Source organism: Artemia sp. Qi Xiang Cuo, chromosome 16 (genome assembly GCF_049724085.1).
Source record: "Artemia sp. Qi Xiang Cuo chromosome 16, ASM4972408v1, whole genome shotgun sequence".
Classification (NCBI taxonomy): domain Eukaryota; kingdom Metazoa; phylum Arthropoda; class Branchiopoda; order Anostraca; family Artemiidae; genus Artemia; species Artemia sp. Qi Xiang Cuo.
The window spans coordinates 43,518,767-43,590,855 of record NC_142809.1 but is presented as its reverse complement, the minus strand read 5'-3'; the positions used below and the strand labels follow the sequence as shown (position 1 = coordinate 43,590,855).

Here is a 72,089-nt window from a genome sequence, read left to right as displayed (position 1 = left end):
GTGTGTTAGTTTTTGTGTGTGTTTAATTTTTTTTTTTTGGTGAAGTTTTTTTTGTGTTCTTTAGTTTTTGTTTTTTTGTAAGTTTATGTATGTGTCTAAGTTTTTGTGTGTGTGTAAGTTTTTGTGTGTGTGTGTGTAAGTTTTTTTTATGTGTGTAAGTTTTTTTTGTTCGTGTTATTTTTTGTTTTTGTAAGCTTTTGTTTGTTTTTAATTTTTTGTGTTTGTGTTAGTTTTTGTGTGTGTAAGTTTTTGTTTGTGTGTTAGATTTTGTTTGTGTGTGTGTGTAAGTTTTTGTTTGTGTGTGTGTGTGTGTAAGTTTTTGTGTGTTTGTGTAATTTTGTGTGTGTGTGTTTATGTTTGTGTGTGTGTTTAAGTTTTTGTGTGTGTGTAAGATTTTGTTTGTGTGTGTGTTATTTTTTATTTGTGTGTAATTTTATGTGTGTAAGTTTTTTTGTGTGTGTGTAAGTTTTCGTATGTGTGTGTGTGTATTTGTGTAAGTTTTTATGTGTGTTTATAAGTTTTTGTGTCTGTGTGTAAGTTTTTGTGTGTGTGTAAGTTTTTGTGTGTGTGTAAATGTGTTTTTGTGTGTAAGTTTTTCTGTGTGTGTAAGTTTATATGTGTGTGTAAGTTTTTATGTGTGTGTAAGTTTTTATGTGTGTGTGTAAGTTTTTGTATATGTGTGTGTGTGTGTGTGTGTAATTGGTTATGTGTGTGTGTGTGTAAGTTTTTGTGTGTGTGTGTAATTTTTTGTGTGTGTGTTAGTTTTTTGTGTGTGTGTAAGCTTTTGTGTGTGTGTACGTTTGTTTGTGTGTGTTAGTTTTTGTGTGTGTGTATTTTTTTATGTGTGTGTAAGTTTTTTTTGTGCGTGTTATTTTTTTTGCGTGTGTGTGAGTTTTTGTGTGTGTGTAAGTTTTTGTGTGTGTGTAAGTTTTTTTTTGTGTTTGTGTTAGTTTTTGTTTTTTTCTGTAAGTTTGTGTGTGTGTGTATGTTTTTTTTTTGTGTCTGTCTAAGTTTTTTTGTGTGTGTAATTTTTTGTGTGTGTTTTAGTTTTTTTGTGTGTGTTAGTTTTCTTTGTCTGTCTCATTTTTTCTGTGTATATGTAAGTTTTTGTGTGTGTGTGTGTATGTTTTTTTGTGTTTAAGTTTTTTTGTGTGTTTGTTAGTTTTTGTGTGTTTGTGTAAGTTTTTTTTGTGTGTTAGTTTTTTTGTTTGTGTAAGTTTTTGTGTGTGTGTGTGTGTAAGTTTTTTTGTGTGTGTAAGTTTTTTTTTTGTGTGTGTGTGTGTGTGTAAGTTTTTATGTGTTTGTTTAAGTTTTGTGTGTGTGTAAGTTTTTGTGTGTGTGTAAGTTTTTTTGTGTGTGTACGTTTTTTTGTGTGTGTAAGATTTTGTGTGTGTGTATGTGTGTGTAAGTTTTTTTGTATTTGTGTAAGTTTTTTTTGTGTGTGTGTGTAAGTTTTTGTGTGTGTGTGTAAGTTTTTTTTTGTGTGGTTTAGTTTTTGTGTGTGTGTAATTTATTGAGTGTGTGTAAATTTTTGTGTGTTTGTTAGGTTTTGTGTGTGTGTAAGTTTTTATGTGTGTGTAAGTTTTTATATGTGTGTAAGTTTTTGTATGTGTGTGTGTGTGTGTGTAAGTTTTTTTGTGTGTGTAAGTTTTTGTGTGTGTGTGTAAGTTTGTTTGTGTGTGTTAGTTTTTGTGTGCGTGTAAGATTTTGTGTGTGTGTAAGTTTTTGTGTGTGTGTAAGTTCTTTTGAGTGTGTAAGTTTCTATGTGTGTGTTTAAGTTTTTGTATGTGTGTGTTAGTTTTTTTGTGTGTGTGTAATTTTTTTTGTGTGTGTGTTAGTTTTGTGTGTTTTTAAGTTTTTGTGTGTGTGTAAGTTTTGTGTGTGTGTATGTTTTTTTGTGTGTGTTTTAGTTTTTGTGGGTTTGTATGTTTCTGTTTGTGTGTAAGTTTTTTTTTGTGTGTGTAATATTGTTTGTGTGTTTAAATTTTTGTGTGTGTGTTAGTTTTTGTGTTTGTGTAAGTTTTTTTGCGAGTGTGTAAGTTTTTTTTGTTTGTGTTAGTTTTTTTGTGTGTTTTTAAGTTTTTTTTTTTTGTTTGTAATTTTTTGTGTTTTTGTTAGTTTTTGTGTGTGTAAGTTTTTTTGTGTGCGTAAATTTTGGTTTGTGTATAATTTTATTTGTGTGTGTAAGTTTTTGTGTGTTTTTAAGTTTGTGTGTGTGTTTAAGTTTTTGTGTGTGTAAGTTTTTTTTGTGTGTGCAAGTTTGTGTGTGTGTGTGTGTGTGTAAGTTTTTGTGTGTGTGTGTGTGTAAGTTTTTATGTGTGAGTGTAAGTTTTTGTGTGTGTGTGTAAGTTTTTGTGTGTGTGTGTAAGTTTTTTTGTGTGTGTAAGTTTTTGTGTGTGTGTGTAAGTTTTTGTGTGTGTGTGTGAGTGTTTTTGTGTTTTATATTTTTTTTTTTGTATAATTTTTAGTGTGTGGTTGAGGGGTTATTTTTTTGTTTTTGGTTGTTTGTGTGTGTTTAATTTTTTTTTTGTGTGTGTTTGTTTTTGTTTTGTGTTTAGTTTTTTTTGTTTGTGTTAGTTTTTGTGTGTGTGTACGTTTTTGTGTGTGTGTAATTTTTTTTTTTGAGGTAATTTTTTGTGTTTGTGTAAGTTTTTTTTTGTGCGTGTAAGTTTTTGTTTGTGTGTAAGTTTTTGTGTGTGTGTAAGTTTGTGTTTGTGTGCAAGTTTTTTGCGTTTGTAAGTTTTTTTTTGTGTGTGTGTAAGTTTTTGTGTGTGTGTAGGTTTTTTTTGTGCGTGTAAGTTTTTGTGTGCGTGTGTAAGTTTTTGTGTGTGTGTAAGTTTTTGTGTGTGTGTTCTTTTTTGTGTGTTGGTAATTTTTTTTTGTGTGTGTAAGTTTTTGTGTGTGTGTAAGTTTTTGTGTGTGTGTAAGCTAAGATATTCTCAGATACTTGGATTAAAAGGTGTTCTATTCCTTTTGTTTTCATTTTCTTTGGTTACTATACTTAGGGTTCATATAGATTTTTTTTTCTCTTCGTATACATTTTTATTCATGAAATTTATATACATTAACTGAATAATTTAAATTGAAAAGCTGAATTTAACATTGCAAACTTCCGTAAGTCCCTTGCTTGAAATAGGAGATCATGCATATTTTTTTTTGTATTTTTCTATATTCTCTTATATGTTTTCTTCCAACAGTGGAGATATGACTAGTAAATGAAGAACTTGATATATTGTTATGGCTCTTTTTATTTGGAAGGGTATGATTAACACAAAATGTTTCCAAATTGTTCAAATAAACTATTCGAATCACTTAGAAATGAGTCAATAAATTCATTTGTGCTAAAAGGCAACGCATTAATATGAGAGTGATTAGAACATACTGAGTCTAAATCAAACTCTTTACATATATCATCAGCGTCATTCTGAAATAATTGAATGAGTTCATCATAGTCATATCTTACATTGTTGGGCTCATTCTGTATCACAGAGATGGTTGGATTGGGGATACTCTCAATCATGCTGACGATATTGGTTATATGATTTTTTGCGATATATGATTTATTGGTTGCTGGGTTTGGATTTCCACAGTTGACAGTTAGTTGGTGTATGATGGGTCCGGATGGTTGTGTCATATTGCTGTGGATGCTGGCTGTGATAGCTGGATAGTTGGCTATTGAGCGGTTTACGGTTAATGTTGATTGTATTAGTGGATTCGATCTACGACCATGTTGTATAACCGTCGGTCTGTTGACAACTGGCGTCGCTTCACCCCTTCTTATCTTCGTAATTGGTAGGGGGAGCTCTGAAAAATCCTAAAAAAAAAGTTTGTTTTTCATGAAAAAATCTTGAAAGAGAACCATCAGTCCTCATCAATAGTATGCACAAGAATATGTTTTTAAAATTTAAGTTTAAATTGAAAGTGTCGTTCTTTTTTTCTGATATGATTTAGACATGTAAAAAAAAAATTTAAAAAAAAACTGTCAGAAAAAAAAACAAAAAAAATATCAGAAAAAAAAATTGGTCACTACAAACATTATTTTTCTAATAGTAAAAGTTGCGACACATATCTATATCATTCCCATTTTGAAGCTGGAAAATATCAAATATGAAATTTTTATGTTTTAAGTGTGTTTCATGACATTCTAAGAGATGTAAAAAAAAGTTGAAAAAAAAAGTAAAAAAAAATTGGGGGGGGGGGGTTGGATGGGGGGGGGTTAGAGGGAGGGAGTTGGAGGGAGGGGGCGGTGGACGATTGTGGCACTTTGGGCCGGTGGGGAACGAATGTGGGGCCGGTGGGGAATGAATGTGGGGCCGGTGGGGGACGAATGTGGGGTACTTTGGTCCGGAATAAAAAATAGGTATGATTTAACTCATGTGCCAAGCTCGCAAACCATTTAAATACGGTGTTTAAATACTTTTTTTCTTTTTTTGATATTGTTGTTTACCGACCACTGGAGATCCAGGTTCAAAAAATATTAAACAATCTGTTAACTATAATAAGGTCTGTATAAATTTAAATAGAATTTATGTCTTTACCGACTATGGATATAAGAGAATAACTTACTTCTTGCGTGTAGCTTTTGACAATACTCCTCTTATTTGAATGCATCATTATATTTCAAATGCCAATTCTGAACTGAGAAGATAACAAATTGTCAGAGTTTTTATACCCGTATTCAAGGTCAAACATAAGTCAATCACATCTAACAATTAAAAGGTAGCAGACAGATAGGAAGTTACTATAGTATAAAGGAATCATCACGCACTTTGAACACAGATCAACACAAATTTTCACGGTGGTTGAATTCCGGTCATTACGCTGTCTGCTTGTATTGGCGGGACTGTCTTGTTGTAAGCATTGTAGCTATATGGGAGACACCCCGCTCTCTATCGTTATAGCTATATCGGGAGACACCCTCGTTGTAATCATTATACCTTTACTACTTCTATTTTCAATCGAATGAGCCCTTTTCGAAGTTCCTACGACAACTCCTTCTATACAAAGTACCCTGGTTTAAACAACGACAAAAACAAAAAAGTAATACATTACACCCACATCGATCTTTACTATACAAATGTCAAGCCTTCCAATCACTTTCGACTATTAAAAAGGGCACTAGGCCTTTCAATTTCCAATCGAATAAGCCCTTTTTGAGTTTCTACGACAACACTTTCTATAAACAATTTATATGCCCCCAGGGCATAAATTACAACCCTTACCCCAAGGGCTGTGAGGGTGGTTGTCATCCTCTAAGACCTAATTTCTAGAACTTTCAACTACGTTAAACAAAATGGTCATCTCAAAAATTTTATTGGATGTGTCTGGGAAAATGGTGGACGTGAGAGGGGCGTTGCCTTTTCAATTTCTAATTAAATGAGCCCTTTTGAAGTTTCTACGACAACGCTTTCAATAAAAACCTTATAACTTACAACCCTCGCCCTGAGTGCTGGGGGGGGGGTTGTCATCCTCAAAGACCTAATTTCCAGAAGTTTTTACTACGCTGAACAAAATGGCTATCTGAAATTTTTGATTGGATTTTTTTGGGGGAATGGTTGGCGTGGGGGGGGGGCTAGTTACGCTCCAATCACTTTCAACTATTAAAAGGGCAGTAGCCCTCTCGATTCCCAAATGAATGAGCCCCTTTTGAAGTTTTTACGACAACTCTATCATTAAAAACCTTAGATGCCCCCAGGGTATAACTTACAACCCTTGCACTGAGGGCTCTGATGGGGTTATCATCCTTAAAGACCTAATTTCCAGAACTTTCAACTACGCTGAATAAAATAGCTATCTCAAAAATTTTGATTAGATGTATTTGTGGAAATGGTGGGTGTGAGAGGGGGGTTAGTTGCCCTTCAATCACTTTCGACTATTAAAAGGGCACTAGCCCTTTTAATTTTCAATTGAATGAGCCCTTTTTGATGTTTTTACAACATCGCTTTCTGTAAAAACCTTACATGCTCCCAGGGCATAACTTACAACCCTTGCCCTGAGGGTTGTGGGGGGATGGGTTTTCACCCTTAAAAACCTAATTTCCAAAACTTTCAACTACGTTGAATAAAATGGCTATATAACAATATTGATTGGATGTGTTTGGGGAAAAGGTTGGTGTGAGAGGGGGGTTAGTTGCCCTCAAACTACTTTCGACTATTAAAAAGGGCACTAGCCCTTTGAATTTCCAATCAAATAAGCTCTTTTTGAATTTTCTATGATAACAATTTCAATAAAAACCTTATATGCCCCCAGGGCATAGGTTACAACCCTTGCCCTGAAGACTCTGGGGGGATGTCCTGCTCAACGGTATAATTTCCTGAACTTTAAACTGCTTGGAACAAAATGGCTATCTAAAAATTTTGATTGGATATGTTTGGGGAGATGGTGGGCGTGGAAGGGGTGCTAGTTGCCTTCCAATCACTTACAACTATTAAAAAGGGCACTAGCCATTTCAATTTCCAATCGAACAAGGCCTTTTTGAAGTTTCTACGACGACGCGTTCTATAATAACCTTATATGCCCCCAGGGCATAACTTATAACCCTTGCCCTGAAGGCTGTGGGGGAGTTTCCACCTCAAAAACATAATTTCTATCTGGAAATCCACAACACTGAACAAAATGGCTATCTAAAAGTTTTGATTGGATGTGTTTAGGGAAAAGGTGGGCGAGAAAGGGGAGCTAGTTGCCCTCAAATCACTTTCAACTATTAAAAAGGCCATTAGACCTTTTAATTTCAAATCGAATGAGCCCTTTTTCAAGTTTCTACGACAAAGATTTCAATAAAAACTTATATTCCCACAGGGCATAACTTACAACCCTTGTCCTGAGGGCTGTGAGGGGGTTGTCATCCTCAAAGACCAAATTTCCAGAACTTAAAACTACGTTGAATAAAATGGCTATCTCAAATGTTGATTAGATGAGTGGGGGAAAGGTGGGCGTGAGAGGGGGGTTGGTTGCCCTCCAATCACTTTTGACTATTAAAAAGGGCACTAGCCTTTTAAATTTCCAATTGAATGAGCCTTTTTTGAAGTTTTTACGACAAAACTTTCTATAAAAAGCTTATATGCCCCCAGGGCATAACTTACAACCCTTGCCCTGAAGGCTGTGGGGGAGTGTCCTCCTCAAGAAAATAATTTCTATTTGGAAATCAAGTACGCTGAACAAAATGGCTATCTCAAATTTTTATTGGATGTTTTTATGGGAATGATGGGTGTGGGGGAGGGGGCTAGTTGCCCTCCAATCACTTTAGACTATTTAAAAAGATACTAGCACTTTCATTTTTAAATCGAATAAGCTTTCATTGAAATATCTATAACATTGTCTTCGATAGAAACCTTAGATGCCCCCAGGGTTTAATTTCCAACCCTTGCGCCGAGTACTGTGGGGGAGCTTACTCCTCAAAAACAATTATTCTCTCTTGAAACCAACTTCACTGAACAAACTAGCTACCTAAAAATTTTGATTGGATATGTTTGGGGAAAATGTGGGCGAGAGAGGGGGGATAGTTGCCCTCAAATCGCTTTCGACTATTAAAAAGGGCACTAGACCTTTGAATTCCCAATCGAATGAGCCCTTTTTCAAGTTTCTACGACAAAGATTTCAATAAAAACTTATATGCCCCCAGGGCATAACTTACAACCCTTGTCCTGAGGGCTGTGAGGGGGTTGTCATCCTCAAAGACCTAATTTATAGAACTTAAAACTACGTTGAATAAAATGGCCATCTCAAAATTTTGATTGGATGTGTTTGGGGGAAAGGTGGGCGTGAGAGGGGGGTTAGTTGCCCTCCAATCACTTTCGACTATTAAAAAGGGCACTAGCCTTTTGAATTTCCAATTGAATGAGGCTTTTTTGAAGTTTCTACGACAACGTCTTTTATATGAACCTTATATGTTCCCAGGGAATAACTTACAACCCTTGCCCTGAGGGCTGTGGGGGAGTGTCCTCCTCAGAAAAATAATTTCTATTCGGAAATCAACTACGCTGAACAAAATGGCAATCTCAAAATTTTTATTGGATGTTTTTATGGGAATGATGGGTGTGGGGGAGGGGCTAGTTGCCCTCCAATCACTTTCGACTATTTAAAAGGGCACTAGCCCGTTGAATTTCCAATCGAATGAGCATTTTGTGAAGTTTTTACAACAATGCCTTCTATAAAAACCTTATATGCCCCCCAGGGCATAAGTTACAACCCTTGCCCTGAAGGCTGTGGGGGAGTTTCCTCCTCAAAAGCATAATTTCTATCTGGAAATCCACAACACTGAACAAAATGGCTATCTAAAAATTTTGATTGGATGTGTTTGGAGAAAAGATGGGCGAGAGAGGGGGGTTATTTTCCCTCAAATCACTTTCGACTATTAAAAAGGGCACTAGCCTTTTGAATTTCCAATTGAATGAGCCTTTTTTGAAGTTTCTATGACAACGCCTTCTATACAAACCTTACATGCCCCCAGGGCATAACTTACCACCCTTGCCCTGAAGGCTGTGGGGGAGTATCCTCCTCAGAAAAATAATTTCTACTAGAAAATCAACTACGCTGAACAAAGTGGCTATCTCAAAATTTTTATTGGATGTGTTTATGGGAATAAAGGGTGTGGGGGGGGGCTATTTGCCCTCCAATCACTTTTGACTATTTAAAAGAGCACTAGCCCTTTGAATTTCCAATCGAATGAGCCTTTTTTGAAGTTTTTACGACAACGCTTTCTATAAAAACCTCATATGCCCCCAGGGCATAACTTACAACCCAGGGCTGTGGGGGAGTGTCCTCCTCAAAAACATAATTTCTTTCTGGAAATCAACTACGCTGAACCAAATGGCTATCTCAAAATTTTGATTGAATGTGCTTCGGGAAATGGTGGGCGTGGAAGGGGTGTTAGTTGCCTTCCAGTAATTTTTGACTATTAAAAAGGGCACAAGCTACTCCAATTTCCAATTGAATGAGCCCTTTTCGATTTTTCTCCGACAACTTCTTCGATACGAAGTGCCCTGCTCTAAGGGAAAAAAAAATAATAAATGATACATTGTGCCAACATCGTTCTGATATGCCCTCAAGGCATAACTGAAATCCTTGCCCCGAGGGTTGTGATGGAGTGTCCTCCTCAAAAACATATTTTCTATCTGGAAATCAACTACGCTGAACAAAATGGTTATCTCAAAATTGTGATTGGATGTTTTTAAGGGAACGATGGGCGTGGGGGGGGCTAGTTGCCCTCTAATCACTTTCGACTATCAAAAGGGGCAGTAGCTCTTTGAATTTCCAATTGAATGAGCCTTTTTTGAAGTTTTTACGACAACGCGTTCTAAAGTTAAAAAGAATTTCACTTGCTCATATTCCTTGGTTCCGAGGTAAAAACTACCTCGATTTGTCTCTCGTCCGTAAGTTATATTCATTTTGCTAATTGATCCGTTTAGCCACCTTCCCCTGCTCTTTTAGCCTATCAACTACTTTTTGTTAAAAAGTAGTTTTTTTCCTGTATTTCAAGGCCTTGCGTTTCTCTTTGTTTTATACCAAAACTGGTCTAAATTGGGTCTTCAAATATTTATCACGGGTTCAAAAGTCGTTCGATACTTTGAACAAAGAAACGTCACTACAAGATTTATGACTAGTTACGCAAAGTGAAGTTATTTTCAAATTCAAGCTAATTTGAAATTGTCGCTTTATTTTGATCTATAAGAGAAAGGGTATACCAAGTTTCACTGAAATTGAGTTACCAAATTACACAAAATTAAAGCCTCCTTACATTTGCAACTTAGATTATAAAACAAAATAAAGTTCTATTGAGATGTGTTGTGATGTGTCCAAATCTAGGCCATTTCCAGTCTTTGATGATATACTAACCGGGGAGAATTAGTTTCGTTGGTAAAGGGTATTTGTTTGACAGATATTTCACCATAGCGTGTCTTCTATTCAATATTCTAGGCCTTGAAAATGGGGAAGGAGTAGAGCTAGAAACTTGACCTCTGGATCCATACCTGGAGGTTTCATTTATATGGCTCAACCAAGATGGCAAAAAGCCCCTCATCTAAATTTTACCCATATTTAAATATATCAAGCTAAATATCTTGTTAACTTTTTTTTTAACTCCTTTACTGCAGTACTCAATTTACGAATTAAAATATTAATTAAACCAATAATTAAAGTATTAATTACGCCAAGGAGTTTTAACTATTATTCTAGCAATTTTCAGACTTTTAATGTTTTAGTTTTGCTTAGTAATCATGAGATGTGTAAACAATCCCTGGCTCAGCGGATTGTTTAAAATGTCTATCCATTAACGTCTTATAATGCTCGATTTTTTTTTTTTTCGAAATTAAGAAGAGTTTCAAGAAGGGGAAATCTAAGGAAACTACTTAAATCAAAATTAGAAAAAAACAGAGATCATTGAAATTTTGTAACTGCCTATCTCCAGTGAAGTGTTTGTTCATATCTGTTAAAATTACTGTGTTTTGTACGTCTTTTAAGTCATTAGAATATATGTATTATAGTAACCTGTCTAATATAGTAACTATAGTAACAAATCCTATATCTAATATGTAGATTTCAATTTCAATATAAAACTGTACCTCCAACTCCCCTCCAATTCCGATAATGTATAGATCCTTATACATTCTATATGTAATATAGTAACTATATATATAACCATTCAAAAAAGTTTCCTAAATAACTTTTATTAGCGTAATTGACCTTGTTTCTGAACAGAGAGGTCTCAACTCCCATGAAAAGGGTCCGACATTGCGAACCAAAATAAGAAGCTTCATAAGTTATCTTTGATAATCCAAATAAGTGTTGTGTGAACTGATGGGACAACACACCTACCCCATCTTCGACGCATCGGTAACGTTCATATAGAACAGTGGTTCCCAAACAATTTTGGGCCATGCTCCACCAGGGTAGATCTAAAATCCTCATGCCCCCTTGTCATTTTCAAATTTTCCTATTCAAAATTTTACTTGTATTCACCTGAAGGAAGCTTATAAGGCCACAGTGGTGCCGATCAAGGGGAGTTGGGGCACATCCCCCTAGATTTGAAAAAAGAGACCTTGATAATTCTATGTCATAGCTATTTTTTGTTTTAGCTGTGCTATGTTGAATTAGCGAGACTAAATAACCGGTCACTTGTATCGTTCACCCCTTGTTTTTTTGTTTTATTTTTGTTTTGTTTTTACAGAGTTTTTAAATAACACTTTTACTTTTCTTACTGTTACTTTTACAGTTGCTTTTCAATGACTTTGTTTTGAAATTCTACCCCTGTCCTCGTCCTGGAGAATCCTGGAGAAATAAATGATAGTAGACAACCTTGTCTTGAAATATGTAAAACAATTCTTCTCCGCTGGCACGATCTCTGACTAGGGTTTAGTCAAAACAAGGCTTCAGCTCGCCAGTTTATCTTTTTTTTGTTTTTGTGAATCCATAAAAAAAAGTAAAAAGCGAAAACAAACTTTGGCCTTTTTTGGCAAAACTCCAGTAATCAGCGAATTTAAGATTATTAGTATTGATACTAATAGTTTAGCATATGGCTCAAGAAGTCCAAGAAAATAGAGATCATGTTAAGTACGTTTTTCACGCTGTTTGCTTTCTTGGTCATCAGGGTCTTCCTTCGAGGGGTTCTGACAAATCAGAAGCATCCGCAAACAGGGGTAATTCTTCGGATGAAATATCTAAAGGCAACGAAAAGCTGAAGGCCAAGTTACAACGGTTATTTAGTCACTATTAGTTCAGAAGTAAAATCAGCTAATTACTACGATATTCTTATTGACGTGACAAAAGATGTTTCTAGAAAGAAACAATTAGCGATCCTACCCAGGTACATATCAAATAGAAAAGTGGTGGAGCGACTAATCGGCTTCTATCACAAGCAAATATTAGACGCTGAAAGCTTATCTACCTCGATTTGTGAAGTTATAGGAAAGTTTTTGGTACATTTTATGTTGTGTGTTGCCTAGTGTTATGACGGCGTATTTGTTACGAGTGGGGAATCTAACGGGGTTCAAGCAAAAATTAGGGAGAAAGTGCCTCATGCATTTTTTTTTTTTTTTTTTTTTTTTTTTTTTTTTTTTTTTTTTTTTTTTGTCACACCCACAGATTACAATTGGTTTCGACTGATTGCCTGAAAAATATCAGCGAAATTTTGGAATTTTTTTGCATAGTGCCAATAATTGACGTATATATATCATGCAGCAACACTTGACATGAAATATTTGTAGAATCCCAGTATATTAGCGGGCAAAAAGTCTTGAAGATTGAGAAGACCATCCAAAGTTGCTGGCCTGACGTATGCCGCTCTATTTCCAAGTTGATAGCCAGATTTGATTGTATTGTTGCTGTGCTAGCCACAGTCTCTTATAGTTCTGACGGTGAAGCAGCGTGTGAAGCAAAACGACAACAAAAAATCAACTCGGCCTCTTCTATCTCAACTTTGCATATAATGGAATAATCGTTACTCACTGTAAATTGTTTGTCAAAACAACTTCACACAGAAAGTTGACTGATTTATAAGGCACTTGCCCTGACTTCACGGACATATAAGACACTCTAAAAGCTGAGAAATGATTACAAATAAAAACTTCAGCAAAAACATAACCGCATTCTCGGCTATGCAACATGTCCAGGAATCAAAGTCTCCAAAATCCAAAACTAGTGCTCAAAACAAGAGAGGTCAAGCTCAAAGACTCCCAAAGACTGTTAAATTCAACAACCTGTAAACGAAACATGAGTCAGCCAGTTAAATCAGACTCTGGTAAATTTCTGTACTTCGAGGTGACCGTTTTACGAGGCAGATGAACCGACGTCTCATTCAAAATACGACTCTGCTCGACGCTTTATCAGCCTTCTACCCTTCAAGTTCTGATGTTCTCAAATTTTCAAAAGTCGAAAGGGTCATGTGTCATGGCTCAAGTGATTCTGATGTTGATGACTATGCTCTAGAATCCCAACTTTCCGTTGCAAAGTTGCATCTTTCAAAATGTGACACTTTTAAAATGGATCTACTCCAAGCTATTGAAATTTTTTCCGACCTCCCAAGTCTCAATTGCCTACTCTGTAGTACTAAAACTGATGAAGCTAGTTACTACTTTACCTGTGACCATGCCAGTAATGAACAATTCTTTTTGGTATTAGGGGCGTGTGAAGGATTATCTGCGATCGAAAATGGGAAGTGAGAGACTCAGTATTCTCATCATGGCTGTTGAAAAAGAGGAGGCGCTGGATTTGGAAAGATCAGTCGACGATTTATCCAAACAGTGAAGTTGCCGCTACCCCTTGTTTAAAGTATGTTTGCTCAATCTTGTTCTGTTGTTCGTATCTTCATTAGAGAATAGAAAAAAATCTTTGTCCTCCTCCCTTACACTTTTGTGAATTGGTCCCACTAAAAGGCAACCAGCTTGGTATTTTTCGGGGGGGGGGGGGTCCTCTAAGCATATAACTAGTGAAAAATATTGATTGATCACAACACCTTTTATACAATGTATAGTATCATTACAATACTATCATGTATCTTTTTTTTTCTTTAAATGAATTTAAACGTGACATTTTTCATATGAAAAATGTTTTTTTTTTCAAAATTGAGAATCTAAAGCGTAGTCAGCTGAAGGGTGCACGTAGTGTCCATGACCCACCAAAATATTGTCGTGTCCCACCGGTGGGGCATGTTCCCCTCGTTGGGAATCACTGATTTAGAATATTCACGTTAAGACGTTTTGAAGTGTACAAGAATCTAAATTTAGGAGCCTCGACAGCTTTATTTTAACCTTTTTTATAATTAACCTAAAAATTAATTGAGTAAATATTCAAAGTTTGCCTAGTGTATGTGGCTTGAACATAATGGATTTAGTAGTTTTGTTGTTTCCCACAACACCACCGTGGATATGTACACTTTTCTGGCAGAGTGGAAGCACATCCCCTTTAAATCTGTCGTCATTTTAGGCGGCTTTTTAACAGGGTATAAAACGCTAAAGCTGCTCCAGTGTTGTGAGATGGTTTTGAATATCTGCTCCATCATAAGCTCCTTCTTCCGTCCTTATCCTCGGAAGGAAAACTCTGGGTGCTTAGCCTCACAGTAGCGTCGAGGTGATCCTTTCATGAATTTTCTTAGTCAGAACTATCACAACGAACAGCACTGCATCCCGGAAATTATAGCCCGTTAAACCAATACAGTGTTGTTAACGGAATTTGATTAACGAAAATTTCTCTCTTCTTTGTTTGTTTTGGTAATCTTTTCTGGACTGAATAACCTCTTCCTAATCCAGTTCTTTATTATGGAAACAAATGTATTCTAATCAGTAGCATAATTTCGTAGAAATCCTGGGAGGGGGGGGGGGCAAATTGGAGCCAGTTTTTTCAAATCAAGTGAAAATGACAGTTAAAAATGAAAAATGAGCCATATTGCACCATAAGGGCAAATATATACTAAAAAAACTGACTTGTTCCTCTGGATGCTTAAATTATGAAGGCTAATCTGTTTTGTCACGACTTTTTGCAGAAGCTAAATTTCGGCTGAGGGGGGCTGAGTGTGGTCTGGAGTAGACAGTTCCCCCCTCCCTGCCTCATAGCAAATTATGCCCCTGAGTCTAATTATGAGTTTTATTATTATTTTTTCTTAATGGCTGCTTGAAGTGTGTGGAGGAGTATTGTGGAGTTTTTGGATTTTTATTTTATTATTTTATTACGGTTATTACGGAACAATGTATGTATTGACTTGAATTATCAAGATTGGTTGTGTAGTTAGTTCATAATTATAAACATTTTTGAAGGATTTTTTATTCCTGGCACGCCTCTTCAACAAATTGTGTCTGTAAGTTCATGGCCAGAAGATTTAGCTGAAAAAAGTTTTTTTTTTCATGTGTATATATTTATGTATATTGTTTAGTCTTATTTTATTACCAAACAAAACTTAGTAGTTGTGAGTTGCCTCCCCAATGTAGTTTAATATTTACAGCCATAAAAACATAATGATTTGGAGGTAATAGGCTTCTTATTGCTTGTGCAGGTCGTTGACTCTTTCAATTTCTAATTAAAAAACCTCAACTGGAAAGTTATGCAGTTTTTGTGATAACGGGCTCCAAATTTAGAAAAATAGAAACGTGGGTAAAAAATTTAATAAAAATGAACTAAAAACATTTGTCACCAAACAACTTAAGAAGGTATAGCTCTTCTTTGAAGGTGTAGTTGTCTTTAGGAATCAACGGTCTGAATTTTGGAATTCTGAGAAATTTTGAGAGATTCTGAGAAATTTTGGGATTTGAGAATTCCTTAGAATTTAGAATTTTTACTGGACGAAAAGCGTCGCAAGTTTAATTAATTAGCTTTCCTTATTTATTCTCACGATTCAACGTGACAACACTGACGAAAATTGCTGCCCCCTAAAAAATCGTAATTTTGAAACAACCAAAGAAAAATCTCGGTTTTCAGATATGAATAGACCTACGACGGATACAAGGGGGAAAAATATTTTTATTTTGATATTATTATTATTTAAAAATAACATAGTGGCTTAGGAGTGATGAGGAACTGGAGTGATGGGTTTTTGATTAAAAAAAACATTTAGTTTCTTTACTGGACCTTTGTAACCTGTATATTTTTCATAATAAAAAGAAGAGTATTGCTTCGAAGACGGTAAAAAAAAAAATCTCAATAGAATTCTGATTAAATTAATTATATAACCGGAAAATAAGATGATTCCCAAGATTCTGGAGACACAAATAACAGAGAAAAGATTAGGTGCAAAAAAACTATTCCAAACGACCAAATCATTTAGAAATTCCAACACCATTTACAGCACAAAGTTTCAAATATAATCTTCTGATTAAATTAGTTGGACAAAAAGAGATGATTCCTCCCAAGGTTACAGAGACAAATTAGTAGCAGAGAAAAGATTAGGTAGCAAAAAAACTAAAATTAGGTTGATAACAGGAAAAAAAGATGATTCCTCTCAAGATTCTTGACACAAATAGCAGAGAAAAGATTAGGTAGCCAAAAAAAACTGTTCTAAAAGACAAGTCATTTAGAAATTCCACAGCATTTTATTTATCTTGGAATGACTCACATTCAAAAACACAACTAGACAGTATAATAGCAAACCACGCTTCTCATAATTTCATAAATCAAGGGTTTTCCTTTATGCAACAAAGGTTATTTTGCCTTATATTATGAAACATAGAATAGCAAACATCAAACAAATCCTATTATCAAACAGTGAAACAGTTACAACATCAAGCTTCGTAATTCATTCGTTTTTAATCAACAACTATGACACAAAGAAAATTAAGACGGTCTATAAGATACACAACTTGTTCAATTACAATTGAGAGTAAATAGGTAATGAAGCAAAACGAACAGTATACTTTTAGATCCTGTAAGTCAAAAGATTCAAATTAAATGATTTTCCAATCCTCAGTCTAACATTCTAAATATCTTTGAAATGAAGTTACGTTAATGCAAAGCCAAGTCTGATACACTCCATGCTGCAGGTCAATGTTTTTGAGTACCGATGTAATAGAACAATTATCAATTGATGTTTCCGAAATCTCTAGCACAAAAAACTCCCAAGTAGAACTTCAGATATATTGGGTATTATTTCAAACAATTTATCGTCAGCTTAAAGATCACGTAGCTGTTTTTATTTTCTCATTACGTTTTTTCTTATTTGTCTCTTTCTATATATATACATACATACATACATATATATATATATATATATATATATATATATATATATATATATATATATATATATATATATATATATATATATATATATATATATATATATATATATATATATATATATATATATATATATATATATATATATATATATATATATATATATATATATATATATATATATATATATATATATATATATATATATCAATACTATCATGTATCTTTTTTTTTCTTTAAATGAATTTAAACGTGACATTGTTCATATGAAAAATGTGTTTTTTTCAAAATTGAGGCTCTAAAGCGTAGTCAGCTGAAGGGTGCACGTAGTGTCCATGACCCACCAATGAATGTCTGGGAAGGCCCTTATACTAGTCTTAAGCATCCCCCACACGCCAGAACAACTGAAAACGTTGGTCTAAATATGTATTTTTTTTTTATTTCGACCACAGCTGCGATTGCCTACGTTTTATAACGGAAACCGTGCTTAATTATATTTTATTCTTGACTTAGTCAAAATGGTAAAAAAAAAACTGCTAAATTATTTACAACTCTTTTCGATATTTGTATTTCTGGAAACATTCCTTGTAAATTTAATGTTCCTTATGAATTTCTACACTATTATATATATTTTTGTAGCAATTTCTCGTTTTTTTTCTTTTTTCCAGTTATACTCATTATACTTGATGGCGTTGATGTTTACTTTAGCATGGATTGATCCATGAAAATAATGTTCTCGATACCAACCCTAGTAGCTCATAGGTCTGAGAGATGAGGAGGGAATATCAGACAATTTTATCTGATAAGGGAACCGCACAAGATGAGTTTATTCTTAGACAAAACTTTCCTAGGGGAAAATGCCCCCAGCTGTGAGCAAGTAGTGTGACCCGAGAAACTGAAAACGTTTCCAAAACGTAACTTTCAAGGGTAGTTTTACAGAAATTGGCAGGTAGCAAGCATCACAATTCTTCAGAAAATTACAACGAAAAACAAAACTAAACTAAAATATTTATTATAGTCCGCTTTTCTGAACGAAAAATTATTGGTCTATTGTCTAATCCTTCCAGAAGAAAAAATGTACCAAGTTAGATATGCGAAACAACCATATTTTTATTCTTTTTATCAATTGGTAACACTTCTCGCACATAGTTTCGCTTAGTCTTTAATACAGCTGTCAAAAGAAAATAAATCAAAATCGATTTTTTTTTTTATTTTGGAGTTATTTTTGCAATTAGAATCAGAAAAAAAACAATACTGAACAAAATAGGAAAATGTCCTAATTTTCTTGATGGATTTCATATTCGACCGAATTATTTACCATTAAAAAATAAGAGAAAAGATATTTGAAAAAGAAAGGCTTGCCTCAGATGCGGATTATTCTTGCCCCAGATGCAATTTAGGAGCTGAGGATGTGGCACACATTCTAGCAGGTTGCTAGCAGCTTCCTCGGTTAAGATTTTTTTTTTTTTTTAGGGTGATGCCCTGGAGTTCCCGCGCATCCCGCAGACGACTTAAAGTAGAAAATGCTTGAAGTTTTTGAATATGTTAATGAAGTAGTTAAGAAAGGGCAGTAATTTAAGTTCGTGTTTTATTGCAATTTTTATGTTAGCTATTTTGGGAGGATGGGGAAGGGGGAGAGATGATTAAAATTTATGTCATGATATTGTGATGTGTATTATACAATGATGTGTTATATGGCCTTATTCGACTTGTAATAAAATTTGTTTACTTAAGTCCACTAGGAAACACAAAAATTATTTGTTTTAAACCTTTTTTTCGAAGACTGGTCATTACCATCAACCTTTTTGCCTCATTTTTTTTTACCAGTGATGGAGCTGTATTCAGACAAGTTTTTTTTTTTGCAAAAGCCTGAGCTTTTCGTAACATAGCTTGAAAGGAACTTAACCGCCCGTAATTACCCACCCCCCCCCCCATAGTCCTTCCTCCGCTCACCAACAAAACCCTAGTACGCCGTTTGATAGCCAATGCGCTTCTCCCTTTTTAAAGATGTGACATGGAATCTTTTATAAAGCTGCCAAATATTAAAACTAGACAATTAATTTCAAGGTTGTTTTTACTTAATTAACTTTAATGGAGGTTTTGCTGCTCAATAACCCTATGAATGAAAATACTTCCCTAGACAACCTTTATCATGGCGTTATAGCACGAAAATTTAAAGGGGAATGGAAAATTTTATTTTTCAAAACCTGGGGACGGGGGGAAATTTGTCGTTTTTTCAGTTTTCCAAAAAAAACTGAAAAAAGGTATTTTTCAATACCTTCCCCCCCCCCCAACTAACGCCATTTATATTCAAGCATCTGTATCTCCAATTCGCTGATTAATCATCCTTAAGATAAGATGAACAAGTATATTGCCCAAAATCAAAAGAAATTTTGATTAGCTAATGATCTTTCTTTTTCACTATATGAAATGCACCCCCCCCCCCCATATGTATGTGATTTTGCATGCTGAAAGCGATCATTGCGTAGCCGGTTGATTGTTTATCACTAACCAGTGTCATGTCACACGAGACAAAAGTGTGATGTTAGAACTTCAGACACACAGACTGCTGAAAATACGTGAGGGTTTGTTGCCCCAAATTTTTAAACCCCAAAAATTTTGTCTGATACAACCTCTCCTCAAAAAAAAAAAAAAAAAAAAAAAAAAAAAAAAAAAAAGAGCCATCGCCTCTTTGGCCCAATAATGTAGCTTAGATGAACGATAATTGAGATGTTACTGAATCAAAGCACAGGGTGTCGTTATACTCTTCATACAATAAAGAAAACGATTTTTCACTCTGAAAGGCAATGACAAAATTGATGGGGGAAGGTACCGAACACTTTGAGAACGATGGGTATGCATAGAATATGGTTAGTTTTAACCCTGCTTCACCATTCACACTTTACAAAACCACGCATTATTTATCGAATATACTTTCCTTTATCTGAAAGCCAGATATAATTTTCTAGTTCAGTATTTCCTGAATACAGGGTCATGGCCATCTGGGGTCACAAGATTGTCTACGGGGCAACAAAATTCTCCAATATATTTTATTTTCGTTACATTTAGGTAATTTTCGTTACATTTAGGGGCCGAGATTGCGATACTAATTACTGTTATTAATTTTGCTTAAACAAAAACAACAAATGGGCTAAAACTGAAACCGCCTGGTTTGCAAGTTTTTAAGGGTGCATTAAAAACTAAATTAATTCAAAAAAATATATACCAATATTAATTTCGATCAAACAATTAATTCAATAATGTACCGATGTTAATTTTAATTAAAAAAAATGGAATACATAAATGTCAACACAGCAAAGGAATTCAATAATTAAGGATTTCAGTTATTATGACTTACTCCTATCTAAAAAATCCAATTTTGAAAGCTTTCGGCACCAAAAAGCTTACAAAGCACAGATTTTACATCTTTACTAAACTGGTTACATTTAAACTTTCAAACAATTAAATATGGTATCTAATAAAATTAATAGTCTATGGAACTTGTTGGCTGGGGAATTCCATATTTGCCACCAAATTTGGTTTATCTGCTGCCACGGCATTAGCTCGCATTTCAGTTGGACTGGCCCTACAAACGAAAAAAAGAGAAATTTAAAAGCCATGCATGGAAAATGAAAGGGCAAGGAAGAAAATAAAGGGCAAGGCTGAAAGAGTAAGGCCAAAGATAAAACTGAAGGATAAAGTTGCTACATAATAAAAAAAAAAAAAAATACTTAATGGCGCATCCGACAGAACGATTTAGCTCTTTTTTTTCTGTGACGTGTAATTAGTGTTAACATCTCAGTGTTGTACATTGATTTCTTCATCAATGAGAATTCACTAATTTCAACATCAAAGAGAAGCAAAAAATGGAACTGAAGAACAAAGTTGCTACACAATATAACGTCAAAAAATAAATCAATAGTTGCATCTAACGGAGGTTATTAAAGCACGAATTTAGCTTTTTATTTATTTTCCGTTTATTTTTTTGTCTGTGGTAGTGTTTTATTGTTAACATCACACTTTGGTATGTTAATTTCTTTTACTATATACTTGTTTTCTTCCTTTATCGTAGTCCACTGTTTTGTTTATATTTTATTTTCAGTGAGTAATAAATGATTATAAACTTACTTTCCGGGTTGCAGCGGTAGCTAGCAATCTAGATAGAGTATAACTAAGAACATTCTACTTTAGCACACCTATACTCAATAATTACCAAAGTCCCCTTATCCTTATCACCACTATTTACATATGGCACTGTCACTTATTTTTACTGTTACTTGTAAAACCTCTGAATTAAATCACAATTCAATTTTCATTCAAATTTTTATTCTGTAACCTTATTATTGACAAGTTATTTATTCATAATATGGAAAACAAAACTGTTTCTGCTACCTGCATAACATTTATCTTGTTCTCCAGTAAGATTTGAATAATAATGATAATTTAAATAAGGACTAAATAATTTTTAATTTAAATATTAATTCAATTTTAATTTAAAATAGCTTTAATATAACTTAAACAACATTTAAAGAAGTAGTCTGGACACCTTTGTGCAAAACGGTACGGATCAGTAACACTTACAGATTTCCAACAGAGCAAAGCTATACTACTTAAAGCAGAAGAGGAAAAAGTAGCCATCACAAAATGCAAAATACGCGTATAGAATCTGTTGTCCCTGTCTGATACATCCATTAGTATTATTATCAAAGAGGGCCAGAGAGGTCAATCGCATAAAATCTTGTGACTCGAACACTTTTCGACCCTTTGATTGGTGCAAAATTTCATACAAATAATCAAATCAGATTTAGAAGGTCGGGATGTCCGAATTTTAAAACGTGTAGATTAGACTGGTTCACAAACAAAATGATTGACAACAGCTATGAGTCACAAAAGCAGAGCCAAAGACATTAAGGCGCATTTTAAATTAATGTTTTATATTTATTGGAAACTGATCTCTTTAGTCCTCTGTGCTAAAATAGTAAAAATAATAGGCAGTATCAAACTGTGCAAGCAAGTTTGCCTTAACGACAAAAGCCTAATACATCATTCTGTCTGATAGTTGTATTGTCTTTCAATGCAAAAAGCACACGTAACGGCAATAATAACGAAAACAAATTTGATAGCATATTATGAAGCTCCAGATTATACTTAACTTTTAAGTAAATATCTAGAATTAGCAGCTGTCCTGTCCCATGGTGAACCTCAACTGAACCATAGATAATTCTAAGTTATCAAGACTGCAGTCTGACTCTATTCCATTAAAGGAACATTCACACCCAGATTTTACTTTTACAGGAATTTAGCAAGCGCTAATTTGAGCAAATCAGATGTTTCATAGAGTTTTCATATTGGCTGAAAAATTAAATGAAAAATTCTGATTGGCTGAGATTAGCACTAGCTTAACCTCGAAATTAGTAAAATCTCATTGTGAAAGTCCTAGACATTTCCAAAAAAAGAAATACGACGTTTTGATCCTAAGCAGCGTTGTCTGTTTAGAAGTATGTATATTTTGACGATCAGTCTAATCGGTTCAGTGATTCTCAGCGTTTTTAGGCTTCGGAGGTCTTAGACTAAATGAGATAAATCACAAATTATAAGTACGGCAATGGACATTTAAAAATCTTTTTTTGAATTTTTTTCATTCCACTGCACACAAATTGAAATTTCATATTTTTCTTTTGTTTTAGGTTAATTTTGTTGCATCAAAACAATTTGCAATTTAGTTTATTGCATGTCACTTTAAGGTTGATGCTCCCTGTGATTCATGTGGTTCATGGATCACAGCTATAAATTGCACAATCTATTGATTCTCAAACCCACAATTATGGAATTAGAGAATGATGTAAACTTGCGTAATAGTTTTTTTTGCATATCTCTGAAATCTTTTCAATGTATTTTTTAATCTGAAAAACAAAGCAAAGCAAGTTCCAACAAAATAATTTAGTACGTCGGTAAATCTGTATCTCATCTGTCGAAATACTGCAAAAATGCCGTCTTACATTAAACAATTATAACGGTAGGAATCTAAAAAAAATCACCCAAAAAACTTGCACATAAAATGTAAACCTTGCCAATGAACAGTTGTCGCCTGATTAAAGCATTTTTATGCCTTTAATTATGCATTGTTAAATGCCTGATTTTATTAAAAATTTTGTTAAATGCCTGATGTTAAATTATGATTTTTACTGTTAAATAAAGAACTCAGAACTCAGATTACGTATCGCTTCAGCGATTTTACCCTACGTTAAATTAAAAGGTCCGCATATATAAAAGAACGCTAGACGTCTGAAATTTTCCCCACATCTAAGTCTACTGGAGTCAGCAATCATTTTAGTTTTAACGATATATGCCACAAACAGGATGTACCCAGGCGGGGACGTTCAGGGCCCACCCCTTCCCCCCTGAAAAACCGTATTTCCTTGAATTTTTGGCCACTTCTTATTCAAAATATCAAGTTGCCCTCCCCCTCCAGAATATTTTTTATTGCCCCCCCCTCCCCCCGCTTCGAAAAAAAAAATCCAACGGACATGCTTGGCCATTAAATCATTGTTAACTGTCGTAAGCTTTGAGGCCTGTGTAGAATGATTTTAAGGGCTGATCCAGCTCATGCACTGGGCTTTGCTATCTTTATTCTCTTTGGAAAATCTTTGCTTAAATCATTATAGCCATGTAAAGTAAAGATTAAAAATTGAAATATTTTTTTTTTGAACAGCAATTAATTAACCTTTTTATCCATTATTAAACTGTAAATGCATCTTTCCACTAAAAATAAACAAGGAATCTTGAGAGCTGCATTCAGTTACACATTTATTGTAGAAATACATAGACCCCCCCCCTTAAATTTATTTATGTGATGTTGCATACTGGAATACCAGTATTCATGTTTTTAATCTACAAATCCTGGATCTTGCACTTATAAATTATTCGCTATCCTTGCTCACTCTTTTCTTCCCTAATTCTTTTATCGCTTAGCCAAAAATTATCTCCTATGCAATAATTATTTCCATTTTCTTCTTTAAAAATAAGAAAAGAATTAGAATGGAAAAAGAAAACAATAATATATCTCTGAATAATTGCGAAGTTAGGATATTGACAATAAAGAAAACACCTTACTACACAACAGCACAGAACTAGAGAGCTCAATTCAGCATGTGTTATTAAAATGAATAAATAAAGAAGGAAAAAAGAGGAAAAGTCTGAAAGAGAAAAATGTCAAGTTATTGACAATAAAGAGAAAACCTACAACACAACACCACAGAACTAGAGAGAGAGACTTCAATTCAGTATGTAGAAGTTATTAAGATGAGAAGAATATAGAATGAAGAAAAGGAAAAAAGAATTAAAAAAAGACATATCAAAATCAGTTCTCATTCTAAAAGCGTTTATAACTGTAAAGCGTTTGCCAATATAGTGCTTGCTGAATTAAAAATTATTAAAACATTTGTGTTATTCTTTCTACGAAAATAAAGCAATGGCATAATCGATTTATTTTCAATGGGTCACATTTACACAGGTGCACCATACTACCAAACTTACAAACAGCACATGAACATACAATCACACAACACCAAAATTTACAACACATTTAGTTCAATACTGCTCCATATTTACTGCTGAATCAAAATAACGTTGTGCTACAAATCTATAAACCGATTTCCCCACTTAAAAATCGCGCGCACCAAGTGGTATGTGTCACATAAGGTAGGAGTGTGCCGTGCATGATACGAGAAGATGTGGAATGGCAGAAGCATGCCATGCGCAGTACTTGCCAGTCAATGTCATCAGCTGAGTCTATCCACTGATGACGATCACTGTGTATGTGACTGAAATACCCAGAGATTTTATAACTGTTTTCACTGTCTAATAAAAGGGTTTATCCCTATTGAACTTTTATTTATCCAAAGTGTACCGCGAATCACGCAACAAGCCATAATGAAGACCAGGTGGCAAAAAGTAGATAGCACATCGGATTTGTTTGACAGGTCAAATTACCACCGCTTATACAATTTAGGACTGATATCATTATTACTAAATATTTCTCATGAGCACACATGAGAAATTTGTTTTTATATTTACTGTTTCTTTGAAAAGCAAAAATCATTGCATTCTAAATATGTTGACAATTTTTCAGACTGCCTGCAAATCTAAAAAGAGGAAAAACAAAGCACAACGTAAATTTAAAGCCCAGTTCACACTGTTCAATTTTCATTCATGTGTCAAGAAGATATTTCAGAATCTGTTCACTGTACATCCTTCATTTTTTTCTTTTATTTAGTTAACAAATTAACAAAAATTTACAAAAAAAAATCCTAAGGATATTTCACCCATCAGATAAATCGGAAAATGAAGGCCAATAGATACAATTTTTGTTATCTCCTCGCCCCCCCCTTAAAAATTTGTCTTTGTGCATCTGTAAGCACTGCCTTATTAAACAAAAAAGATGAATATTTTTTGGGGGAAATTTGCATTTCAATGAAGCCATCTATCGTACCTAATCAAGATGAGTTTTGCTTAAAATTGTGTCAAAGTAAAATAAAGTTTTTCTAGTAGAGGATTCCCAGACTAAATCACTCCTTCTAAGCACAAAAAGTATATTTCAATAAACCATGACCTGTAGTAATGATGATTTCAACGAAACCATCCATGACAACTATTTTAGAAGTTGTGAAATATGTCAATAATTCGCTATAAATCTAAGAAAGGAAGAGATGCCACCCAGTTAAGGTATTATGAAAGCCTAATATCAACTTGTGGAATAGTGTCAGCGAAATCTACCAAAAATGGACTAAATGGTAAAATCGGGTTGAGGATATTCCTTGGGGGGGGGGGGTGTCCTTCTTGGAAAAGCCCTTGAAAGTCCACACGGAGAACATACTAAAATGTCTTTTTGAAGGAAGTGTATCCTTTCCCCAGTATAAAAGACTCTAACTTGATCTGTGTAATGCATTCTAAGTCCCATAAGTTAACCCACGAGCTAGTCCGTGGCAAAATGATGTCAAGTAAAGAAATTCGAGATGTGACACCAAAAGCATCTAATAAATCGTGACAAAGATTCCGGAGTAATGTATGAGAGTTTCGGCTTATCTATTATAAATTAAGCCTAATTTTTTAATAGCGAGAGCAGGAATTCATAAATTACACTAGTAGAAATTATTTCATGCATTTCCCCAAATTACATGAATTATGCAAGTGCTATCTCTTTCTATATAGATAGGTGGCTCTGAGATTCTCCTGTCTAATTTAGATAGAAAATACCTAATTTTAAGAGAAACTCATGTTCGGCCCATTAGTTTCATAACGTATTCACTGCAAAACAGTAGTTCCGAGACAAAATACTTTCCAAAGTTTTGTTTGTACCTTTTCAGCTATGACATTTTATAGTAACCGTTTCCATTGTGTCCAAATTTTTTGGAGTTGTCCCGAATTCCGAGAATGAAAATTGGTTTCTCCGAAATCTCTCTGATAATTAACATTCATAAATAAAAGAAAGGGGGGCTGTCAGATGAGAACTGAACTCTAAACAAAATAACAAACAACAATATCTAAATATTTCAAAAAATCAATTTGTGCTCCAAGCATCATTTCCTTCAACTAACAGTGCAGTTTGATTGCTTTCAGGATTCAAATTTTGCGCGTTTCCTCTCATTTCCTCCCTGTCCGCTCTGCAGCACAAACAAAAAAAAACATGCAGTTAATTACAAGAAAATAAAAGGGAAATACTCTTATTCTAATTCATAAATCTGGGGCCAAATGAAAAGCATGTCGTCCCTAAATGAGGGGGGAAGAGGTTGTAAGGAAAAGTTTAAAGGAAATCATGGGAGGAGTAAAAAGTGTAAATATATTGGGGAGGAGACAGAGCGTGTGCACAGGCGTTGGCCTCAGGGGATTTAGTGCTGCAGTAAGATGTTAGTAATAGTAGAAGTAATTCAGCCATATTCAAAATGTTTATCTCGCACTTCCTACTCGTCAATGACAGAAGGTCCTTTGGCAACTCCTGAGAGCCAAGTGCGGCAGAAGAGTCTGTACCTCCCTCTCAATTACAAGTTCAAGCTTTGCAGCATTAAGCACATCACATAACAAGGACTTGCAACTTATGTTTAATAGAAGTTTAGTAAACAAGATAATTTAATTATGGACAACCGAATTCAGAAAGTAGGATAGACTGGGTGCAGCCTACAGAAGACATGAGTAAGGCTATTTTAGCTCAAAATTTTCCTCCACTCCCTTCTAGCCCCTCAGCTGTGTCCACTGTCAAAAGCCAGTATTTACCCAAAAATTCGACTTTGAGATAAGGATGGACCTCTCCTAATCTTGACACGGCAAATCCAATGGTTGAGTCAGTTCTTTCTAACAGCTATACTTTCTCAGATACGACCTATCGTGTCGACAGGGATAAGAACAGATTTCACGGGTTTTCTACAGTCAAAACCTATCACGGACAAAAGCTACGATTAACAAGACCTACCTCTACATTGTACAGGAAACGGATTGGCAAAAGGCGGGAAAAAACGTACTTCCTTATGCCTAATGACAAAATACTTTATCGTTATGCATTTCTCCCAATCCCATCCCAAAAATGAAAAAAAAAACTATTTCGCAATTTTCTCAAAAACTTGACAAATACTAGATACTAGTTTTTGACAAAACACATGTGTCCTTGCGTCCAGTACCAAAATCTACTACTACTACTACTAAAAACTCACCGCAGCATCAAGCCGCCTGAGGCCAGCACAGCTACACACGCTCCTCCTCCATCACAATCAATTCAACGCCTCCCCCTTTACACCCTTCCAGGATGTTCCCATTTATTTAAACCTTTCTTTATTGCATCCTCCCACCCCAGACGAGGACGACCTGCTTTCCGTTTAGCCCTAGACAGTTGGCCGAAAAGGACAATCTTCGGAAATCTGTCATCCTTCATCCGCAGAACGTGCCCTGTCCATCTCAACCTTTCTTTTATTATAACCCTAGAAAACGGGATTGAGCCAGATCAGCCGGGTACTCAGAACTGGATAACATCTAGCAAATATTCATCCGGTTTTTGGCGAGTCCATGCTTCAGAGCCATATTTGACCACTGTCATCAGTGTAGCTTCCAATATTCTAATCCTGGTTTGCAGGTTCTTTAACTGTGAAAAAAATAGATACCCTAATCGAAAAATAAATACCCCAGATACCCTAATCGCGAAAAATAATGAGTTGTAGCTGTCCCAAGTGAAAGAGGTAGGAAAATACCCCTTGCATAAATTTTTGAATAAATAATTTGGTTGTTTAAATGTGTTGTTTCGTTTCTTCTTTTTGTTTTCTGCATAGCGTTTGTTGTTGTTTTTTATACTTTTTTGGGTTTTTTTCGTTAGTAAATGCTTCTGGATGTGAAGCCCAAATATTCAGACTTTAATTATTATTTTTGTATTTAAAAGTTTTTATTTTTCAATGTCTCATTAAAAAATTCTACCCATTATTAATAGTTTTAATTCAATTGTAACTTCTTGCACACTACCCAGTCCAAAGATAGATCTTTTCTTCTTTTCTTCCTTTCTTTCCTAGCAATTTTCTTCTTAAGGTAATCTTATTCTCGTTAAGCTTCATAAGCAATTAAAAGATTATTAAATGAAAGTCATAACGATAAATAAAATGTAGAGCGCTAATGAATCACTAGAATACAAAATTTCATTCAACAAAAGCATTGGGTCTTAGAGGGCCATTATCCCTTGGTTTATTAAATATAAGATTAGATATTTTGCTGCTTTTACAACTATTAATAACTCACTACAGCAACAATACCATTCGAGGCCAACATAGCGGAGCACGCTACTCCTACACTATGATCTAGCCAAGGCTTTGCTCTTTACCCCTCCCGTACGATTTCATTTAAATCTTTACTTGGGGCCTCTCCCCCCCCCCCCCCAGGAATGACCTACTTTTCGTTTGGCCCTAGATAGATGGTCAAACAGTAAAATCTTTGGCAACCTATAATCCTTCATCCGTAAGAAGTGGCCTAGCTATCTTAATATTTCTAACATTATAGTCTCAGAAAGCGGGAGCACATTTATACAGCTTAATGTTTGATATACGGACAGTCGAACGATTACAAAGCATTGAGGCGTAGTTACAGTAGTTAGTAATGTAAAAAAAATAGTTAGTTAGTAAAAAATATACGACTGGATAGCTTTAAAAATTCTCAACTAACGTCAGGTTTTTTAACCAAAAAATAAGCCATTTGGTACCATAAAGGTACTATTTAGTACTATACAAGTACTTTATAGTACTATAATGGTAATTACGTTGCCTACTAAGAAAAACTGATTTGTTTCTGTTGATGCTTGAATTATGCAGGTTTATCTTAGTTTTGACAAGATTTTGGAAGAAACTAAATTTCAGCTGGGGAGCAAACTGGGGTGTGGAGGCGAACCGAGGTCTGGGAGGGTCAGCTGCCCCCCCCCATGCCCCATATCAAATTACGCCCCTGTTTAGTTTGTTAATAAACAAGGGATACTTTTCCAAAACCTTCACCCAAAGAATTGCGCGATTAGAATTGAATATATCTCGCTGCTAAGTCTGTAATTCTTTAGGAAAAGTCATCTATTGACGGTTGAGTGTGTATTTGTGTTATCAAGATTAATAACCCTGTACTTGGAATTATAATTTTCATATTAAATAGATAGGCAAAAACAGAAATTTAAGCCAATAGCTCTTTATCTGATTTTACAACAAAAGATTAGTTAAGATATTTCTGGGTAACAGCACCAAGACGGATCTTGATTCCTTATCTTCAGTAAATTATAAGCATTTTTGCTGCATCTCGAAGTAGGCTATTCGCCCTTTTTTAGTAGAAAATATAGAAGAACAAGAATACGGGTCTAAAACCACTGCAGACGAGTCATTTGAAGAAAAAGAAATTTTCAACAAATTTGTAACAAAATAAGAAAACCCATGCCCTCCAAGAAAATTCATTGTCTCTATAAAAAAAAACATATTCAAAGGCGAGTGTAAAGCTAAGTTCTGACAGAATTAGGTTAATTTGCTGCTAAGACACGCTTATTTACTTAAAAATTTATGTCCGACTATTTTCATAAATTTCTAATAAACTGAAAAAAGTGCAAATAAACCTTCAAAACCGAGAGTGAAAAATAAATTTAGACAGAATACGAGAAGCTTGTTATAGGTCGCTGTCTTCTTTATCTGATAATTTAAACTGTCAGTAATTTAAAATTAAAAAAAAATATTTAAAAAAATAAACAAGTTGAATTTACTTATTTTATTTTTTTTAGCTTTTATCAGCTCAGCTCAAATTAAAATATATTTTTATTCAAATCTCTGAAAATCACCACTGGTCTGATTGCCTTCGGGAATAAAAAAAAAATTAAAGAAAAACCTCCAGTAGCCAAAAATCCATTCTTTCATATAACCACTCCAGCGATTTTGTTATTAAGTCACCTGTAAGACCCAGCCTTCTACAAAAAATCTCTTCCTGGATAGTTTATAAAAAATGATATTAGCTGAAAGGATTAAATTTACTATTTTGCCAACTAGATATAAAACCAACTAGATTTTAGATAATTAAATTCAATTAAAATTCAAGCAATAAGCTTTTTTGAATTTAAATTGATCTTGGCGTTTTTACGATCCCAGTATATATGTCAAAATAAACCTCGAGATAGACTCGGATCCCATTCACAAAAATATAGAAATCATCAACCTCTCTCTGAAAGATGAATATATACAAAAACGCACAATGTTTTAACATTAATGCGTGCACGACGTAGCCTACATATAAATATATGCAAAATGTGCAAATAAATATATGCAAAAAATGCACAACGTTATATATATATATATATATATATATATATATATATATATATATATATATATATATATATATATATATATATATATATATATATATATATGTATATATATATATATATATATATATATATATATATATATATATATATATATATATATATATATATATATATATATATATATATATATATATATATATATATATATATATATATATATACGGCATTGCACTTTACGGTCCCTACCGGCGGTGCTGATCTCCTTTTCGGAAGTGCAATGGGGGGTTTGGGGCCAACCATCCTGTGCTTTGGCAAACCCTTCCTGTTTACCTTCCCTAATTTCTCGAGGTATCCATTTAGAGCTGGGTCGACTCTGGCTGAGCTTACAGAGTCACGCCACTGGCCCTCGTCCCAAACCAAATACCCCCTCGAGAAAAATCATGGATAGACCCTTGCCCTGTATAGTTAATAGCGACTTACTTTTTTCCTAAAGAGAGCATAGCATACACAGCTCCAGCTGCAACCATTGCAACACTGCCAAGGAATGTTGAAACACTCGGGCACATAGATATGCCAGGAAGTGCAAGTCTAAAAGGCAAATAAAATTTAACATGTTTAACGTACTTATCATTAACGTGTAACGTGTTTAAAGTTTAACGTGTAACATGGGATGTGAAAACATAATTAAACATAACAGTCAGCGAATCCTTGCTGAACTAGCGAATCAAAATAAATCTGTGAAATTAAAAAAGAATTTAGCCCAAATATTAAAATTAACAATAACTAAATATAATTATAAAACAAATCATAGCATACTAATTCTCGACCGTAGTTAGTACAGAGACAATCAAATTTTCGGAACTGCCTAAGTTTGAAATAGATAACACATAAAATAAAATCAGAAAACAAAGATATTTAATCATACGTATTTAAGGCAAATCAAATAATAACGATGAATTATTGATTTATTATTGGAGCAGGAATCCCAAAAGATCTTAGATTTTATTTCAAACAAATAAAAAAAAATCATGATTTCCCACGGTTACAATAAGTTTATTATTATTATTATGGATGCAGTCACCAAATTGAGCCAAAACTCCGGCCATAAGAACCCATTGCTTCAAGGCCCTTCCTCCCCCTAGAAAAACCTGTTTGGGAACTAGGGCAGATTTTACAATCTTCATCAAATATCTTGCCAGCTATCAAAACATGGCCCCCACAACAATATTTTCCCACATAACATCCAAATTATGGGATGTTCCCTGCCGGTACCTAATCCTGGCTGGACATTAACCTATTAGATGCCCTCTTGTTTCTATGGCTATCAGGCTCCCCAATTTGGAAAATCGAGGAGCCAGCTCTTCCAATTCGAATGCGATGACTCCGAAAATTCCCAGTTTTTGTAATACCTTTAATGACCATTCGGGGTTCAGACCCTTAAGTAAAAAAGATAATAAACTTTGTTTAACATTTTTTACTTAAGGGTTAAAGGGTAAAAGGTAAAAAGGGTAAGGGTAGTAAAGGGTTAAACTTTGGAATCATTTCCTTTGTTTCTTTACATCTCGCCTTTCTCTGCCAATCCCCCCCCCCCCTGAGAGATCCAACTCCTTAAAGCTGCTTTTCAACAACTCTTAAAGAGAGAAAAGAAAGGTTCCAGTCCATAACAAGTCGTTGATGCCCCAGTCTTAGTTGTTTTATCCGCCAATTCGTTACCTGTGATTCCAAAATTTTCTAGTCTGATGGTTGCACTAGGTTACTTACTTTAGGGGGGGGGGGGGACAAGGTCTGTTGCTGAACAAGGTCGTACATACTCTCTGAGACGACACTGCCTTTTTCATTTATAAATAATGTTTCCAGTCTGCCTCCCCCCCCTCCCAGCGATGTGTTTTCTCGTAATAACAATGCTTATCGGTTTTTCGGAAAACATATCCAGTAACAAAAACAATTTAAAAGAGCTAAAAAAAATTGGACAACCAACGGATATTGGATAAAAGAGAAACAGAAAATTTCATATTTCTAGTATTTGCAGTTTAATTGCTTATTCGGGTGATATCCACTGAGAGAAACAATGGAACGGAATATATAGTCAAACTACTAAAGCTAGAAACGCGAGTTATTTGCAAACCTATTTTGGAACGATAGATATTATTTTAGGCTTTAAGTATCTGGGGAATCGCTACTGAAGAAGATAAATTTCAGTAAACAACTTCACACAAGGTCAAGTGAGGAGTCAGCTCCCTGGTCATTCTGATAAAAATAGAACATACCCAACCCATTTGTTTCTCATACCATTGAACTAAGACTAACCCCCGAGTAATCGATATGATGTTACATAATCTCACTTCGCAAATTGAAGGCATTGTCCTCCTTTTTTGGAACAAATTTGAAAAAAAAACATGATTAAGCATTTTTTAATGATCCTTTTCAAACACTCCATAGTCCACAAAAAATTGCAAAAAGCTTAAAGCTTAATTCTTTCTTAGGCCGTCAACAACAGTGAAAACAAAAAAGTGGAATAGTATAACTAAACGAAAAGTGCTGACGTTTTAATTAGGGCACAATATAATTTCTATGGCTAGGCAGCAGTAAATAATTTCTTAGACCAAATTGCTTTCCCTTTTTACAGAATTTAAGAGAGAAAAACGTGTATAATTTAAATAAAACAGCAGAACAAAAAAACAATCCGAATATTTTGACTCCATTTCCGGGGGTCTTTATCAACGTGAAAAACATTAAATTTAAATTAAAAGCAACAAATAAAGAAAAAGACAAACAAACAAAAATTAAACTCACATGTTAATAAGGTCTAAAATACTGCAATCACTATAAAGCTTTAATAGAGCATAGAGAATGACAAAGGATTGTCTCCTTGTCATTTCTTTTGTCATAAAACCCTTTGTCATTCCCGTGTGCTTTATTTAAGCTTTTATAATCATTGCAGAACTTTGAATGTTATTAAGATGTGAATTTATTAACGTGGAAAATATAAAATTTAAATTAAAAGCAATAAATAAAGAAAAAGACGAACAAACAAAAATAAATAAATTAAACTCCAATCTTAATAAGGTCTAGAATACTGCAATCTTTATAAAAGCTTTAATAGAGCATACAGAAATGATAAAGGATTGTCTCCTTGTCATTTCTTTTGTCAAAATACCCTTTGTCATACCCGTGTGCTTTATTTAGGCTTTTATAGTCATTTCAGCACTTTGGAGGTTATTAAGATGTGAGTTTTATTTATTTGTGATGTGATGTGACTTTATTGATATTAAGATGTGACTTAATCAACGTGAAAAACATTAAATTTAAATTAAAAGGAATAAATAAAGAAAAAGACGAACAAACAAAAAATAAATAAATTAAACTCCCATCTTTATAAGGTCTAAAATACTGCAATCTTTATAAAAGCTTTAATAGAGCATACAGAAATGACAAAGGATTGTCTCCTTGTCATTTCTTTTGTCAAAAAACCCTTTGTCATTCCCGTGTGCTTTATTTAAGCTTTTATAGTCATTGCAGCACTTTGGAGGTTATTAAGATGTGAGTTTTATTTATTTGTGATGTAATGTGACTTTATTGGTATTAAGATGTGACTTTATTAACGTGAAAAATATATAATTTAAATTAAAAGCAATAAATAAAGAAAAAGACGAACAAACAAAAATAAATAAATTAAACTCCAATCTTAATAAGGTCTAGAATACTGCAATCTTTATAAAAGCTTTAATAGAGCATACAGAAATGATAAAGGATTGTCTCCTTGTCATTTCTTTTGTCAAAATACCCTTTGTCATACCCGTGTGCTTTATTTAGGCTTTTATAGTCATTTCAGCAATTTGGAGGTTATTAAGATGTGAGTTTTATTTATTTGTGATGTGATTTTATTGATATTAAGATTTGACTTTATCAACGTAAATTAAAAGCAATAAATAAAGAAAAAGACGAAAAAACAAAAGTAAATAAATTAAACTCCCATCTTAATAAGGTCTAAAATACTGTAATCGTTATAAAAGCTTTAATAGAGCATACAGAAATGACAAAGGATTGTCTCCTTGTCATTTCTTTTGTCAAAAAACCCTTTGTCATACCCGTGTGCTTTATTTAGGCTTTTATAGTCATTGCAGCACTTTGGAGGTTATTAAGATGTGAGTTTTATTTATTTGTGATGTGATGTGACTTTATTGATATTAAGATGTGACTTTATCAACGTGAAAAACATTAAATTTAAATTAAAAGCAATAAATAAAGAAAAAGACGAACAAACAAAAAATAAATAAAATAAACTCCCATCTTAACAAGGTCTAAAATACTGCAATCTTTATAAAAGCTTTAATAGAGCATACAGAAAGGACAAAGGATTGTCTCCTTGTCATTTCTTTTGTCAAAAAACCCTTTGTCATTCTCGTGTGCTTTATTTAAGCTTTTGTAGTCATTGCAACACTTTGGAAGTTATTAAGATGTGAGTTTTATTTATTTGTTATGTGATGTGACTTTATTGATATTAAGATGTGACTTTATTAACGTGAAAAATATAAAATTTACATTAAAAGCAATAAATAAAGAAAAAGACGAACAAATAAAAAATAAATAAATTAAACTCCCATCTTAATAAGGTCTAAAATACTGCAATCTTTATAAAAGCTTTAATAGAGCATACAGAAATAACAAAGGATTGTCTCCTTGTCATTTCTTTTGTCATAAAACCCTTTGTCATTTCCGTGAGCTTTATTTAAGGTTTTACAGTCATTGCAGCATTTTCGAGGCTATTAAGATGTGAGTTTTATTTATTTGTGATGTGATGTGACTTTATTGATATTAAGATGTGACTTTATCAACGTGAAAAACATTAAATTTAAATTAAAAGGAATAAATAAAGAAAAAGACGAACAAACAAAAAATAAATAAATTAAACTCCCATCTTTATAAGGTCTAAAATACTGCAATCTTTATAAAAGCTTTAATAGAGCATACAGAAATGACAAAGGATTGTCTCCTTGTCATTTCTTTTGTCAAAAAACCCTTTGTCATTCCCGTGTGCTTTATTTAAGCTTTTATAGTCATTGCAGCACTTTGGAGGTTATTAAGATGTGAGTTTTATTTATTTGTGATGTAATGTGACTTTATTGGTATTAAGATGTGAATTTATTAACGTGAAAAATATATAATTTTAATTAAAAGCAATAAATAAAGAAAAAGACGAACAAAGAAAAATAAATAAATTAAACTCCCATCTTAATAAGGTCTAAAATACTGCAATCTTTATAAAAGCTTTAATAAAGCATACAGAAATGATAAAGGATTGTCTCCTTGTCATTTCTTTTATCAAAATACCCTTTGTCATACCCGTGTGCTTTATTTAGGCTTTTATAGTCATTTCAGCAATTTGGAGGTTATTAAGATGTGAGTTTTATTTATTTGTGATGTGATGTGATTTTATTGATATTAAGATTTGACTTTATCAACGTAAATTAAAAGCAATAAATAAAGAAAAAGACGAAAAAACAAAAGTAAATAAATTAAACTCCCATCTTAATAAGGTCTAAAATATTGTAATCGCTATAAAAGCTTTAATAGAGCATACAGAAATGACAAAGGATTGTCTCCTTGTCATTTCTTTTGTCAAAAAACCCTTTGTCATACCCGTGTGCTTTATTTAGGCTTTTATAGTCATTGCAGCACTTTGGAGGTTATTAAGATGTGAGTTTTATTTATTTGTGATGTGATGTGACTTTATTGATATTAAGATGTGACTTTATCAACGTGAAAAACATTAAATTTAAATTAAAAGGAATAAATAAAGAAAAAGACAAACAAACAAAAAATAAATAAAATAAACTCCCAGCTTAACAAGGTCTAAAATACTGCAATCTTTATAAAAGCTTTAATAGAGCATACAGAAATGACAAAGGATTGTCTCCTTGTCATTTCTTTTGTCAAAAAACCCTTTGTCATTCTCGTGTGCTTTATTTAAGCTTTTGTAGTCATTGCAGCACTTTGGAGGTTATTAAGATGTGAGTTTTATTTATTTGTTATGTGATGTGACTTTATTGATATTAAGATGTGACTTTATTAACGTGAAAAATATAAAATTTAAATCAAAAGCAATAAATAAAGAAAAAGACGAACAAATAAAAAATAAATTAATTAAACTCCCATCTTAATAAGGTCTAAAATACTGCAATCTTTATAAAAGCTTTAATAGAGCATACAAAAATAACAAGGGATTGTCTCCTTGTCATTTCTTCTGTCATAAAACCCTTTGTCATTTCCGTGAGCTTTATTAAACCTTTTACAGTCATTGCAGCATTTTGGAGGTTATTAAGATGTGAGTTTTATTTATTTGTGATGTGATGTGACTTTATTGGTATTAAGATGTGACAATATCAACGTGAAAAATATTCAATTTAAATTAAAAGCTTCAAATAAAGAAAAAGTTTCAAATAACGCTTCAAATAAGCTTCAAATAACGAAAAAAAAAATACATTAAACTCCCATCTTAATAAGGTCTAAAATACTGCAATCTTTATAAAAGCTTTAATAGAGCATACAGAAATATCAAAGGATTGTCTCCTTGTCATTTCTTTTGTCATAAAACCCTTTGTCATTTCCGTGAGCTTTATTTAAGGTTTTACAGTCATTGCAGCATTTTGGAGGCTATTAAGATGAGAGTTTTATTTATTTGTGGTGTGATCTGACTTTATTGATTTAAGATATGACTTAATCAACGTGAAAAACATTAAATTTAAATTAAAAGCAATAAATAAAGAAAAAAACGAACAAACAAAAATAAATACATTAAACTCCCTTCTTAATAGGGTCTAAAATACTGCAATCTTTATATAGCTTTAATAGAGCATACAGAAATAACAAAGGATTGTTTTCTTTTGTCATAAAACACTTTGTCATTTCCGCGAGCTTTATTAAAGCTTTTACCGTCATTTCAGCATTTTGGAGGTTATTAAGATGTGAGTTTTATTTATTTGTGATGTGATGTGACATTATTGATATTAAGATTGGACTTTATCCATGTGAAAAACATTAAATTCAAACTAAAAGCAATAAATAAAGAAAAAGACGAACAAACAAAAATAAATAAATTAAACTCCCATCTTAATAAGGTCTAAAATACTGCAATCTTTATAAAAGCTTTAATAGAGCATACAGAAATGAAAGCATTGTCTCCTTGTCATTTCTTTAGTCAAAAAACCCTTCGTCATTCCCGTGTGCTTTATTTAAGCTTTTACGGTCATTGCAGCATTTTGGAGGTTATTAAGATGTGAGTTTTATTTATTTGTGATGTGACTTTATTGATATTAAGATGTGACTTTATCAACGGGAAAAACATTAAATTTAAATTAAAACCAATAAATAAAGAAAAAGACGAACAAACAAAAATAAATACATTAAACTCCCATCTTAATAAGGTCTAAAATACTGCAACCTTTATAAAAGCTTTAATAGAGCATACCAAATCAACAAAGAATTGTCTCCTTGTCATTTCTTTTGTCATAAAACCCTTTGTCATTTCCGTGAGCTTTATTAAAGCTTTTACAGTCATTGCAGCATTTTGGAGGTTATTAAGATGTGTTTTATTTATTTGTGATGTGATGTGACTTTATTGGTATTAAGATGTGACAATATCAACGTGAAAAAAATTAAATTTAACTTAAAAGCTTTAAATAAAGAAAAAGACGAACAAAAAAAAATAAATAAATTAAACTCCAATCTTAATAAGGTCGAAAATACTGCAATCTTTATAAAAGCTTTAATAGAGCATACAGAAATGATCAAGGATTGTCTCCTTGTCATTTTTTTTGTCAAAAAACCCTTTGTCATTCCAGTGTGCTGTACTTAAGCTTTTATAGTCATTGCAGCACTTTGGAGGTTATTAAGATGTGAGTTTTATTTATTTGTGATGTGATGTGACTTTATTGATATTAAGATGTGACTTTATTAACGTGAAAAACATTAAATTTAAATTAAAAGCAATAAATAAAGAAAAAACGAGCAAACAAAAATAAACACATTAAACTCCCATCTTAATAAGGTCTAAAATACTGCAATCTTTATAAAAGCTTTAATAGAGCATACAACAATAAAAAAAGGATTGTCTCCTTGTCATTTCTTTTGTCATAAAACCCTTTGTCATTTCCGTGAGCTTTATTAAAGCTTTTACCGTCATTGTAGCATTTTGGAGGTTATTTAGATGTTAGTTTTATTTATTTGTGATGTGATGTGACTTTATTAATATTAAGATGTGACTTTATCAACGTGAAAAACATTAAATTTAAATTAAAAGCAATAAATAAAGAAAAAGACGAACAAACAAAATAAATAAATAAAACTCCCATCTTAATAAGGTCTAAAATACTGCAATCTTTATAAAAGCTTTAATAGAGCATAAAAAATGACAAAGGATTGTCTCCTTGTCATTTCTTTTGTCAAAAAACCCTTTGTCATTCCCGTGTGCTTTATTTAAGCTTTTATAGTCATTGCAGAACTTTCGAGGTTATTAAGATGTGAGTTTTATTTATTTGTGATGTGATGTGACTTTACTGATATTAAGATGTGACTTTATCAACGTGAAAAACATTAAATTTAAATTAAAAACAATATATAAAGAAAAAGACGAACAAACAAAAATAAATAAATTAAACTCCCATCTTAATAAGGTCTAAAATACTGCACTCTTTATAAAAGCTTTATTAGAGCTTACAGAAATGACAAAGGATTGTCTCCTTGTCATTTCTTTTGTCAAAAACCCTTTGTCATTCCCGTGTGCTTTATTTAGGCTTTTATAGTCATTGCAGCACTTTGGAGGTTATTAAGATGTGAGTTTTATTTATTTGTGATGTGATGTGACTTTATTGATATTACGATGTGACTTTGTCAACGTGAAAAACATTAAATTTAAATTCAAAGCAACAAATAAAAAAAAAGAAGAACAAATAAAGAAAAAGAAGAACAAACAAAAATAAATAAATTAAACTAACATCTTAATAAAGTCTAAAATACTGCAATCATAGGCGGCGCGCTAGCGCTGCCTAAGTAAAGAACGATGTGGGCACAATGTGTTGTTTTTTGTTTTGTTTTTTTCTCCATACTCGGGCAATTTGTATTGAAGGAGTTGTTGTAAAAACTTCAAAAAGGGCTTATTCGATTGTAAATGGGATTGGCTAGTGCCCTTTTGAATAGTCCAAATTAATTGGAGGGCAACTAGCCCCCCCCCCCACGCCCGTCATTCCCCTAAACACATCCAATCAAAATTTAGAGATAGCTATTTTGTTCAGCGTAGTTGATTTCCAGATAGAAAATATCTTTTTGAGGAGGACACTCCCCCACAACCCTCAGGGCAAGTTATGCCCTGAGGTCATATAAGATCAATGTTGACAATGTACAGTTTATTATATTTTTTTTTCCTTTAAAGCAGGACACTTCATATAGAAGGGGTCGTCGTAGAGACTTCAAAAGGGGATCATTCGATTATAAATCGAGAGTTCTAGTGCCCTTTTTAATAGTCGAAAGCTATTGGAGGGCAACTAGCCCCCCCCCCCCCGCCAATCATTCCCCCAAACACATCCAATCGAAATTTTGAGCCAGCCATTTTGTTCAGCGTAGTTGATTTCCAGATAGAAAATTTTTTTTTGAGAAAAAGACTCCCCCACAACCTTCACAGCAAGGGTTTTAAGTAATGCCCTATGGGCCTTTAAGGTTTTTATTGAAGTTGTCGTCTTAGAAGATTAAAGACAGTATCTTTTAATTAGAAATTAAGTGGGCTTGTGCCCTTTTTAATAATCGAAAGTGATTGGAGGGCTAATAGCCCCCCCCCTCATGCCCATCATTTCCCCCAAAACATACACTCATAATTGTAAGATAGCCATTTTGCTCAGCGTAGTTGATTGCCAGATAGAAAATATGTTTTTGAGGAGGACACTCCCCCACAACCCTCAGGGCAAGGGTTTTAAGTTATGCCCTGGGGGCATATAAGGTTTTTATAGAAGGCGTTGTCGTAGAAACTTCACAACAGGCTCATTCGATTGGAAATTCAAAGGACTAGTGCCCTTTTTAATAGTCGAAAGTGATCAGAGGGCAACAAATCCCCCCCACGCCCATCATTCCCCCAAACACATCCAATCAAAATTTTGAGTTAGGCATTTTGTTCAGCGTCAACGACTTCAAGATAGAAAATGTGTTTTTGAGGAGGACACTCCCCCACAACCCTCAGGGCAAGGGTTTTAAGTTATGCCCTGGAGGCATATATGGCGTATACAGAAAACATTGTCGCAGAAACTTCAAAAAGGACTCTTCCGATTGTAATTTCAAGAACTAATGCCATTTTTAATAGTCCAAAGGGATAGGAGGGCATTTAGCCCCCCCACCCCACGCCCATCTTTCCCCCAAACACATCCAATCAAAATTGTGAGATTGTGATTTTGTTCATCATACTTAATTTCAAGATAGAAAATAGGTTTTTGAGGAGGACACTTCCCCAAAACCCTCAGGGCAAGGGTTTTAAGTTATGCCATGGGGGCATATAAGGCTTTTATAGAAGGCATTGTCGTAGAAACTTAAAAACAAGCTCATTCGATTGGAAATTCAAAGAGCTAGTGCCCTTTTTAATCGTCTAATGTCATTTGATGGCCACTAGCCCCCCCCCCCACGCCCATCATTCCCCCACACCCATCCAATCAAAATTTCGAGATAGGATTTTTGTCAGCGTAGCTGATTTCCAGATATAAAATATCTTTTTGAGGAGGACATTCCTCAACAACCCTCGGGGCAAAGGTTGTAAGTTATGCCCTGGGTGCATATAAGGTTTTTATAGAAGGCGTTGTCGTAAAAACTTCAAAACAGGCTCATTCAATTGGAAATTCAAAGGGCTAATGCCCTTTTTAAAAGTCAAAAGGGATTGGAGGGCAACTAGCCCTCCCCCACCCCACGCCCATCATTCCCCCAAACACATCCAATCATGATTTTGAGATAGCCATTTTGTTCAGCGTAGTTGATTTCCAGATAGAAAATATGTTTTTGAGGAGGACACTCCCCTACAACCCTCGGGCAAAGGTTTTAAGTTATGCCCTGGGGGCATATTAGGTTTTTATAGAAGGCGTTATCATAGAGACTTCCAAATAGTGTCATTTGTTTGGAAATTCGACGTCATAGTGCCCTTTTTAATATTTAGAGGTGTTTGGTGGCCGAGTAACCCCCCACGCCTATCAGAACCCTATACGTATCATCTCCGACGTTTTAGAGTTCTCCGTTGGTTAGCTTAATTGCGCTGATATCCGAATCAACAACATGTTTTTAGAAGGACATTCCCCAACAACCCTCAGGGCCAGGGTTTTAAGTTATGACCTGGGGGAATAGAAGGATTTATAAGAAGGCGTTGTCGTAGAAACTTCAAAACAGGCTCATTCGATTGGAAATTCAAAGGGCTAGTCCCCTTAAGGGCTAGTTCTTAATAGTCGAAAGTAATTGGAGGGGAACTAGCCCCTCCCCCATGCCCATCCTTGCCCTAAATACATCCAATCAAAATTTTTAGGTAGCCATTTTGTTCAGCGTAGCTGATTTCCAAATAGAAACTATGTTTTTGAGGCGGACACTCACCCACAGCCCTCAGGGCAAGGGTTGTAAGTTATGTCCTGGGGGCATACAAGGATTTATAAGAAGGCGTTGTCATAGAAACTTCAAAAGGGGCTCATCTGATTGGAAATACAAAGTCCTAGTGCCCTTTTTGATAGTCGAAACTGATTGGAAGGCAACTAGCCCCCCCCCCCCCACGTTCATCATTCACCCAAACACATCCAATCAGAATTTTTATATAGCCATTTTGTTCAGCGTAGTGAATTTCCAGATAGAAAATATGTTTTTGAGAAGGACACTCCCCAACAACTCTCAGGGCAAGGGTTTTAAGTTATGCCTTGGGCGCATATAAGGTTATTATAGAAGGCGTTGACGTATAAACTTCAAAAACAGCTCATTTGATTGGAAAATAAAAGGCTAGATCCCTTTTCAACATTCAAAATTGATAAGTAATATTTTTTGTTGTTGTTGTTGGTCCAACCAGGCCACGCGATATCGAATGAGCTGTGATAGGAACTTCAAAAGATGCTCATTCAATTGAAAATAGAAAGAGTTGATGTCATTTTTAATAGTCGAAAGTGATTGGACGGCAACTAATCCCTCTTTCATTCCGAACCACCCAATGGCCCATTATGTTTAAAAACTAAATGTTTCCTTAAGATTAAATCGAGATGCAATGTGACAATCCTAATTACCAGTAGTCTCTCTCAGCATTATCCTAAGAACGACTGAGGGTATTATGTTCAAACTTTCGAGGTTACTTCTGCTCTTAAAGTTTAACCAAATCAAAATAGTGTAAGTGTATCCAACCTATCAAAGAAAGTAAACAGATTTTTTTGCGAATGGTATCAAGTTTTCCATTTCAGGTCAACTAGAGTAGGTATGAAACTAAGTTAAACAGTACTATTTGTGTCCAGATTTTTAAAACAGTGTATATTGTTAAAAATTGCTGAAAATTCTTCTCCAGCATACAAATAGCAGGCCAAACTATAAAGTCTTAAAAAACGAAAAGATTTAAAGTGTTATTTTCTTTTTTCCTGGAAAGACCATGTCAATATAAAACGAACAGAAATTAATTTTAAAAACTTTTTCCACCAAATAAGTTTTTCAAAGAAAAGTAAAGAACTCCATTAAACAAAACATGAGCAAAAATAAAATCAAATAATCTACCAAGCTCAAAACTACCACAAATCAGCATCGCTAAATAATTGAAACCCAAAACGAACAGAAATTACAATAAATAACCGATTCAAACTCAAAAGGAGCAGAAATTAACATAAGTTGGGCGCAAAACCCCTATGCCTTCCCATGGCCAGAACAAAATTTGTACGTTACTGAAAAAATACAAATGAATGTGCATTTTCAGTTTAATATACATATACTGATATTTAGTAGTCAAAATGATAAAATTATTTGATTTATTAAAGTTATAAAAGTAAAAACATTTATATTTTTTTCAGTAAAGTGCAAATTTTGTTCTGGCCATGGGAAGGCATAGGGGTTTTGTGCCAAACTTATGTTAATTTCTGCTCGTTTTGAGTTTGAATCGGTTATTTATTGTAATTTCTGTTCGTTTTGGGTTTCATTTATTTAGCGATGCTGATTTGTGGTAGTTTCGAGCTTGGTAGAATATCTGATTTTATTTTTGCTCATTTTTTGTTTAATGGAGTTCTTTACTTTTCTTTGAAAAACTTATTTTGTAGAAAGTTTTTTTTAATTAATCTTTATAAAAGCTTTAATAGAGCATACAGAAATAACAAAGGATTGTCTCCTTGTCATTTCTTTTGTCATAAAACCCTTCGTCATTTCCGTGAGCTTTATTAAAGCTTATACAGTCATTGCAGCATTTTGGAGGTTATTAAGATATGAGTTTTATTATTTTTTTTCTTTTTTGCTTTTTGTTAATTTTCTTTGTCTTTTACTTTATATGTTGTGTTTATTTCAACTAAGCATATTTTTTTCCTCGTTGATAAAGGCTCCCAGACGCAGAGTCAAAATATTCGGATTTTTAATATTATAAGTTTTTTTGTTACACAGCTTTATTTAAATTGTACCCGTTTTTCTATCTCTGATATTCACTAAGTAGCAGTCAGCTGTATTGGGTCCCCTTACAGTCAATTCAAAAAGCGGAAAGAATTGCGAGATGGCAGCAGATCTTCATAATATTGGTTATCTGCAGAACAAGATATCTCTTTCTCTCTCAAGTCACAGTTTGGTTTTGAAGATAAGAGCGTACTTTTGTTGACATTATTCCCAAAATCTCTTAAAAATTGCACTTGGAGCGATTTCTAGGGTTAAAACCATAAGGAGAGCTTTTATATCTTCTTTTCTTGCTAATAGAAATAAATGGATAATGATGCTTTTAATGTAAAAAGTGATTCCTCCATATCCCGAACACTTGAAAAACTTCTCTATTCCAAAATCTAATAAGGGTAAAAAAAAAAAAATCAAAACTCATTACTCACTTTATTCGTGTTAATGGTGGCTGTACCCTTACAGACTATTAAAAAAAAAAGCAGAAAAAATTTGCAAAATGGCAGAACGTCCTCACAATTTTGGCTTCATGTGGAGCAGAGAAATTCTCTTTTGCAGTCTCATGGTGGAGAGAAAACTTTCAAATCCCAGCAGCTAATCATTAATAACAATACAAAAAAATAAGTATTCAATTTATTTACCCTCCTACAACAGTATTTTCAAACCAAATAAAGCTTTTTGAAATACATCTGCCAATTCCCCCTACAATTTGGTATTTTTTATACTAATAATGAATACATTTAATGTACATAATGAATAATGATAATTATTCATTATGATAAATAATAATGAATGCAATAATGATGAATAATAATGAATACAATAATGAATACATTTAATACTAAATAATGAATACATTTTCATTTTCATTTTCAACATGAATGAATCGTACCGCTAAAAACCGTTTCATTTTCTGCTTCTCATGTCTGTAGTTTTTGTTGGCAATATTCTTCATTATTATTATTTTATTTTAAATTAGAAGGTTTTTGTTAGTGATGACGCTAATTATCCTGTATTTTAACATAATTAATTTTTAGTACTGCCAACTTTACAAGTCCATACAATTGAAACTCTCATTGTTTATGATGTTTAAAAGAAGGTATTCCTATGTTACTTTGAGTAAAGCGGAATTTTCCCAAGCCGAACGTACAGATAGAAATCCGACGCTTCTCATATTTAAAGGAATACCACGTGAAAAAAGAAAGAAGAAAAAATGACGATAAAAAATGACGTCATGGTAAACTAATATCTGGCGTTCTAGACTGAAAGGTTCCGAGGAAAATTTGGACTATTGGAGGAAATTTAAAAAAGTAAATTCAGAACCGATTTTGGTTTAAATGCACCAATCATGTAATGTGAAAATGAATAGTAAAAAGTATAAATAAATTGTATAACATACTTACAGAACATACAAAACTGCTTTATACCATAATGGCTTCTCTTCTATTCTAGTAGAAATTACAGTCACAAAATCAAAAAATTGGCAGCAACAAGGAGCTTCAATCAATGTAATGATAAAACCAGCAAAGCTGAAATTAGATGCGATAGTTTAATTATTGTTAAATACAAATCTGAAAAGCAATATTCCTCAATAGCATCATATAAGGTTCTATTACAGTAAATAGCATTGCAGAAATCAATAGACATCAAATATTCTTAAATGCTGTTTCTTTTTGCCTATGCCATCCTGCACAAAACTAAATACATATCTAAAATTTTCAAAATTTTAACAGTAGAAGGGAGCAATGCTTTGAATGTATAAAATGAGGTTTTGGGATAGAGGTATTGAAACATTTATTTGTCTTGAGATTAGCTTAGAGGATACTCTGCACTTCTTTGTTTCCTTATTCCCCACCAAAACATCACGAATTTTGTGATTTTCACAGCATGTAAAGTGATTTTAACTACAGTATTGAAATTTAGAACCCATTTGGGGTTTCTAAATAATTTCATAGCCCCCTCCAACCCCAATCACGAAAAAAAGTGTTTACAATACGCTGAATAAAATGTTATGCATTTCTGCTTTATCTACATACCACTAGACCAAATCCAAAGGCCATGTCCAACACTTAACAGGGATAATTTTAACAGGGATGTCAAAGTTGTTTTTGAGGTGTTTTAAACGACAGCGTCTACAATATGACTTTTTATGCATTTCTGCTTTATCTACATACCACTAGACCAAATCCAAAGGCCATGTCCAACACTTAACAGGGATAATTTTAACAGGGATGTCAAAGTTCTTTTTGAGGTGTTTTAAACGACAGCATCTACAATAAGGCTTCACTTTCGCGCACATTATATAGAATTATATTACATAGATTTTGAAATGGAGACACTCCATCCGTCCTCTGTTTGTCTTGAGGTTAGCTGAGGTTTGGCTCAGTGGGCAAAAAATAAACCCTGTTCCCTCCCTATACCCCTTAAAAATATTAATTGCGATTTTCAAAGTAAGTGAAATGACAACATACCCACTACTAACAATTTTTAGCGTTATTTTCATGGCCCAGCCCCCCCCCCACCCCTTCTCCCAATAAAACAAGTACTCAAATACATTTTTTTGTATAATGTCATACCCCAAACCAAGGGGAAAATATAAAATTTTCGTAATTGCAGCAAAATATTTGGTTGACTAGATTGTCTTCCCTCCCTTTTGGAAAGAAGATAACCTTATGCAGATACACCTAGTGGGTAGGGTCTATAAAGGACACTTAAGAGCACGATAGCTTTAAAAGACACAAATAAATGCATCATTTGTTTAGGGGATAATGACACTTCCTGCCTCAGATAAGTGGGATGAACAAAAAGAATGAATTATAAACTATCAGAACTCTGTGACAATTTTGAAATATATATTGTTTTATTTGTCTGAGTTGCAAATTCTGAATTGCATTTTTTTATTGTTAGTGCAATTTGTAATTATCCAAAATACAAATTAAGGTACAATGAACAAAATGCAAATATGTTACTAGATCTTTCCAACATGTAGTTAAAGGCTCTATCTTACTGAGCTTTCTGAAGTATAGTTCAAATTTATTCGAACTTAACTGAATTAGTTATAACCGAGAATTTAAATAAGTTACAGGGATTTAATTAGTTCTGAAGAAGAAAAATTCGCAAAATTAAGGCTTAAAAAAAATTCTACCTCAAAAAAGCTTCTGGCAAAAAGCAGTTAAGACTTTTCATCATTAAACCCACTAGCATCAAAACAGACAAATAAACTTACATTTGGAAAATTCCAGCAACTAAACAAATGGGTGTGATTGTGATGCATGCCCAAATGCCCATGAACATTGCCACTGAAATAAAAAAAAGGTTCTTATTAGACTTGATTTTTTTTTTAAACAATCTACAATTTTAAGCTCATTAAAGTTACACACATCCAGGGGACACCCCCCCCCCCAGATTTTTCTGGCACCCTCATTTCTTTTTTACTCTTTTTTTTAAATAAACTTGTCCATTTGGTCAATCATTGGTGCCCTGTTCACACTGACCTCCCTTCCCCAAAGATTTTGGTCTAGATCTGCCTTTGCACATATCTTTGGGTATGATAGATATGCTCAAGCATTCCCATTCATTAAGAGCTTTTCGGGCAGATTCTAATTTGACTTTTTGCAACTGTTGACCCTTATTTGAGTGTTTCTTAAACTGTCATCTTTTTTGTACTATATTATATACATAATTATATGATGTGCCTGAACTGGTGCAATAATTACCTTTCCAATAATAAAATCAATAATTCTATTAACCTCTCTGTTATCAATTCTGAAAATATGAGATACAGAGGAAGTACATTCTTGGTAAATACAGTCTGGATGGGATTAGAATAAGTCTGCAGCCAACAGAAGGGCTTGAGAAGGAACAGAAGGGCTCATGATTCAAAAAATCAAAATTCAATATTCCCTGGATCCTTGTAAAAATTCTCCTTTAACAAAGTTCAAAATGCTGAAGCATAATGCAATAATAAAAATTGTTTGACACAACTAAAGTTAAGTGTTACAGGCAATTGCTTTCAAATTTAAGACAAAGAAGATGAGAAGTTAAAAAGGTGAGAATATATGGCTTCTGATGATATCTGAAGACTGAACAAATTATTTCTAGTATAAAAAAAATAGCCAATATAATAAATCCTTGAATAAGAAAAAATATTTTATCCCACAAATGCAATTTTAGTATTTGTCTTTTATGATGAAAATATCAAAATTGTTCAAATTTGAATTGCTGAAAAATCAAAGCCAAAAAATTATATAAGAATTTTCATGGTTGCTTATAAGAGTCAATGCAATATCACTGATTTTGAAAAATGCTAAGTGCCTGAAATGTACCATTTTTTCCTAGGCCTCTTCAAATAGAATGAGTGACTGTATAACTTTGGGCCAGAGACAGGTACTCGTTTTCAGACTTAAAAGTGTTTGGAGGGCAACCAGCCTCTTCCCATACCTCTTTTCCCTTGGTGCCCCTGTAACCACCATTGCATTGGATCAAGAATAGTCAGAATAGTTTCTCTCAGAATAGTCAGTCTCCAGATATGACTTGACACACATGCAACCCCAGGGCCCTAAATTAGCTATATTGTCAATTGCTTAAAGACAATTTTCAAAGTGGAACAAAGATGTAAATGTTTGATTTTGGTTGTCCAATTGGCATGAAACTTTCAGAGCACTTCTCTTTGGCCAAGGGGGTCATACAGGGTGGGGTTTAAGGGGGGTCATAAAATGGGTAAAAAAAAAAATGTTTTGTCATTGACAAGTTTGAAATATTACGTCAGTTCCAAGCCAAAGGAATCCTAATGTATAGAAAAAACTGCTTTGAGGTAGAGGCCTTACAGAAACAGGGCAAAAAACTATTTTATTCTTTTTTTGGCTTAAACCTTGTATTTGAAGCTCCTCGGACCAAGGCAATCTTGACCTAAGTATTCAAAAACTAAAAAAAGGAATCTAGAAAAAATAGCCAAAAAAATCTTGGATCATACATTTTTTTTCTGAATAGCTTGAAACTTAAATTGTAACTCCCTCAGGCAAAGCAACCATATGTACAAAAAAGAAGAAATTCAGGGGTTTCAGTCCCTCCAAATGCACTAAAAAACTTGTATTTTTCCAACTGGTTTGAACTTCCAATCCTAGGTTCTTGACTGAAGGAGCCCTCTGCACAGGTTTCCTAGGAACATGAGCCTAAAAAAGGGCAAAACCTTTTTTTCTAAATAGCGTGAAACTAACATCTTAAGTTCCCCAACTCGAAGTACCCTAATCCCCCCCCCCCGGAAAAAAAGAACTAGGTTAAGGACATAGGCCTTCTAGAGATAGGGCAGGAAAAATGGGCCATAATACCTTTTTTAATCTGCTTGCAACTTTTATCTGCAAGTCCTTGGAATCCCAAAACAAAAACAAATAGAAACAAACACTTTTTTTCAAACAAGAGAAAAGAGTGGCAGATATGGAATGCCAAAAATGATCTTTCAGGCTGTGTGGTCTAACATTTTCAGGGGTTAGCGGGGAAGGGGATAAATGGACAATGCTTCTGAGGAATACTCTTCCCATTTTTGCGCTAGTAAGCATATGAATGTGATCTTGTATATAGGCTAATTCTAAATACCCTCTTCCAAATGAAGAGAAGTTACAACAAGTCCCCCAACATATCAATCTGGAAAATTTCACATTAGTGGTACAAAATTTAAGGCTCCATAGTGTTGTGCAAATATTCAAAACCATACAACCTTAATAATACCACATATGTATCTTATATAATGATTAACTTTATATGGACTGTTTGCAAGTGTTTACAAATGCACAATCCCATGGCAGTATGGCAGAAATCAGCATTCTGCTTGGGAGCAATTTCATTTGTTACTTAAAACGGGTACTAGGAATTTAGTATCAACTCAAATGATCCTTCTTACAACATTCTACAATCATTGGTGCAATACTATTACCCCTGGCAAAAGAAAAAAAAGAACATGCATCCATAACCAGAATGCATTTTCTCTTCTAGGAGAAAATGCAAAGTTTTTTGTTTTTACATAAATGGGCTTGGATCCTCTGCTTGTGGTCATTCCAAATTCTATGATGTAAATTTCATCAAGATCTTTGCTTTTTTGGGAGGAAAGGTCTTTCCCTTGCTTTTTCAAAAATTATACAATTTTTTTTTACACTGATAGCTTTTGGGCAGCATTGATTTTGACAAATTTTAGATATTTAGTATATAGTTTTGGTCCAAATTTTTCTGCCCTGCCCACAACCAACACACCACCCCATCTGCCAGAGCAATTAATTCCAGAACAAACGGTCATGCTGTTTATCTGTAAAGAGGATGTCAAAAATAGGCTTAAAAAGCTTGGAGCTAAACAGAGCTGCTGGACCAGACAGCCTGCACCCAACATTGAAAAATAAATAGTTGAAGACATTGCCAAACCAATTACAATAACATTTGATATTTCCCTCACTTACAAAATACTTCAAAATGATTGGAAGCTGGCCAGTATTAAGCCAATACACAAGAAAGGGAGAAGGGACCTTGCTAGCAATTACTGGCCTAAAAGTCTCACATTGGTTGTAAGTAAAGCAATTAAGTGTATAATAAACAAATCAGCCTAAAAAAAATCAGCTGCTTAACAAAAGCCAATATGGCTTCATACTAATAGTTAGCTGATCCCAACCTAATTGAATCATATGATTTTGTGACTAGACTCTTAAGATATTGGTCTACCAGTGGATGTAATATGGAATAACCAAGTCAAAGCCTTTGAGAAAGTTCAACACCAACTACAAATTTTGAAATCAAATGAATATGAAGTGCACTAAGATATTGTAGATTAAATGGAATCCTTTTTCACTGACAGGCCTCAGAGAGTGATTGTGTAAAACTGCAATGGCAATGCTGTCTTTTCTGAATTGCAACCAGTCAAGTGTGGAGTACCTCAGGGGACCATCCTGGCTCATACTTCGCTCACTATGTACATTAACAATTGTACAACCTACTTGAAGAATCCTTTGACAGTATATACAGATGATTGGAAGCTTTTAGGACTGGCCCAAGACAATATAAACCAGTCAAATATGCAAGAAGATTTGAACTGGCTGTCCTAACGGTCATCAGATTGATGTCTAGAGTTCAATGCCTGAAATGCAAAGTCTTATATCTTGGACATAACAATCCAATATGTCCACTTTGTTTAGGAGAAACCCAGCTTGAGGTAGTCAGTGAGGAGAAGTAACTGGGGGCAGGGGCATAGCTAGGGTTTTGCAATTGGAGGGGGGATATAAAGAATGTGCTTACAAAATCATCCAGTGTGCCAACAAATGAGGACACAAACATGGCAACACAGCAACAAATGCTAACAACATAGAACTTTGAGGGGAATCCCCCCCTGCTCTAGCTGTCCCCTGCCTGGAGGTCATTTCTGACTACAAGTCAAAGTTTTTGTTTTATGGAATAACATCTGTTTGTTTTAAGTTTTAATGTTGCTTCTTAGTTTCAGTCCAAAACTTCTTTTTTAATATAGTTTCAAATCACCTCCAATTTAGGGAAAAATAGTGTTGTTTCTTTTTTGTAATTTTTTTTTAAATAAGAAATAGATCTTTAATTCTTTTTTTTAAAAATCAAATTTAGCAGCACTTAAGAAAGTAGCTCCAGGGGAGTACCTTCAAAACAAAAGGTTAACTATGCAGACAGGTTTACATATTGACATGCTTGTGGGAAATTTTTCTAGCTCAACAGAAATGTATCTTTAGGCTTAAGGAGTTATTAGACCTGTCCCTCAATAGAAAAGCCATTCATTACTTACAAATGAATCGAAATTCCAAAAAAGATCATTTCTTGTGTAGGTACGGTAAATGGTATTATTAGCTATATGTGTTTTCATTTAAAATATTTGGGAAAGAGTTAGCTGAATTCTCCTAAAAAACTGTTTTCATTTGTTTTTCTTCCTCTTTGGACGCAGAATCTTGCATATGAAAGAATATCACAGCAGAATTGTCAAGTAAAGAATTTGAATAATTAAGCATAATAATAAGTAATCCTTCTTTTAATATACAGCTTTGAGCGGTTCCAGAACCACATGTCTCACTTCTCCAACCACTCAGTGGCAAGGGGTTGTGGCCAGGAGCGAGATTTCCTATGGGACAGAGGGAGAAACTACCTCTCCCAAACCACAGTTTTCCACCAGACCCCAGTCCCCCCCACCCAGGTGAAATTTAGTTTCTCCAAAAATGTTATCAAAACTAAGATAAGTCTGCATAATTCAAGCATCCACTGAAACAGGTCAGCTTTCTTTAGTACATCTATACCTTTTTTATTACTAAAGGGCTTGTTTTAAAATTTTTGTCATTTTCATTTGGGAAAATTGGCTCCAGATCCCCCCCCCCCCCCAACACAGGATTTTGTCAAAATTACGCCATTCATTGGGGTATAGATTTAGTGATCTACTAAGAATGTCATTGCAAACCATGGACTTGATTACTTCTATTCTCTTTTGAATCAAAATGCTTGACAAAATACCTTCCTGGGACATGTTTTAAAAAATGAGTGCATTACATTTATAAAAACAGTGAAATTATCTGAAAATGATCATATAGAAGGGAACAAAACCATTCTGGAAAAAAAAAACAATTAGGAATTGAACACAAAACACTCAAATTTGAAGTCCACCACTGTGCTAACAGGACCACACCTCTAATAATCTGATTTGATATATTGGTTTTTGTACCTTAATTGTGTAGCTTGTTAAGGGGGCTTGGAGAAGGAACATATGGGAGGTGTTCTTGCAAACCTCCAGTTAAGTGTTTTGGTCCATAATTATTACAATGATGATATTGTTTTTTTTCTTCCAAGCTTTTCAAACAGTTTGTGGTAACAAACAGTAAGTAAGAGGCAACCTGGCTCATTAGTAACCAAAACTCTACAGAATTTTGATATCAATAGATACATCAAAAGAATCTGATTTTTATGATAATTTTAGGGATATAAGTTTTATGAAGTTTAGTTTTACCCATCAAAAGTTACAAGCCTGAGAAAATTTGCCTTATTTCAAAAAAAGGTCAAAACACCCACTGAAAGTCCTAAAATCCTAATAGAAATCACACCATCAGATTCAGTGTGTCAGAGAACTAAACTGTAGAGGTTTCAAGGTCCTATCTGCAAAAATGTGGATTTTGTATTTTTGCCAGAAGAAAGATCATGGATGCATTTTTTTTTTTTTTTTTTTTTTTTCCAGGGGTGATCATATCAACTCAGTGGTTCTATAATGTCGTGAGAGGGCTAATTCAAATGGAAATTAAAGGTTTTAGTGCCCTTTTTAATTTACCAAAAAGATTGGAGAGCAACTAGTATCACTTTGTACACAAAACTGCATTTTCATGTACAAGCTATGCTCACCATTCTACCATCAGAGACTCTTGACCATTCTACAGTAGCCACAGTAAAAAGCGCAACTTCATTTCTCGAGGGCGTACTGAATAATGAACAAGTACCACTTCATTATTATATTTTTTTTCTGCAACTAGTTAAAGTAAGAACAAATTATAAAGCTTATAATAACTGAATATTACTAAGAGACTAAAAGTTTGTAATAAAACCTTACTTGCGTAGAAACCAGCATCATCCATTTATAATTAACAGAAAAAGTTGGCCTGGATAAGGCTTGAACTCAACACCTTGAGACTACAATACCGACACTCTATTGACAGAGCCACCAATGTTTGTATACTATGAAAGAATATACAGTTTGAGACAATATCAAAAAAGAGTTACATAAAGGACTGATACAGTTCATTATAAATGGGGCCTATGCTAGTTTCATCAAGAATAGCTAAAACCTTGTAAAGAACAAAACACAGCACATAGTAACTAAAAGTTAAGATTATTACATATAAGATTCATTTAAAATCATTTTGGTGAATTTTTTTGTAGATTTTTTTTTTATATGTTTGCAATATTTGCATTATCTACTTAAGAAGTGATACCAAAAGTATTGTTTCTTGTCTGGGTATAAGGCTCAGAGGGGGCACCTGCCCCCTCTGAGCCCAAGTTTGCCATCCCAGTTCCCCCCCCCCCAGCTAAAATTTAGTTTCTTAAAAAATCTTAACAAAGCTAAAATAAGCCTGCATAATTCAGAGAAATGGGCCAGTTTTCTTTAGTAATTCCTTGCATTTGTGGTACTATAAGGCTTATTTTTTATTTTTCACTGACATTTTCACTTGATCTGGGAAAATTTGGTCCACCTTAGCCCCCTCCCCAGGGTTTTGACAAAATTACGCCCCTGTTTTAGTGCTATCTTACACTTCCGGGTGGTAGAATTGATACAACTCGCATAGATATGAGCAACAGCTTTCTAACGAGCCATTAAACATCACTCTAAAAAGTTCTGGTAGCCCAGTAGCCCCAGCTTTTCCAATAGAGACAAGGCACCCAAAATGCCATATGGAACTTGCTGATTTATAGGAGGGAAAGACATGTATATATATAAGCAATATCTTTTATATGAGCTACTAAAAATGAGGATACCAAAACACCCAATAACAATACGCCCATACCAATACACATGATATCAATACATCAGATACCAATAAAGCATACAGTCCTTTCCCCAGGGACTATGGTGGGTCATGCCATCACTAAAACAATAGATATTGGACATTTGAACTACGGAGAACAAAATGGATATCTCAAAATTTTGATTAGATGACTTGGGGGGGAGGGGGATTGTAGGGAGAGGGAGGGGGCTAATTGCCCTCCAATATTTTTGGTCACTTACAAATTTAGTTTCCTTTCAAATGAGCTAATACACATCTCTCTATGATGTTCTGGTTGCCCCCTAGCCCTGCTATAAAAAAAGGAGACAGATCAGAGCTACCCATGCAAAAAAGTCATTATCCATGTTGTTCAAGGAGACAGGTTGTAAATTCCCATAACTAGGTTTTTGACAGTACTGATTTCAATGGTAGACTTTTCATTTTGATCTGACACCATTTTCGAGGGGTTTCAGGCTTTTTTTTCGAAATCACCATAAATTTCTTTTTGCAATAAACTTTTACTTTTAAGAAAAACCGAAATAATAGTTACCATTCCTGAGTCAGAGTCAGATGGCAATTTTTTTCACTAGGCAGTTTTTTCAAAACGCATTTCTTAACATTTGGTTACTACGGGCTGTGGTTCGCTCTTTACTAGGTTGTAGCTACTGATGCAACCATGCAAACTTACAAGGAACATCTCACCTCACTCAAACTCCCTACTTCAGTATGCTGTAGGAAAAGAAGAGATATATTAACAACTTGTAAGCTGCTGGAAAGTAACCTATTAAGTCATATCTTCTCTAATCTTCTCAACTACCACAAGAGGACAAACCAGGAAGCTGCATGTCCCCCATTGCATGAAGCAGGAATGCCAACACTTTTTCCAACTCTGTTCTACCCTACTCTGGAACAGCCTGCCCAAAGTCACTGTCCAGTCTCAAACTCTAGAAGCATTCAAGAAAAGAGTTGATCAAGACTAGGTCATTGCTGAATGGAGGCTAAACTGGGATGTCAGATCATAGCCTCAAAAAATTGCCAGCAAGATTTTTCTAGAGAAGGGTCAACACCACTTTATCTGGCAGGATATGTGATTTAAGGTAATACTTATAGTCACAACTGTATTGTTCTTACTTAGGCAAAAGCAAATTTCATCAAGAGTTAATAACACAGAAAGGTTTTTGACAATGAAGAATGACATCATTATGAGATTCAATACAACAAAGAAATATATTAGGATATTAGGGCTATATTTGGGACTGGGACCATTGGAAGGTGATAAGGGTGCATTGATTTAAAAGCAGTCATGATTATTGAAATAGTAAAATAAGGATTTGGTGTATTTCTAGGAGCAGTCCAGTATATAATGAAACATGTTAAGAAAGCAATTCTTACTTCATAATATGCAGAATAATCCTAGGCTAGTTGACATATTGGTGTATATGTATGACCATTCCACTACATAAAGAGACATGTTAAGAAAACAATTCTTACTTCATAATATGCAGAATAATCCTAATTAACACATTTTGCAGGGGGAGGACCTTTCTTCACTTTTTTTCTAATTTTGGAATAAAATTTCTCAAAGAAGCCATGCTTTTGATAAATGTTTTGTCTGTTTTCAAATTTGTACTGAAAGATATGCCATCTTACAAATATTTTTTTTATAGATGGTGTTCATCCTGACTGTTTGTAGTTGCATTTTCACCAATGAATTTTCAATAATCATTTAAAAAACTACAAACAATAAATGCCATCTATAAAAAAACATGTAGGATGGCATATGTTTCAGCACAAATACTTCTGTCCTTGTATTTTTAGTTTTTCTATCACTTTTTAAATATTTGTGTCTATTCTTTAAGTTTTGGAAATCCGTTGTAAACAAACACCCAGGTGCCATCTAGCAAATCTAACCTAAACTTACTTAACCTAAATTATCAGTATTTGTCTATTAATATGTTTTTGATTGGTGGCATTCATGGTGTCTAACTGCAAATTTAGATTATTTAAAACAGAAAATGCAGTCAAATTCATTTTTTTAGAATTTTGTAAAAAAAAAAATTGTACAAAAGTGAAAGAAGGGAAGATAAAGGTTCTCCCCCTGTAAAATATGTTAACTAAGGTTATTCTGTATATTATGAAGTAAAATTTGTTTCCTTGTGTACTGGACTGCTCCTAGACTTGCACCAAGGAGTCTAATGGTAGACTAAGCCTAGTCTACTATTTTTACTTGCTTAGCATATCCTTCTGAAGATTAGGACCACTAAATGTTTACTTGTAATAAGATTATACCTTTTTGTTTGTGCTATCTGACTTCTGTCTTGCAATGTAGAATGAATTTACAAAATTAACAACCAGAATAACATCTGCTTAGCCTATACTATATTAAATTGCATTTCCAGCAAGATGAGGTGGTGTTGAGCCTCCTGTAGAAATCTTTCTGTTGGTGTTTCAAGGTTATGATTTGACATCCCAGTTCAGCCTCCATTCAGCATTGGCCCAGTCTTGATCAACTCCTTTCTTGAAGGCATCTAGAGTTTAAGATTGGACGGTGGCTTAGGACAGGCTGTTTTAGAATAACACAGAACAGTCTGAGAATAAGTGTTGGCACTCTTGCTTGATGGAACAGGGGACCTGCAGCTTCTTGGTGTATCCTCTTGCGGTAGTTGAGAAGGACGGGGAAAAGACATGAATTAATAGGTCATTTTCTAGCAACTTATGAGTTGCTATTACATCTCCTCTTTTCCTACAGTATACTATACTAAGGTAGGGAGTTTGAGTAAGGTGAGATGTTCCTTGTAAGATTTGTCTTGGAATGCAGAGATAAGCTTGGTTGCTCTTCTTTGGACACTCTCAAGTACTTTCACATCCATCTTATAGTACTGAGAGGCTAAGGTCAATTCCAGGTGAGGACAGACCATTTGTACAGTTTTGTAATCACTCCTGACTTCCTGGTGGTAAATGTTTGCTTTATGAGGCCAAGGGCTTGGTTTGCTTTTGTAACTTGAGCTCATGTGTGGCAGTAAAACCTCAGCTCACTGTCAACAATAACCCCCAGGTCCTTCTCCTCACTGACTGCCTCAAGCTGGGCATCTCCTATGTGATATGCAAGTTTTTGATTATTGCATCCAAGATGTAGAACTTTACATTTTAAGGCATAGAACTGTAGACATCAATCCAATGACCATCTAGATAGTCTGTACAGATCTTCTTGCATAGTTGACAGATTTAGGTCATTCTAGGCCAGTCCTAGGAGCTTGCAGTCATCAGCATATAGCATCAAAGGATTCTTCAGGTTTGTAGTACAGTCATTGATGTACATGCTGAATAATGTGGGCCCCAGGATGGTGCCCTGTGGCACTCCACTTGTGACTGGTAGCAGTTCAGAATAGACAGCATTGTCATTGCAGTTGTATACCAACACCCTCTGAGTATAGCCCAGTTTAACACAGAAGAATGACATCATCTGGTAAAATTCTACTTTAGTTACTTTTGGCTATCTTGGAAAGGGGTTGGGTTAGGAAAATGAAACTTTCAGGGATGGATCTACATGCTATGGTATGTCCCGGGAAGGTACTTTGAAGTACATACCTCCACTAATCCCCCCCTCTATATAATGGTAAATTACTGCACATTGCTAGTTGTTTTAGCTCGAATTTCATCCTATATTACTATCATAATTATAAATCACTGCTTACCTTACACAACTTCAGCTTTTAACCTTGTTCATTAAGATATATTCCAAAATCCTATTTTCATTATAAGCCATTTAATTTTCTACCCATGCTGACTTTGGTCATGGTATAATGAAACCGGGTTTGTTGTGATGTCACAACTTTGTTTATCATAACCCCTTACCCTTAAGGGTAGCATCCAGGTGACAAACAACTCTGTGTTGATAGACATTTAAACTTTATTAATTAGGGAAAGAATTTGACTAGCGATTGACAAGTAAAAATAACCGAATCGTTTTTAAAGGACAAATTATGTCATGGGAAGATGTTTTTGAAATCCCACTTCCCCCCAAACTCAAAATTTTCCAAAATTCTACTTTAGAAGCTTTTTAAATATTTCTAAAGTGCCAAGACATAGAGCACTACAAACATCAGAATCAACTTTAGAGGACAATTTATGTCATGGGAAGATGTTTTTGAAATCTCCCTTCCCCCCAACTAAAAATACTCCAAAATTCTATCTTGGAAGCTTTTATTTCTTTTATTTCTTAAATATTTCTAAAGCTCTTAGACAGAGGTTATTACAAGCATCATACTCAACTTTAGAGGAGAATTTATAGTATGAGGATACATTTTTAAAATCCCCCTTCCCCCCAAACTAAAAAATTTCCAAAATTCTACTGTAGAAGCTTTTTAATCATTTACAAAGCACTAATAGGCTAGATAGAGTGCTACAAATATCAGAATTGACTTTAGAGGACAATTTATGTCATGGGAAGATGTTTTTGAAATCCTCCTTCCCCCCAAACTCAAAATTTTACAAAATTCAGGCTGTGCAATGTAGGCTGTTTTAAATTTACCAAACTAACAACCAGACCAGCAGTCTATAGGCTAATAGCTTACTGGTCTGCATGCCATATAGCCAATAGGATAGGAAAGAGGATTACATATTCCTGATGCTGTCCCCAAGCCTCTACTGCCATATTTCAAGTACCAAGGTGCATTTTCTACTTCAGGATTGTTCATTTTCTTGAAGTTTAGCTAGCCTAGGCTAAAACAGACTTTGCCAAAAACAATGAAATATCTTCTGTTTCTTCTAAAGAATATCTTGAGATCAAGGATTCTTAAATTAGCGCTATCTTCCTTGTTTGATTAACCTAAGTGCGCTCGGACTCGGATCGGTCCACGGTCCGAACGCACTTCTAGTGTTTTTTTGTTTGTTTTTTTTTCTTAGATCAATTTTTGAATGATATAGTTGCATAACTTGTATTGCAGTTCCAACCGACTGAGAACAAAAAAAGAATAGAAGCCAGTTTTGAGAGGTCGGCTTTTGCGGTTAGCGAGGATCTATTCATTCTATTTCAGAATGAAATAGACTGCCAATACTATCGGGACTGCATTTCCACCATCCTTGTTTTTATTAATTTATTTAAAAAATAATGTTAAACCTTCATTTTTCTCTTTAGTTGAACAACTAGGAAAGAAAACCGTGATTTTCCCGCAAAGAATTCTTAGTGGTCCTGAAATCAAGTGCAAATTTTCAGTTTCTGAATTTCTAAGAGGTTTAGATAATATTAATATATAATTTTTCACTTTACTAATTTTTTTCCCTCGCCGAATAATAACTTTTAACATATTACATAAAAGAAAACATTTTACTTTCGCTGTTAGAAGAAATTGACAATTCTTTTAACTTACATTAAATATTACTTCATTGCCGTCTGAAAACCTATATCCTTTTTATAACCAACATTTTCCAAGTCACCTGCTCCACTTTTCAAAAGTGGTCCAAGCCAAACAAACTTTTCCCATGTCTCTGTAGTATAAAAATTTTCTGCTTTATCTGACCAGTATATTCAACAAACTGCTTTTTAACAACAAACCTGACTTCTTTGGCATAAGTAAAAAGCTTCTTAAGACCGTATCTTCCTATTTTTGTGAACCCATTGTGCACATAGCAAACCTATCTATGACCAATGGAGTCTTACCAGAAATATTTAAATCAGCGATTGTTATCCCGACTCATAAAAAAAGCGATCCGTCTGAGATAAGTAATTATCGTCCAATCTCACTTCTCACAGTTATGTCTAAAGTGCTCGCGAGAATTATCTTCCGACGTCTTTCTCCCTTTTTATTTGAGATTCATCCTACAGATTCGTTGATTTCTCCTCATGGCTCATCAATATGGCTTCCCTTTCAAATTTTCAACTACTCATGCACTAATCGACGCCACACAGCTTATACGTTCCCAACTTGACCTTAATAATACTGTATTGGGCTTATTTCTGGATTTTTCTAAGGCCTTTGACATGGTTGATCACAGTGTTTTATTAAGTAAACTCAAGAACTTAGGGATTTGTGGAATTCCTTTCTAATGGTTCGGCTCTTATCTCTCTGGTAGAGTACAGAGTGTGAGTCTGGGCGGCGTGTCTTCACATCGCCTACCTATCCGGAAGGACGTCCCGCAGAGCTCTGGTCTTGGTCCAATACCTTTTCTCCTTTATATTAATGATTTGGTTACGGACCTGGGTCCATCAGTTCACCCAGCACTTTTTGGTGACGATAGCAATTTTTTCATCGTGGCCCTAATTTACCATCCGTCGTCACCTCTACTCAAATCCTTCTGAACAGAGTACAGAAGTGTTGTCTCGTTAATTGTGTGACCATTAACAGCAAGAAAAGTAAGGTTGTATTATTTAGGACTCCTTGCAAAAAAATAAGGCTCAGCAAGCACTTGGCCTAAAATATTCAACCAATTTCCTCCCGCAGGTTGAAGTTGCCAAGTTTCTTGGTGTCCACATAGACTCCTCGCTATCATTTGCAACACATTTTTCCTACATCAGAGCCATAATCTTGCGACAGGTAAGTATGATTAATCGTGTGAATTATTTTCTTCCTCCCGATATCCTTGTCACCCTTTATTACTCTTTTATTTACCCATATATCTCATATTGCGGATCTGTTTGGGGCAACACTTATCCTTCAGTTACCAATAAAATAAAATCTACCCAAAACCATGCCTTCAAAGCAGTTTTTCGGCTGCCTTGTAATCCGACTTTGGTATTATCCCTTTTGATTAAATCATCAAAAAATTAAATCTATCCCTTGCATACTCCGCTAACCATGAAAATCGTCCTCCCCAATTATTATCTTATATGTGTAATAATTCTGAAGGCCTCTGTCTTCGTTCATCCAACCGTCCTTCATTATCCCCAAGTGAGTCTAAAACTTTACCAAGTGATCTCCAATTTGTAAATATATTCTTCAATGGAACGTAGTGCCCTCTTGAGCCGAGATATCCACAAGTTTTTGAACGTTGTTCAACAATGCTACTACTCCTTGTCAATATATTTCTCTAAATTTTTAATCAATGTGCTCTAATTGACCAGTGTTTTCTCTTTCTTTTTTCTTTTTTTTCTTTTTTTCATTTTCAATTTTTAGTTGTTATGGTCCTCAGCAAGTTCGCTTCCAGGATCTTTATTATTATTGGTGTTAAATTTTATCTTTATTTGAATAAATTGAATTGAATTGAATTATATTTTCATTAACAATCGGCCAAAAACATGTTCTTGATCGCGAGAATACATGTAGTAGTCAAATTAGTCCCACAAAATAAATCACTCATCAGCGATACTGTTCAACAATGTAAAAAGAAACCCAGTAAAATAATACCCTTGCACAGAGAAACCAGAGGTAGCAAACCATCTTTCTACAAAGTTTGCCCAGAAGACCCCCATCAAGAAAATTTCAACTGAAGATACACTTTTTGGTAGTTTCAGACCCCAGTCTTTGATATAAATTTACATGGCCATAGCTATAGAGTTCGTGGGCTATCTCTTTCCTCCAAAACAACTCTATCTCTTTGCCTATCCACCTTATGTAAAATCTTGGCAATCCCCATGAAAATTTCTCAAGAAATTTAGAGTATTATATCGCTTTATGTTGTCTTTAAAAGCCAATTCGTAATGGGGTTTCACTAATACTGAAATTCATCCCGTCCCCAAAAAAACAATATTAGCTACGCTTGCGATCAAGTTTTACTATTCGCAGCAGGTAATATAAACGCTAAAACCAAATAATACCATAATTATTCCATGCATTTCCCTTTATTTCAGATCTTGTATTACCCATGGTTTTTTTTTGTCGCGCAAAGAAGCTCTAGTAGCTCCTTCTAATATTTCACCTTTTTCACTTTACTTTTGTATTTATTATTTATTCTTTTTCTTCCTGTTTTGGATTAGTAAGGAGACACTTTCACATAGTCTCATCACCAGCATTGATTTTCGGGTCCTGCAGTGGGTTGCTGCAGCTGAGTTTGAACTATGAGTTATATATTACAAAGAAGAGATCGACCTTACTGCACTATAGCAAGATCATTTACTTATTTTTTGCAGTTTTTCTCTGCCTGGGTAAGGCAGGGAAATGAAAATTCTTTGACTAACTTCAAGTACACTGAATTTCAGTTTTTGCTCAATCCTGTTTTGGACGGCAGCTATATCTCCATTATGAACGGGCTTGGTTTCAACTGATTCTTAAAATTAGTGCTAGTTCAATTTTGGTATTAGTAAAATTTCATTGTTAATGGGCGTCAAGAGAAGGACGAAATGAGATAGCTCCCTTATATTTAAAATTATAAATAAAGACATTGTCATACAATTATATGTCTTCTGGCAAAAACATAAATTTCATATTTGTGCAAATAGGAGATCATAACCCCCACAATAACATTTTCTGATACGCTGAATCTGAAGATCTGATTTACATTAGGATTTGATTCACTGTTTCGGGAGTGTTTATCCATTTTTCTAACATCAGTCTCCCTGTTTGCAATATCCTTTTTTCTTTTGAGGTTTGTAGTGTTTGGCGAGTAGATATTAAACGTAATGAAATTTGTATATTTGCAATCTGCATAAAAACCCAATTGTAATCAAAATTCCATTTTTGACTTTTGATTAAAATTTAGCTGAGTCGCTCCTTAATTACAGTTTAACACTATGAACTGTTTGATGTAGCAAACCGGAGTTTTTGAAGCACGATTCATGCTATTAAAGTGTAGTATTTCTGAGTCCAGTTGAAATGTGCACCATTTTAAAAAATTCTCCTTTCTGGGGAAGCTTTTGGTTCCTTTACGAGTACGCAAAGGACTGAAATACCCTTACAGCCCTCTTCTTTTCTTAGATATATTTGCTTACTTGGTTATTCAGCGTAAGCAGCAAATTTAGGGCAAATCCAGGGAAGAACTTTTTTTTAAACGCTTTTTGGGTCTCATTACAAAAATGACGTTCATCGCAAAAGCATAAGTTGTTCCCACCCAAGGATTCTCGTTCTTAATTAGGAAAAATTGAATTCAGAAAGCAATATATTTTCACCGTTAGTACTGTTAAGGTTAGGGTAGCATCTTAAGAAATTTTCCAACTGCAGAAACTCACAAAAAATGTATGCAAAAAAAGCGATTGTAAAAGTTAAAAGATTATTTTTGTACATAAATTTCTGCGTGTTCATTTTGCAGACAAGAAAGCTCAACTTATTTTAAAGTAAAAATATATTCCCTTATTTTTATAATCATCTTTTTATCCTCAAAATTCAATTAGCATCCCCCTTTTTCTGCTATAATTCAAATATTTGAATTGAACTTATACTGAACATATTACTTTCAATGGTCCTATAGTCAAAATGATATGCAAGAAACTTCAAACTACTGTTGAAGTTCAAACCGTGTTGATTGATATAGTCTATTTACGGTGAAAATTACATTTTTTCTACTGAAAAGTACATAAATCTTAATAATTTCAATAATTTGTTGGAATTCAATAAGCAAGTCACAACTCCAACAGAAAAATTGGATTTTTTTTGTGACTTGTTTGAATTCGATAAGCAAGTCACAATTCCAATAGAAAAATTGGATATTTTTTTTTTGACTTGTTTGAATTCGAGCCAAATATTTTGTTGGAAATCATTTTTTTTTTTTACAGTGCAGCTTTTCCACTTGAGACACGACACCAAAAGTGCCGTTTTTAGTGCCATATTAACTTGATAATGGTGGAATTTATGAGAAAGACGTATATATGTGCAATATCTTTTATATGAGCTATAAAAGATGTACCAGCGATACTTTGGTAACCTTCTAGTGCCACCTTATGAGAGAAATGGCAGAAAAAGTGCCATTTTAGTATCATCTGATCCTTGCATATGGCAGAATTTGCAAGACGAACGTAGATATTAGAAATATATTTTGAATGAGTCATTAAGAATCTCTTTATGATGTTCTGGTTACCTGCTAGACCTGTTGAAAAAAAAAAAAAAACTACCGATGCAAAAAAGTGACTTTCCTTGTTGTTCAGGGAGGAGGACTGTAACTTCCCTGTAGAAGGTTTTGACCATGCTGATTCCAATGGTATACTTTTCATTATGATATGACACCATTTTCGAGGGGTGTGGCTTTTTTTCGAAATCAACATAAATTACTTTTCACGATAAACTTTTACTTTTAAGACGAACCGACATAATAGTTAACGTTCCTGAGTCAGTGTCAGACGAAATTGTTTTTTACTTGGCAGTTTTTTTCAAAACGCGTTTTTTAACTTTTTTTTACTATGGGCTGTGGTTCGCTCTTTACTAGGTTGCAGCTGCCGCTGCAACCATGATACCTTGCCGGGATATGCTTTAAAAAAATGAGCCTAGAAAATGACGGAAAAAAACAACAGCGGATACCGATATTCCCCAAACGATGTATGTGATATCAATACGCGTGATGTCGATACGCCCGATACCACATACAGCCCTTCCTCGGGGACTATGGAGGGCCATATCATCATCAAAACCATATATATTGGACCTTTGAACTATTTTAAACAAAATGGTTATCTCAAAAATTTATAGGACTAGCTGGGGGGAAGGGGCTTGTAGGGAGGGGGGGCTATATGTCCTCCAATCTTTTTGGTCACTTAAAAAGGGTACTCACAAATTTAAGTCCCTTTCTAATGAGCTATTATACACCTCTCTACGATGCTCTGGCCACCCCCTAGACCTTCTAGAAAAAAAAAGGGAGACAGATCAGTGTTACTCATGCAAAAAAGTCATTTTCCTTGGTGTTCAAGGTGGGGGACTTTAACTATTCTTCTACTGGTTTTGGACCATGCTGATTCCAATGGTGCATTTTTTATTTCGATTTGACACCATTTTCAAGGGGTTTCAGGCTTTTTTTTCGAAATCACCACAAATTTCTTTTCGCAATAAACTTTTACTTCTAAGATGTATTCAGTGTTAGATTAAAATCTTTTTTCAAAAGACAGTTTTTTTGAAAACAAGTTCTTTAACTTGTGATTATTATGGGCTATGGTTCGCTCTTTACTAGGTCATAGCTGTTGCTGCAACCATGATACAAACACACTCAAGAAGGGCTGTTAGGTTAATCATAATGAAAGATGCCATAACATGATGAAAAAATCATACTTTAGTTTATATAATAATATAATTTGGGGTAAATATTTGCACATTAAGGGGGGGGGTAAATAAATCTCAGAAAGGGGTTAATAACCTAATTAAACCTAACCTTACCCCCCTCCCCCCCCCTAATGTGCAAATATATAGCCTAAATTATACAAGTCCAATGCATTCTGTCGCTCGTCATTTATCCTTGTGGCTATGAAATCGGTTTGCTCTGATCGTACATTTAGCAAACTTCTCGACTGTTTGGTATCATGGTTGCAGCGGTAGCTACAACCTAGTAAAGAGTGAACCATAGTCCATAGTGATTAAAAGCTAAAAAACTTAAAACGGTGTTTTTTTCTTCTTTATTCCAGGCCTAGCGGGTTACTAGGACATCATACGAGAGATGCTTAAGAGCTCATTTAAAATCTATTTCTCATATGTACGTGGTTTATATAAATTCCACGATCCGCGAATGCCATATGGCACAAAAAAGGGCACTTTATGCCATTTCTCAAGGGGTGGGGCTAGCGGGCAACCAGAACATCCTAGATAGATTTTTGATAGCTCATATAAAAATATTGCTCATATTTATTTTCTTCCTATAAATTCCGCCATTTGCAAGTTTCAAATGGTACTAAAAATGGCACTTTTTGTGCCATGTCTGAAGTGGAAAAGCTGGGGCTAGTGGCTGCCAGAACTTCTTAGAGTGATGTTTAATGGCTGATTTGAACACTTTTTCTCATATCTACGGGCTTTTATCAATTCTACAATTCGTAAGTGAGATATATCACTGAAGACGACACTTTTGGTGCTACTTCTTAAGTGGAAAATCTTGAAAGTATAAAACGGTATAAGTGTAATAATTATGATCCAAAACCCTTAACTCGAGGTTTGCAAGAACACCTCCCGCAGGCTCCTCCTCCAGCACCCCTTAATAAGCTACGCAATTAAAGTCCTACAAACACCAATATATTAAATTAGATTATTAGAGGCGTGGTTCTCTTAGCATAGCACTGGACTTCAAATTCGATTATCATGCTTTTGATTCCTCCTTGGGCTTTTTTTTTAATTTTGGTTTGTCCCTTCTTATCATTACTTTTTAGAAAATCCACTATTTTTACAAATGTGATGCACTCATTTTTTAAAGCATATCCCGGGAAGACTTATTTTAAAGCTATTACTCATATATACGTGCTTTTGATCTATTTTACCATCTATAACTGCTATATAGAACTAAAAGCGGCACTTTTGGTGCCACTTCTTAAGTGAAAGAGTTTGGAAGCATAAGACGGTACCATTGCAAGAAACTAAGGAATGACATTAAAACTTAAAACGAACAGAAATTATTCCGTATAAATAGAAAAGATCATGACAGGGTTGTTTCTACATTAGATTTGAATCCTAGAAACACTAGGATAGAATCCTAGGGATTTGAATTCTAGAAACACATAATCCTAGAAACACAGGGAAACATAATTAGTTAGTTAATTTGTACTAGTTTGATTAATATATATTAGATAAGCTGTGAAGCAATAATTTTTGTCCGTTTTAAGTTTCAACTTCGCTCTTTACTTCCCTTGGAAAAACTTTGTTTTTCTAGATTAATTTTATTTTAAATTGGAAGTTATAATGCCCTTTTTAAGAGTCAAAGTGATTTGAGAGACCCCCCCCCCCCCACGCCCATCATTACCCAAAACAAACATCCAAACAAAGTTTTGGAACATCAATTTTTTTCAACATTGTTCAAAGGTTCAGTAATTATTCGTCTGGGAATGTCAGCCCCCTCCCCCCCCCATCCCCGGATGTGTCAGGGCGAGGGCTTTTTTGCGGTGTTTTTTCAAGGCGTTTTTGTGGGGTGGGGGGGGGGGGTTCAAGGCGTTTTTTGCGGCGCACCAGGGTACTTGCCACAGCACACTGCTGTTGTGAAGCAAGAATTTTTGTCCGTTTTAAGTTTAAACTTCGCTCTTTACTTCCCTTGGAAAAACTTTGTTTTTCTAGATTAATTTTATTTTAAATTGGAAGTTATAATGCCCTTTTTAAGAGTCAAAGTGATTTGAGAGACCCCCCCCACGCCCATCTTTACCCAAAACAAACATCCAAACAAAGTTTTGGAACATCAACTTTTTTCAACATTGTTGAAAGGTTCAGTAATTATTCGTCTGGGAATGTCAGCCCCCCCCCCATCTCCGGATGTGTCAGGGCGAGGGCTTTTTTGCGGTGTTTTTTCAAGGAGTTTTTGTGGGGGGGGGGGGGGGGTTCAAGGCGTTTTTTGCGGCGCACCAGGGTACTTGCCACAGCACACTGCTGTGTCACTGCACGGTGGTTGGGAACCTCTGCCTTAGCCCAAGAACTTAAGGATACAGGACAGGTTTCAAGACCATCTGGAAAAGAAGCTTTTCGACCCATCTTTGGGTTCCATCTTCCGGATACTATTTTGTACATTAGGCTCGTCTTGGCCAAGGACTTAGGGCCAGTGTCGTTACTTGCCAAATTGTTCTTTTTTAGGGGGGGGGGGCTAGAGATTTTACCGAATGTTTTCTTGTAAATAATTAGCATAATGTCCGTTTCACATACAATATGTAAAATCGCTGCACAAGTCGGTAAAACCGCTGCATTTACCAACCGAGACTTAGTTTTCGGTACACATCATGTCACTATTTTAATGCTGTTTATTTAACTAAATGAAAAATTGTGGTACCATCCGTAAATCGTGGCAAGAGTCGGTGAAATTGCTGCGTTTACCAACCAAGTTCAAAATTTCTGTATATGACATGTCAGTATTCTCGTGGTCTTTATTGAACCGAACAAAGAATTTTAGCGGCGTCTAAAACCAACTTATTTTTTACCGAGTCACCAAAAACATTGGGGGGGGGGGGTCCCCTCATACGTGACGGCCCTGCTTACGGATGTAAGTTCCAAACTGACCTGGGACAAGAAGAATTTTTGCCTAGCTTGGATTTCAAAAAATACGTTTATTCGGTATTTTTAATGAGAAATAGCTTGTTTGGGGTTTTCCATTGAAACATTGAAAAAAAAGACTCGGCCTACTAGATTTTCAAAAATATATTCCCCCTTATTTTCCTCGACTTAAAGCAACCGCATGTTAAACACCAAACTAGCTCCCATTTTCCATCATAAAATTTATGTTTAAGAACTGGTAATTTGCACTATTTACGGGCCTTTCCCCATGAACTATGAGGTCAGGTCATGCCCGGAGGCATTTTTATTGGACTTTTCGACTATATTGAACAAAATGGTTGTCTAAAAATATGGAACCGATGTCTTTGGAGGTTCCATCGTTGTCGGGTAGCGGAACAGGGCACGGGAGGAAATCTTGTTGTCCTCCAGTTACTTCTGGCTCTTAACAAGGGCAATACAAATTATAACTTTTTAATAAAATGGGTCCCCTCCATTGTTCCTGTGGCTACATATTCCGTACGACGTGGCCGGGAAAAAACCATGCACTGAAACTGAGGATTTTTTGTACAGGCAGCGCCAGTGTTGACTTTGATAGAAGATGTTCTTGCGAATAATAAAATCCAGCCAGGCGAGGCTCTATCATAAAACAATATAGCGTATTTTACTATTTATCTCCACAGGAGATAAATAGCCTCGTGTCACCAAAATCTGTTCATCTTACTTGCTAAGGTCGGCGCTCAGTCCTTTGTTCCTTGTGAAAAGCAAGTTGGGACATTCGGCCCTCATTCGCTTTTTATCATGAGGTAACGCTTCTAGTTTTTTATTTTGTTCTTTTATTTATTTTGTTAAATTTCGTATTTTATGACCGATGTTCATTCTCAAGTGTCGAAATTTGCAAGTTTCTTTCTCGAAGAGTTTAACAGCAAAATCAGTGAAACGACAGAAGAACACACATTCTGATTTAACATAGTATTGAACAAGTATGAGAATAATTAGTTTCTATTTTTTTTTGGGGGGGGGGGGTATGTTAGGCCTAATTTGTTTTACTAGGAAGGCTCTCGACATGATTAAAGGTCCAAAGGCAGCACTTATCAGTTACCAGTATTAAATTAGAGAGGTGTAGTTTTTAAGCGCAAATTCTGCGAAATGACACCAAAAACGAACTAAGATCCAAAATGGGGAAGGACAGAATAGTATAAGTCTACTTGAAACGAAACAAGGTCTAATCTAGAAAAAATGATCTAACTCAAAAAGGTGTATTCTCTCGTTTATTCTTAACTAACTTTCAATTTCATATCTCCTTCAAATGCTGCATATCTCCAGGTACTAACATAATAAAGATCAGACACAGGGCGAAATCTTCTGGAGGGGGGATGTGTCTTTAACAGGTTTTCAAAGGGGAGGAAAATAGTTTTGAGCAAATTTTTGCACCAGAAAAATTTCGTATTTTTTGCACCGTACATAATTTTGTGCTTTCTGGTTTCTATGGTGGAGAGGAAAAGCTATCCCTACACCCTTCCCAGGCAGGGTTTCCTTGTCTATGACCTTTTCCAGAGTTGCATAGAAACACATTAAATTCATAGTTACACACAAATGACTATCTCATTTTATCCTCACTTTTCTTTTAGCTTCCCGTCGTCACTCCCTCTCTTTCTTCCCCTTTTTGTTTCGGATCTTACCTCTAGAAACTTTGATGTTTACACCTAAATTTGCATAAATGTTTTCAATATGTCATCAACACAGGGGCGTCAATTCATGAAATTGTAGAGGGGGTTTGCAAAACATATTTTCTAAAATCTAGGGGCACATTTGCTGTTTTTCTACTGTTTCTTCAATGAAGACACCAGGAAGGTACTTTTAACTGAAAATATCCAAAAACTCATTTTTTATGATCTACAGAGAGAAGTAAAAAAAACTTAAGGGCAAGCCCCCCCCCCCCATTCATGTGCCTGAATAATCCATCTTATTCATTCAGTTTATAGGTATATAGATAGTCAGGAATCTATTTCAAGAGGGGGAAACCTATTATTACTTTTCTAGACAGAATGTAACTATGACAAGGGTTTTTTATTTGGAAAAGAATGAAAAATCAGATTAGGTGAATTTATATTTGATGGCAAATTTTGGGGCAAGAGAGTTGCAGTAACTTATCCTCAGAGAGTAATTTGGAGGTTATTGCCCCCTCCCCCCCCAAACAAAAAAAGAACAGTCTATGTGCAAATAGGTTCTTTCTGGGGAAGTAATGACTGTAAAAAAAAAAAAAAAACATTTTTCATAGTTGACCAAACAAGGTTGCACGCATTCCAAAACACTAAACCTGGCATTAGCAGTTCTTTGAGGAATCTAAACGCCACAGCTTAGAACCACCTTAACTGCCAACATAGTTCAGCAAGGGGTGCATGGTCGTATCCAGGATCCTTTTTGTGTTTCGGGGGGGGGGGGTATAAAAATTTCTCGGGGGGGGGGATGGGGGGTGTTACAAAAAAACTTTAAAAACGCATCAAAAATTTGTTTATATTAATATTTATTACGTTATTACGAGTCAGACAAACATTTCGGGGGGAAGGGTTCAAACCCCCTAACCCTCCCCCTGGATACGGCCTTGAAGGGGCGATAGGACAAATCACTGATCAAAATTATTCTGGAAAGGGGGTTTTTCAATTTACCTTTTTAAGGAACTAACAATAGGCCTATATTAACTGAAATATCCTTTATTTTAAATATTACGTACTCAGGAATTTTCTTGAGGGGGAGCCTGGAAAGAAGTTGGGTATCAATAAGAAGAAAAAGCTAATTTTACTTGATAGTTTAAATAAGAAGTCCCCAGACACTGAAGTAACTTCAGGATTTCTTGGGGGATGGGGAGGGGAGGATGAGGCTCTCCCTGGGAGTATTCCTGCTAAAAGCGTCCGTAAAAAGTCTGCAGAAGGAGAGGGAAGCTTGTAAAATAGTCCCAGAGGAAAGATGGAGGCATGACGAAAAGCTGCTATGTGTAGAAAGTGCCTTATTCCCCAAGAATACAACAAATTCAACAGTTTGTGATGTTGCAGGGGGATACAAATTAACCTGTCACCTCAATCTCTTCATGTCGGCTCGTATTTGCATCACTTTTGTTGAGATGAAACGAATAATATAAACCAGATACAGGTGCACGTCTTTTCTTCAGATAGCAGGAGCGGGGGAGGGGTAAATCAAAACACAGAAATATTTGAAATTATATGACAATTTGGTGCAAGCCATAGTCTTTTGGGACTAAGCTCCGAGTCCCTCCTCTAGGCAAGACCGTATCCAGGGAGAGGAAGGGGTTTGAAACCCCCTATCCCAAGAAAATTTTATCCGGCTCTTAAAAACTTAACAAAAATGCATATAAATAAATGTTTTACGGTTTTTATTGTACCCCCTCCCCCCCCAAACAAAATCCTGGATACTTCCATGCTTCTAGACAAGGCTGCATCCAGGGGGGGGTTCAAATCCCCCCCC

General features: G+C 34.6%; 1 protein-coding gene across 2 annotated transcripts; it reads right to left on the bottom strand.

The window, feature by feature from the left end:
* Window positions 1-19,919: 19,919 nt before the first annotated feature.
* Window positions 19,920-59,333, bottom strand: fwe (calcium channel flower). Of its 2 annotated transcripts, none has more exons than XM_089102030.1 (5): window positions 59,207-59,333; window positions 47,310-47,382; window positions 45,487-45,612; window positions 30,947-31,054; window positions 19,920-20,242 (listed from the first exon to the last, which is right to left on the bottom strand). In XM_089102030.1, the coding sequence occupies exons 1-5, from the start codon at window positions 59,283-59,285 to the stop codon at window positions 20,149-20,151; spliced, it is 480 nt and encodes a 159-aa protein (XP_088958156.1). In that variant the 5' UTR covers window positions 59,286-59,333; the 3' UTR covers window positions 19,920-20,148. The 2 variants fall into 2 exon arrangements, with proteins under 2 accessions (XP_088958156.1, XP_088958158.1); XM_089102032.1 differs by lacking the exon at window positions 19,920-20,242 and adding an exon at window positions 23,174-26,318.
* Between the last annotated feature and the right edge of the window lie 12,756 nt (window positions 59,334-72,089).

Coding starts and splice junctions, on each gene's coding strand:
- fwe (XM_089102032.1), bottom strand. CDS start 59,285: ATGAACAATCCTGAAGTAGAAAATGCACCTTGGTACTTGAAATATGGC. Junction 47,383..59,206: donor GGGGACAGCATCAGGAATAT/GTAATCCTCTTT, acceptor TTTTTATTTCAG/TGGCAATGTTCATGGGCATT. Junction 45,613..47,309: donor GTTGCTGGAATTTTCCAAAT/GTAAGTTTATTT, acceptor ATCTAATTTCAG/CTTTGCTGGTTTTATCATTA.